Consider the following 69,569-nt stretch of genomic DNA (forward strand, 5'->3'; position numbering starts at 1 on the left):
ATTCTTTCAACTGAAATGCTACATGTTACAAAATATTATATTACATATTCATATTACAGTTCACTTTTTAAAACTCTTTTCCAAGCACAAACATACATAAGCTGACTCCCTGGGGGCTCCACCTGTGGCAGGTATGGGTTTAGTCTAGTCTAGATATGCAGCGGTACCATTACTTGCTGACCACGTACATGCACTCAACACTAAGTGAGAGGCTACAGTAAATCACTCAGTCAACAGTAACAGATTTCCAGTACACTGTTTTTCAGATTCTTTTCTAGATGTCCAAGTTTTTCCAAAACCTTTACTCTGGAAAAGCTGAAGTGGAGGTGTAACACAAATAAATATAAAGTGCAAAAGCAGTTTTACTGCCAGGTCAAGTACAAACATTTCATACTTCATATTGAATTTTATGACTGTACTACTGTGGAGCAGCACTGGAGCAACTTTTACAGACAAGACCTTGAAAGAGTATTACTGACATTATTGTGCAGCAGAAGGAGTGGGGGGCGTGGCATGCTGGGGTGGGGTGGAGGTTGAAGAGAAGTTTTTTGCATTGCCTATCCTGCTCCAGTGAGATCTGATGTCACAATCACTGGCAGAACTGATACTGAAGGAGATTATTTTGTCTTGCTTGTTGAACCTTATACACTGGAATATTTCTATATATACAGCAAAAAAAAAAAACCTTTAAAACAATGATTAACAATTCAGCACAGTGATAGATAGTGTAGAGAATAGTGTGAGAAGAACATAGCATAACACGGGTTCCATATAAAATGTAAGGTGATGCCAGTAATACAGCAGTAGTAATGATAGTAGTGATAATTAAAGTATTAACTGCTAACATAACAATACAACTAATAGCAGTATAAGTAATTTCTAATTCTAGCAGCAGGTGTTGAGTGGAGTTGTAGGAGCAGCAGGAGACTTGTCATCACAGATCAGACTCTACAGCTTCAGAGGCAGAAATACCTGCAGAAAGAGACAGAAGAGGAGACAGAGACGGAAGAGCACAATACTACAGGAAAGGGAAGATATTGAGTTAGTAACATGTTTATGGGATATGAATCCATACTGTGGAGAGAGAGAGAGACAGAGAGAGAGAGAGAGAGAGAGAAGCTCAGTGCATCATGGGAGATTTCCCAGCAGTCCAGGCCTATAGCAGCATAACTAAGGGATGGTTCAAGCCTGAGCCAACCCTAACTATAAGCTTTATCAAAGAGGAAAGTCTTAAGCCTACTCTTAAAGGTACAGAGGGTGTCTGCCTCCCGGACCCAAACTGGGAGAAGGTTCCATGGTAGAGGAGCCTGATAACTAAAGGCTTTGAAACTGATGAAACACCTTATTGATTCATGATTGTTCCACAGTCCTGTTTATTAATGTAACCATGAATACAAAGGTACTTTAACTTTAATGAAGTACTGATTTTAACCCAAACCATGATTTTTCCCTAAACCTAACCAAGTACTGTCTGTGCCTAAAATTATTGTGCTCCAATGAGTCATAGCCGAGGGTATAGAAAAAGGCAACCATTTTACTGTGAAGAGAGGGACTGCAGCAGGTGTGAGAGTGAGGATCAGTGGTATGCTGGGAAAGGTGAGAAGTGAGAAGAAGAGTTCATCTGATGAACTTGTTAAGTGAGGCTGAGCGTTGAAGTGAGAGATGTGTGAAGTCAAACCTTTGTGTTAAGTGTGTGTATGTGGGTGTTTGATGTTACAGTCTTGTAAAGCAGCAGCTGGAGAGGGCTGTCCCCTGAGAACCACCGCAGCCAGCTAGTAAACCACACACACACACACACACACACACACACACACACACACACAGATGCAGTCTTTAATAAAGCTATTGCTTGGGAAACAGACCAGACCCAACCAATCTGAGGCTCTTTTAAGGGGAGAATGACACGTTCATGCTCACATTCATATCAATTCACATCTCAAACACCCTACCCCTACCCCCCCAAAAAAGTGACAGGTTGCTATGGAAACCAACTTTTAAACTGACCAGACAATTAAAGTCAAAATCAAGGTTTATTGTGAAACTGCTTTATTGCTTTAGCAACATATGTAATTATACATATTTTGTCTGCATATGGTTCTACTGTAATACTGTAAATGTACTGTAAAACTGCCCCGTCCAGATGTGGAGTTAGTAATACAAGCCACAGCAGGGGAGGCACCTAGTGAGTGCTATGAAGTCAGTAGCTCAGTGAAACTCATTAGAAAAGTGGAACACCTGGAAGACCCTGTGAAATACCAGACTGAGGTACAGTTTCTCATGCATGTACAGTGTTTTGTTCTTTTGTTTTGCCGTCTCTCTCTATGCATCAAATTTGATAAAGCAACAGGAGCAGAAAAATACACTGACAATTAATATGTTTGGTAAATTAAAAACAAAGCCTTTTCTCTTTTTTTAGCTGTTATTCCACTTGAGAAAATAAGAGACAGGTGCAAGGGCTCAGGCAACAAGTTTTTCTGTTTATGGCAAGTCTCTGTTTAGACAAACATTAGCTGCAGACAGAACTCTGAATTAGTCTACACCACAAGAATCTCCATATTTAAAGAAACCACTGTTCTTTGCACATTCACATGTCATCAAATATCTTTTTTTTTTCCTTGATTGTAGGAATTATATTGGATGACATCATGCTGCAGCTGACTGGGAGCAAACACTCCTATTTTAGAGCTGTGGACTGTTTCCAGGGAGATGATATAACACAGTCCAGATGAGTCCCTCCAAGGATTGTCTCATTATCACACACGCCGCAGCTGCACATGACCACTGCATATATGACCAGGTTTGTGTGTTTATGTGTGTGCGCATGCATGCAGGATGCATGTGTGCCTGTGTGTGTATGTGTCTGTGACCATTTAAACTCTACTTGCAGTCAATTACCAGAAAATGACTTGTGTGGACCATTTTCCCTCCAAAAAACTAATTACAGGCTTTGGGTTAAGGTTAGGATTGGGGCTGGGATTGCAGGAAAGTCCTGGACTGAGCTTGTTCCATGTGGACGATGTGAAACCAGGGGCGTAGCCAGAGGGCTGGATACGCTCCAAATCTGATCGCTCCCCCTCTGTGCCACCCCAAAGTTTCTGGTCTCTCTCTTTCTATCTGTCTTGGGCTTTTGAATCAAAAGTTTGCATTTTTTGAGTCACAGTGGTAACCTCTGTGACAGAAAGAGGAGCAAAGTAAGATTAATTTTTTTCCAGATATTTTACAATCCAGTCAATAGTGGATTTTTCAGCCCAACAATTGTAGCCTTAAAAGGCACTATAGGGCTGAATCTACTCTTCTTTCACACAATCTCCCAAAAAAGTAAGCACATTAAGCTTCACAAAGGTGACACACAATACACTGCTGTGATCAAAAATGCCTCACGCCATTCAAATAGTGCTTGTGTTACATATTCAACTTTCCCCAAAGATACAGAAGAACAACAATTGTCAGATGGAGACAGCTTAATCATTGTTTATCTTGACAGTTCATCTTTTGCTGGTGATAATGTGTTTTAAAGACTGACACAGACAGTATTCCTCAGAAAATAAGCCTGGCATTGAATAAAACCCAGATGAATACTCACTGAAATGTTTACTGGGTGTTTACAGCCATTTTGGTTCAAATGAAGAATGTAAATTGCTGATGAAAATGTTTTAGTCACAATTTGTTTTAGCAACATGGCAGGAAGACTGGCTCTGTTTCTTTCCTTTTTTTCTTTTAACCAACAACAGTTAGTTCATTCAAGAGGTTTGTTTTGGTTTCCTTTGAGAAACTGAACTGCAAATAATTTGACTTTTTATTTATCTGTCTGTAACTTCAAAAAGCTGATAATACTTTAACACAAAATAATAGCATTTATGATGAATATTGCATTAATCTGACTGTTTATTGTAAAACTGCCAAGTCTATGGAAACAATTGTATGAATTTGTTGGATCTAGAGGAATTTTTTTTAGTTATAGGGTTCTAAAAGAAAACAGCAATATTATAAATGTTGGTGGTAAGACAAAACTGCAATTTTTTAACATTTGTTTTTCCCCTTTTGCCAAATCATTTACTGTAAATTATATATAACTTAGTAACTTAAAAACAATATATGTATATAATCTGCACATCCTGTACAATCGTCAGATGTAAAAAGTGCAATGAGGAGGAAGAGCAGGAAGAGGAGAAGGAGGTAACAGAAGGAGGGTTTCCGACAGTAGCCCAGACCTGACAGGTTGCTTCATATCCAACTTCATTCAGTCCCATACGGGGACTCTGCACATGGTAAAGCCATCACAGGCACGCACAAGACACACAGCCACACACACACACAGACTCCCACGCACTGTCTCTCTCTCACTCATACACGTACAGAAGACACACATGTTCTCTCTCAGTCCCAACCAGGAAATGGCTTTTACTCATATTTGAACACACAAGAAATACAGAGACGGAGAGACAGACGGAGAGACAGACGGAGAGACAGACGGAGAGACAGACGGAGAGTCATCTGGCTCTCAACAGAAAGTTTGTGCCACTACAGGCTGAGACCAAGATTCCCAGCTGGGAAAATCTGGACAGTGGAAGTGAACAAGGTGTGCTCTTCTATCCCTCACGTCTCCTGTCTGTCTGTGAGCCACCGGAGCTGCTCAGTGACAAACAGATTAATGTATGTGTGGATTACATAATTACAACATTTTTGAATGTTTACAGCCAACATGTCAGGCTGTTTTACACAAATAAAACAAATAGGAAAGTATGTTTCTTCCATAGTTAAATATTAAAGGAAAAGTTTGAATTTGTGGAGGAAAAATAATTGTTTTGTTTTTTTGTTTTTTGTTTTTTTGCTGAGAGTTAGATGAGAGGACTGACACCAGTCTGAAATCTGTACAGTAGCCAAAATATCAAGCTACAGACAGTTAGCTTAGCTGGACACTGGAATCACAGGTAAACAGTTCAGAGATCAATACACATCTCTTTGTTTATTTCAAACTAAAAGCAGAGTGTACAAATGACGCATTGTGGTTTCATAGGGATCAGGGGCCAAACTATTTCTTGGCCGGGCACTGGTTTCCTGGCAACCTCAGGGTGATGACAAGACTCCAGAGATATTACCAGCTATAACATGTTAATTAGTGAGCTTGAGAGGGACTGGTAGGTGGATTTCAATACCTTCAGACAGAGCCAGGACAACTGGTTTCCCATTTTTTCAGTCTTCCAGACATGGTAGTGGCATCAATCTTCTCATCTAACTGTTGGCAAGAACATGAATAAGCATTTCCCAAAAGTCAAACTATTCCTTAAAAAGAAAGGAAACACTCTTCACTGGTAGGAAACACAGCATGAACCCGGGCACCCATCCACCAGCCTGTCCTTAAAACAGTTACTTTTTGCTTTAGTATATGATGCTAAATGAGTGCATGAGTTTTTGGTGAACTAGTCACGTTACACAGGGAGGTGTTTTTTTTTCCTTAATTTAAATGCATATCTAGCCTGTAGCCTGGCCAGATAAGAACATAATACTTTCAGCAACACAGTCAATCTGCTAAACACCTCAATTATTAACTGGATTAAAGATTTAAGGTTTAAATAGCCGCTTTAACTTAAAATTCTCTTGATTTTCACTGTCAATGTGCATATGCACCTTTAAATTCAGGTGTATTCTTCATCGTCTTCATGATCTGTCATTTTTAAGTGAGAAACTGGCAGCGATCAGCCTAACATGAAGTTAAAACAGCAATGTATTCTTACGCCACTAACCAAAAATGTGTACTTAATTCATCTAGCCTGGTTAAATGAAAACCTGATCTTAGTCAGCTTGGTTGGACGAGCCTCAAAAAAAGATGTAATTTTGTCTGCTGCCACTAGACGGGGTGAGAGACGGGGGGGGTAGCCAAATGCCTGCCCATAATAACCACCAGACATGACTCATTCAGCGTGGAATACCACAGCAGCCACAGACAGGTCTCTGGCAGACAAGGAGCAGAAATCCGACCCCGCAGCAGAGTTTGTGAATGGGACAGGAATGAGCGAAACCAGGGTAAATTTAATAGTGCTGCAATAGGTTTCAAAGATTTAGGAGTTTTAAAAATTCATCAAGTGTTTGGTTTGGCCCCTTTATGAAAGTCAAGTGTCTAAGTGGCTAAATACTGTGTGTTTTATTGATAAGAAGCGTCAGTATATTTAAGAAGAAACTCTTTTCTGTCTTTGCCTCCCTTTATTTCTTTTGTTTAATCCCCCATTGGTTTCAGTGATTCTTTGGCAAAAAAAATCCTGCTCATCAAATCATCATGTAGAGCTCCTTAAAGACAACACAGGAACAACATATCACCTTGTCAGATATGATTGTAGCTCTGATCATCGTCACTCTTGCCCAGACTTCCCCCTGCGGAGAGCACCACTCAATTTGAAGACTAACACATGTTGGACAGTCGAATCATTATTTGCTTATGTGGAGTCCGTCCAAGGCTGGAGGGGCCTCGAGAGCCAAGAGTCTAATCTGTGGGCATAAGGAATAACATAGAAATAACATATTGTACAACTTAAAGTATGGCAGGGGAGCAAACTGTGAGCGGTCACATTACATGAAAACAGCAGGCAGGAAGTGTTTTGCAACAGCGGAAAATCTTCAGGTCCAGTCTGACCACCAGACGGTCACACTTCATCTGGCCTGGAGGCTGCGGTCAGTGGATGGATACCTTCCCTACCGTAAGGTTGGATACTCTGTCATACATTTGTCTATTGCTCCTTCTCACACTTTTTTTTTTCAATTTCTTTGACAAATCTAACACTTATCTACTTTTAAACCTTTTCCTTCTCTTATTTCTCCTCCTTTTCCTGTCCCACCTTTCTTTCTTTCCTCCTTAGGAACCTTACCTCATCATGTTTTTGTCCCCCCCGATGCCCCCCTCCCTCCTACCTTCCCCTTCAAACTTTCTCAATTCTCCCTCTCTCACCCTCTTTCTCTCTCTGTTTGTGGTCAGTCACACTTAATCTAGCTCCATCCATCTGTTTCTCTTCATTCGTTTAGTCCAGTCTGTTTTTGATTAAGATTACATCAGGCTTTGACCTATTAGTGTGCCGTGATCCTTTTGAAGTCATTCTGTGGTTACAGGTTAAGCTCAAAGCCCACCACTCTTCTTACTCTACATAATGCAGACAGTATTTGGAAGAGAAAAAACAGTATAAGTTCTTAAAACTTTTCTGCCTGGGACCAAAATGACTTTTTCCCCCCCCCCGGGATCCAGGATCATTAAATCATACAAGACTTCTTGTCATGTGGAGACCCACTACAGGAGGGCCTGCGACCCATTTTGGGTCCCAACCCATAATCCAACCTAGCAATCTGTGAACTGGAATATATTGTTCATTTAACCTCATATCCTGAGGATTTTGATTATATTTTGAAGGTAACTTTCCCAACCAGAGAATTTCTGTTCCTTATTAGGGTTGTAGTTCAAAGTCAAGCTCATTTTCCCCACTAGACATAATGCAGACCTCTTGTACGAAATAGTATTTTTATTTTTTCAGGACCCAAATGAAAAGAAATGCAGCTATTATCATTATACTCATTAAAACCACTAATAATTCTGTTGTTTTATGTGAAGACCAACCAAAGAGGCCTGCAAATCCTAACATCTCGCAGGATATAAATTGGATATACCTCCGTGTGTCCTAACTTCAGTCCTGATCCCTTATATTGCCCCCTCCGTCATCTTAGATCAGTTGGCTAATAAGTAAAATGTCAGCGTTCATTTCCAGATGTAGATCAAGATATCATCTCTGAAACTTCCAAGTTAACTCCCCCTTCTTTCTTCTACTTGGATGCCTGTGAACAGAGATTGACTGAAATGTTAAACTGTACATCATCATTATTCCTGGGTCAAAGCTCGGGTAAGTAGCCAATTGGCCGAGTCGTGACGCTAAACTGACATCTATTGGCCAAGTTGTGGCAGGGTAGGATGTTAAAGTCATTTAGACTCATCAGGCTAAGTGGACACAGTTGACTGAGAGGTCTCGAACCTCCCCACGTCTGGTTGTGGGCAGTTTTCAGTGCCAACAATTCTCAATTAGAGCAGTGGATGAGAGGACATCTGGGCTGCTGAGTCTGTCTGCTTGACTTATGTCTATTAATGTACGCCAACAGGCCTTAATTCATTTCTCAAATGAACCATACATGTCTGTCTTTTTAACAGATAAACATGACTGATTTAACACATCAGTCAAATCTTGACAGTCTAAATTTGCACCAGCGTTGTGTCAGAGTAAAGTGAAGACTGACTCACTTTTGAAATGCCATAAATTTGATCGTTGAAGATCCTGATCATTTAGTTAAAGCTGCAGCAATCAGTATTTTTATATGAACAACGGGATGTTAAAAGTGTCACTATGACTGGATCATTACCTTAAGCAACAGCAATATCCTTACAAGCTAACAGGAGAGAGAGTACTGGACTTGTGTTTGGCCAGAAACATGACTGCATGAATGCTAGTGTTACTCATTGTGTGTTGTGTGTAAATAAGCAACTGCTGATAAATGTCAGTGTGGTGTTAACAACTCAACAAATATTCCAACCTGAAGAACCATTTAGGTTGTTTGTTCTTACCCTCTGATATGGCCCTCTCCTCCCCAATAGCAGCAGGCGTACCAGTCATCATGCTCACAAAAATAAACATACAGTTAGGCTTAAAAGAAGCACCATATACTGTTGGTTTCACAAGGGAACCAAACAATGGTCAACAGTGTGAAAGTTTTGTTGATCCATCCATTCCAACCTCCTCCTAACACTGACTTTATCACTCACTATGCTACTTCATCTGACTTCCTGCTTTGCTCCTGTCATTGTTACTGTGGCTACAAGAGGTTGCCTAAGAGTAAAATGTAACTAATGGTCATAATTAGCTAGTACGCAGATAAGGACTTGACATGTGTTGGTTTATATCATTGATTATTTTCCTGATAGATAGACGAATAAACAAACCACCAGCAGACATTTCACTCTGTTGTGTGTGTTCAGTACATATTTAAACTCCTCTCTGTTCTCCTCATGCTCATATTTTACTGCACTTCTCTCTATTTTCTGTGTCAGGAGACTACAGGTTATTCAAGTCCAATTAAAAGAGTCAGTTGTGAAAGCAACATGATCACAAGGATGTCACATTTTCACAGCAACATGAAGAAGGAAATCAGAGTCATCAAGGCAATGACCTTAAAACAGTCACAGGCTCACAAAAGGAGAAGTAAGAAAAAGTGAAAATAGAAACAGCTCCAAAGATGGAGGATGAGGTGGTAGCTGAAGTTACTTTAAAAACCTGTGTATACTTCCTCTCCTTCATCCTCCTCCTTCTGCCCTTTCCACTCCTCCGCTCACCTCATACCACTCGATTCTGATCACCATGCGACTGTCATCGCTATAAAAATCACTTCCATCGCTGTCTGGGTCGCACACATCCCACAAGTCTCACTCTGTTTGACTGGCTGAGGTGAATGAAGATATTTTAAGAGGTGAGTGCTTCATGTTTAATCAGCTGGATGATGTTTATCCTGATAAATGTTAATATTATTCACCCCTCGGTCTCCCTGTGCTTTTCTCCTTCTCCGGTGACATTACAGAGCTCGTGTCAGCGGAGATGTTGGCAGGTGCATTAGTTATGAGCACCATCCTCACAGCTTTACCAGGTAAGAAAAACACCAAAATATCTCAGAAATCTGTACTTTTTTCATCATGAGGTGTAAAACCTGACTGAACAAGTTTTTATGTGTATTTTTATTACTTTAAAGGATGATAGATGACCTGGCAGGCTCTTTAATTGTTGCTATTTGTATTTTATTCCAGATTTTTATATCAAAAATGTGTCACACATACTGAAAAACAAATTTCAGTTTAAAAACGTGAATGACTGACTTATTGGAGCCATTATGCACATAAGGTTCTGTAGCCAGGTGCCCTTGCCTTTACGCTCAGGTTATTTATAAGTATTGATTGCCTTTTGTGCAAGGTAGTCAGCCAGGAAGGCAGTTAGCAGCACAGGATGACACCAGGACTTCACATCAAGGCTCATTCACACTGCTTCAATTTTATGTGTCACTCTCTGAGCTGAGCAGAGCTGTGGTTTGACAAGTTTTCCTCTGAGGAGCCACATGGAAGGAAAAATCTGACTTGTGGGCCGTTGAAATTTACACTTCTTTTAGTTTCCAAATATGTATTCCCTAAACCTACATTGTGCTTTATTTTATATGGAAAGCAATTTGTGGATATAAAAGCCAGTAGATGCTAATTCAGTGGGGAATCTGAGCTCAATAAAAACATTAGTGCAGATGATGAAAAAGTGTGAAAAGACAAGCTGAGTGTGTATTGCTATTCAGCTTGGTGAACCTTGCATGAGCTTCTTGTTTTTGGTGCTGATTTATATGGCCTTTTTTTTTTTTAAGTTCTCTTTGTGTTTGTATTTCTTGCATATCCAGTTTATGATTTTATATGTTTTCACCTTTAAATCATTACACCTGTTTGTGTGTGTGTGTGTGTGGGCAGGTATCCAGAGCAGGTGGAGTGTGTCATTTTCAAGGAGGGAGATCTGTGTATGGGCAGGAACAACTGTCACTCTGCCCTGCCGTTATGACTACCCATCAGGTATAAAAGCAACCTATAAAACTTCCTCCCTCTTAGTTATTGGGTATTAAATATTCTATTTTTAATTTAAATGATCTATGATAATAATAAAGCTTTAAAATGCTCAAAATACAGCAAATCAGATATATCGTATCAAAGCTCCAAGAGCCAAATCCTCTTGCACAGTTTTGTTCTGGTGTTCTTGAACTCAAAAGGCCACACTGTGAAGCGAGTCATGTGGTTCCGTGTGTCTGCGGAAGGTCGCAGGGAGTTCACCCACCACACCGACACAAACCAGATCAGCCTGTCATACCGCGGACGCACACGGTGGGAGAAACACAGATATGACGAATGTTTTGAAATCAAGCAATGGTTTTGAAAATGAACATGAATTAGAAATAAGGTATGATCATTTAATCCTGAATTTCAGCTACATCGGGGGCAGCTACTCCAGTTGTTCAGTCCAGATTCGGGGTGTGAAGCTCAGTGATGCGGGTCAGTATCACTTCAGGTTTGAGACAGACCAGCCACTGGGCAGATGGACCTCCCCTGACACCATCACTCTCGATGTGACAGGTAGGTTCATACAAACCGAAAGCAACAGGCACTGGTCTCACTCGGCCTGTGGTTTTGTGTGTGTGCAAATCTCTGTGTGTATTTCAGACCTGCAGGTCCAGGTGCATCCAGCCAGGCCCGCCAACATGTTTGGCTTCGGAGAGACAGTGTTTGTCGGCTGCCAGGCCAGAGGATGTGCTGCTCCAGGAAGGAGCCTTGCACTCTACAGGTGTGTAAGTGTATATGTCATTCAAGTCAAATGAAAAACATTGGTTTTTATATACAACATTGCAGTTATGATGTGATACACTGCACACAGGACTGGACTAAACCTTGGCTCTTATGAGAAATGGATGATCATCAACAGATTTGACCTGCAACATGCTGGAGCATACACCTGTCGACCAATACCACCACAGAATGTACAGTCTCCATCCCTCACCCTGGCCCTGGGACGTGAGTAATCAATGAACCAACCAACCTAACCAAAACAGGAGGTTTTCAGGATACATGTTCATGTTATAACATGTTATCATGCCTGCAGGAAAAACAATGTATTTACATTTTGCATTATTTCAGCTCCACTCTCCTTTCTTCTGGGCTCTTTATTTCTATTTCTTCCCTTTCTCTCTCTCTCTCTCTTGTTTTCTCTCTGTCTCTCATTCTCTCTCTCTCTCCTCCTCCAGATGGTCCTCACTCCACCTCTATAGCAGTCTTTCCTGCAGGGGAGGTGTCTGAGGGGGGGTCGGTCACTCTCACCTGCAGTAGTGATGCAGCTCCGCCTGTGGAGAGCTTTGCATGGTTTAAAGGTACAGGACAGTGTAGTGTGTTTTCTGAGACACACCACATGATAACTACACTAACTGTTTTCAAGAATCAAAGTAGCTTTTGAGGAAAAAAAAATCAAGTGCAGTGTGTAGATATTTCATGCATACACAGAAGGTGTTTGGATTATGCTGTAACATAAAGTCATGTGTATGCTCATCTGCATGTGTGTCTTTGTCTGCTCTGAAGACATGGAGAGTGGCAGCATCCCAGACAGTTTCAGGCCTCAGCTCCGTCTGTCCCAGCTCAAATATACAGACAGAGGAGAGTACTTCTGTGTAGCTCGTAACTCACTGGGAACAGACCGCTCCAAACCACTGCTGCTCAATGTCACTTGTAAGTCTGTTGCACATTTTCATTAGTATCACAGACAGTCTTTGTCTCCATGTCAAACACTCGCACACTTTAGAATCAAAACTACCTGCTTACATCAAAGTAAAATTTTGAATGTAAAAAACATCTGTTCAACTTTACAAACTTTACAAACCTATATTAGGTCTGGATGTACGACTAAATCTGTCTTAGCTGAGTCTACAGTCTTGAGATATCAGCCACCCTGCACGGTATATGGACACCAGTGCCTCCATTACGCTTTTGTTCACTTCAAAGGACTGTTGGTGGTCAGTGTGATAGTAAAATGTCCATAATGTCATCATGATGCCCCTGTTTTTTTCTCTGTCTGCCTGTTTAGTCTCTCCAAAGAACACACATGTGCTGGTGAGTCCTCGAGGTGACATCAGAGAAGGTTCATATGTAAACCTGAGCTGTGTGAGCCACGCCAACCCTCCTGCTAGCAGGTATGAGGAATCAACTGAGAGTCAATCTGTTAAAAAAAAAAAATTCTTATCCTGGTCCTTGTAAGTGTTTTTGCTCTTTTGTCACCATACTGGGATTATTTCAATTCAAACTTTCACTGTCCTTTAAGTTTTTTGCAAATGAGGACAATTTGAATAAAAGATATAGATTCATATTTCTTCACTGAAACAAAATCCAGCATTATCAGTCTAATTATTAAAAAATTATACTGCATTCCAAGTCCTATAAATCATTTTTATCATCATCATCTTCATCACCCTCTCTCCCACAGGTACGCTTGGTATCGTATCCTTGGTGATCAGGTGTTAGCTAAAGGAACATTTCAGAACCTGACATTCGCATCAGTGCGTGCTCACCACGCTGGTCAGTACTACTGCACAACATCGAACCCTTTAGGATACCAAACCTCCCCTGTTGCGACTCTCACTGTACTCTGTAAGTATTGGTTGAGTTGTATGTGTGTATGACATGTTCTAGATCATAACTTTTTATATCAGAGCTGCATTTGCCTGAAACATCTGACCCCAATATTTGTTATCAGTACTAATACTGACATATTTATACAGCCATATGACTCTGTGACAATGTTGGGAACATTGTCAGATCAGTACTGGCCAACCTCTCCTTCTTCTGTACATCAATACATCTAAAGTTTCATTCCTTCTTTTCCTGCCTGTTTTCATAGCTTCCTCTTCTTCCCCTGTATGTCCTGATTCTGTCCTGGAGAGATCATTCTTTCACCAATTATCTAACTTGCTTATATCTATGTCTGTGTTAAACAATAAATTAACACACTGAAATCAGACTAGGAAACACATTTGACCATGGGAGATTCAACAAACTCACTTCACTCCAACCCCTGTTTCTTTTCTCTAACTTTCTTTCTCTTCCAGATCCTCCTAAGAACACTTCAGTTCTGGCTCGTCCCTCCAGTGTGGTGGACGCTGGCCGACCGCTGACTTTGACCTGCAGCAGTCAGGCCAACCCAGCAGTGGACAACTTCACATGGCATCGCTTAGCTCTGGACGGGGGCTCTGTACAATGTTAGCATCCTAAAAATGTGATTCCACTCAAGGTTAACATTACAAAGTCATCAATATTCAACTCTCTCTGCGGTAAAATATTTGTAGTCAGTAAAACCTCATGCACTTTGTGCACCTGTTCTGTTTATCTACGCATCTGTCTGATCTGTATCTGACACAATAAATGGATCTTCTCAATTTCTGTGCTCCATCATGCAGCATGGGGAACCAAGTCAGGTCCCGTTTTCACCTTCTCAGAGGTCGGCCCCGGAGAGAGCGGTCAGTACTACTGTGAGGCCAGGAATCGAATCGGAGCCCACAGCTCTCCTGTCCTCACTGTCCGAGTCAGAGGTACACAAAGATTGATGCATGGTTATTTCTTCATCTTTCAGACTTCTTGTCAGTCTGTTTTTGTGTTTGGTTAAAATAAAGAGAGAGAAAGTATTTTTTTGTTTTATTTATTTTTAATTCTAGCCACACTAGCAGCAGTTTGTTTGTCGGTTGGTCAGTCCAACCCTCTGGCCTAGACTGAAATACTGTACCTCTATTGGATGGTTATGGGATCCTGTACAAACATTCATGGTCCCTACAGGGTGAAACTTGATTTTAGAAACCGCTCTCCCACTTTTCTTGTTGCACCACCATGACATTTGCATTTGTGGATCTGAGTGTAAACTCAAACACCAAACTGTTTTCTTAAATTAATTTAGCAACTAAACTTTATGGACCATTCTCTGACACCCTTTAAATAGATTTTAAATAGGTTCACACTTAACATCCTTTTAATTCTGAATTCAGCCATGATGCTCAGTGGCTGCACATGATAACTAAGTTGTTCTGATGATTCTGACCAGCCTTCTACTGTTGAAGTAATGTAATTAATATGCCCTGTGCACATCAGAAGATTTTCATAAAAAATAATTTCTCAATACTGTCTACATCTACATCTACAATCTGTAGATAACAAAGCAGTCACATTCTGAATCACTACTATTATTGTTATATAAACTGGCAGCAAAAAACTGCAGGTTTTTCAAATCTAGTAAGAAGACCACTGTTTCAAAGCAGTGTAACCTTTGAGACAAAAAAAATTGCAATGGAATATTTTATGTGATGACCTTCATTAGTTCGGCCTGAACAACATACGAAGGTGTTGTCTAGAGTTACATTCACTCTCAGTCTGTAGTGGTTCATCTCTGCTGACAGCTGTTCCCTAACACTCAGCTGCATTTACTGTCGTCTCTTCTTCTAAGTCATAATGTATGCCACCGTCACTTTTAGGAGTGCATTGGAGGAGATGAGGTGTCACCAATGACCTTGGTGAAACACCCCAGCCCCCATTTTTACATCAATGAGAAAAACAGAGTTTCAAGTGTTTCTATGAGATTATGGCACAAGGGGTGTTTAGATAAGTTTCTGAGTTTAAGCTGATGAGTGATGAAACCTCCCTGTCACTATCACAGCGTGAGGTCCGGGCTCTGGTCTTCATTGTGTATGGTCTCACGATTCCTGGCTGTTTTTCTGTGAGTCACGGTGAGTCATGTAAAGCCCTCTCAATATGAGGAGAGAGGAGGAGGTGATGAGGTGTTGTGGAAAACTACTATTTGAGTCTAGACAGCTGAAGAAGTGGAGTTAGGTTTGGAAATCAGAACTGGAAACACAAGTCTCAAGTCTAGACAGCTGCAAGATGATGCACACTTCTTTTTCCCGTTCCTTACTTTCTCTGTTTCCACTTTTACATTTACTGCTTTCTTTTAGCTTGTTGCACTTCTATTTTTGTTCGTGTCACGTTGTCTCTCATCCATCCATCATTTCCTCTTTTTACTTCATGTTAGTGGTCATGCTGATAACCTTTGTTATCCTTCCACTGGCAGGTCGTCTTAAAGTCATTGCCTTGGCATCAGCTGTGGGTGTGTCTGCTGGACTCATCACTCTCACTGTGGCCATTATGATCAGGTGACAGGAAGTACTGTACACTTCTGTTTACTCACTGCTCAGTAGGCTATTTCTGTAGTCTTACACATCATTTTTTTGTCCTGTGTTCAGGAGGAAAATAAAAAAGCTTTAAACTTTATAGCTTATTTCTGAATTCAGCATGACTTTGTTGTTTCTTTTGCAGATTTTTGCAGGAGGCTGAGCCTGCTTTGTGGTTTAATTGCATTAATTTTGTGGTAGGAGTTATCACTTGTTTATTGTTTGATAATCGTCCCTGTGTCTTCACAGTAAGAACATGCACAGAGTGGACATGGAGTCAGTGGAAGTAGCAAACAAGGTACAGTAATGATTGCGTAATTATTTTTCATTAGTCTTGAAATTACTCAACATCTTCAGCATTGATCCTGTAGCTGACGGTCCAAAACTGCTTTTAATTCTTTAATTAATAATAATCCAACATAAAGTCAGGATATTTGCTGTTGTCTATGATGTGCAATTATGATACTTTATTTTACTCTTTCCCTCGTTCCTTGTTTCCCTTTTTTTTGCGCATGTGTGTGTTTGTGTGTGTGTGACCCCAGCGTCCATCAGTGACAGCTGACACCATCTTCTATGAGTCAGCCCAACAGACTCTCCCAGTGAGAAAGGGCAAGATGTCCGACATACCGGTGAGCAACTCAGTTCTTAATATGACAGTCTCATCTGACTGTGGAAAAAATTTACAACATATTACACATTTTTTATATATATGTGTGTGTGTGTGTGTGTAGGAAGAGCCAGAGGACTTAAGTGACAGCTCCCACCCCTCCATTGTTCCTCTAAAGGATGCTCCACCAGTCACAGAAGTTGAAACCTGCAAGCCCGCCCCTAATTACATCACCGTCCACTACTCCAAGTTGTCCAGGTACAGTACACACCATTTTCTGTCACTTTCCCTTCTCTTCTCTCTCTGTCACATCCCCCTGTCTGGCTGTTTCATTTTCCATCTCTGTCATTTTCTGTCTCCCGTCTACACCATCTGTTCCCCGCGGATCTGTTGACCACAGCAGCAATCTACTGTTTCATGTCTTGCAAATTTTATTTTACTACCACACTGGCTTCTTCATCCCTTCTTCATCTTGCTTTCTTCTTTATTCTCCTGTCATCACCCTCTCTTTGGTCTGTTTCATTCCTCCTCTCCTTACTCTCACCCCTGCGATCTTCGGCACCTTCTTCTGTTTGTGAGACAGCAATAAATCTCTCATCCCGGTTTTTGACTCACAAAAAAATATCTCTGTTTATGATATAATCTGAGTCAGATGTCCAGATGAGCTAATGTGGTTTCTGTTCATTGTTGATGTTGGTTCAGTTCTGACCAGGTGCAGGTCCACAGCCTGCCACTAGGTGGTGATAAAAAACCAAAGGACTCCTCCAAAGTTGTTTACACCTTACTGCCCCAGCCTCGCCACTGAACACAAGGAGGCAGGTACAATTTTGTCCAATTTTTAATCCAGTAATTTGTATTCAGTTGTGTTCTGTTTAAAGGCTGCTCATGTTTCTGTTCTTACTTCTAATCTCTTCTACTGTTCACCACAGCCCTTTCCTATTTTCCTCCTCAGCTGAACAACACATCAGCCCTCCTGTGAACCAGTCACTTTGCTTCCGCTCGCCAAGAGAGGACTGTGGAAACCAGAAACTACTCCTTGTGAGCTCTAAAGATGCCTTACACTGTTCTGGGTGAGACATGTTCTCCATAGTTCTTCCGACCACGAAGGCTTCATGTGGTCCTGCTGCTGACTGGGAGTTCTGCATCTGCACCGTGCTGCTTGTCTTTCCTGTTTTTTATATGCATCTCCCCACAGTATGACATCTGATGAAGTGAAAGTGGCTAAGTAAATAGAAAAAAGGAACAGTAACATTTGCATTCTTATCCATAGTACAGGCTGTAAGTACTGTTGCTTTTCAGTTGATGCTTGACACTGAAATTTGCTACCAAGAATATGTAGATGGCACAATATGACTGGTTGTTGCATTAACCTTTGCATCCTCAGACTATTGAAAAGTAATAATTGTTTGTATTCAATCATAACTGTCTCCAATAAATTGACAGTGTGGTATTAAACGTGATAGTGGAAAAAAACGTACATCTCTGAAGAGTATGCAATATTTGGAACATTAATTTCCTCACTGTATTCAACAGGCTTGTTCTGATTGCTGATACTGCAACATTTATTCAGTTTATACAGCTTGCTTCCATTAAATAAGTCTTTGCATTTATATGTAGTATCAGCTAAGCCAGCAATAATGCAGATTACATCCTGTAATTTGTTACACTAAAGAAAAATGAAACCAAAAAATGTTATAACTTGTATGTGTGTCACATTTTTTTGTAGGAGATTAAAAATTAGGATGTCTCACATTACCTTCCCATTTTAAACAGTCTGCCCCACAGATCCTCATTGCACTACAGCAGCCATTACTCAAACATACAATACAATACAAACTTGATCATCACTTACCGAACCAAATTGTACAATAAGCTGTGACTATTTCATCATTACAGCTGTAGGACTGTGGGTTGAAATTTCCAAAATGACACTGACCATCTCAGTAAACTGAGCAATATGTTGGTTTGTTGTTGTTTTATTGTCCATATTTCAGTCCTGGTTTCTTAGATGATCTCGCCAACTTTGTGAAATAAATTTTGGCAATTTCAAAATGACACTGACTGACATTAGGGTTATAGGTCTGCTGGTTAAATGTGCAAAGAAAAACAACCACACAATAACCAAAATACCTATTTGTATTTGTCATGACATATCTTGAGACCTCAACCCTTTTCTTGCATTACCTCCATCCATTACCTATACCTCTTATCTGTAAGGGTCACGGGGGGCTGGAGTCTATCCCAGCTGACATTGGGTGAGAGGCAGGGTAAACCCTGGAAAGATTGCCAGTCCACCACAAGGCTCTTGCATTACATATCACTCAATATTATGATATTATATCAGTTACTAAAGCATAGATTTAATTTCATGTAATGTTGCCCTGTCTGATGCCCTTGATGCAGAGGAAATGTTTGGTGCAATGAATGTGTCATTATGTACCGTTGCATGTACTATTCTACTAGTTGCAACACTTCCTCTCTTGATTTGGAGCTGCACTGGAAATATTCAGTGCAGTCATCTATTAGGACCCACAGTTTTTATTTCTCTGTTCTTCTTTCTCTCATTACCACCACCATTACATATGAAAACTCGAAATTTGCTCTTTAAATACTACCATTAATTTAAAAAAGATTTTGGTCAGTAAGTAAAATCAAAGGGTGCAGCCATTTATCAATTGCACTGAGTACTGAGGTCACTGCATTCAGTGTTTTCCTGTGTTTTCAGATTGTTTGACTGGCTTTGGCACATGCCACTTTAACACATGGCCACAAATCTATAAAATAATAATAATAATAAACACCTGCCACGGAGACTCTTTCGATTAGATTAGATTAGATTAGAAACATATTATTAGAGGCTTTCTAATTTTATGTAATCAGCAGTCTGAGTGTGTGTTGGTATGATGAGAGGAAGCAGGGAGGGAACAACCTCCTACTTCTGCTTTTCACTCAACAAAAATCATATCCTGGTTAAGCAATAAGTCAATTTGCTTCAGCTGGTGAGTCCTTTTAACTTTCATACAGATTTATTTAACATTTTGCTGTCCACAGACTGTATAGTAATGAAGTGTGTCTTGAATCATCATGTTCCAGGTTGATTTTAATGATGGAAAGTTGGATTCTGATCATCCTGGTTATTATCCCAGGTAAGGAAACAGTTTGTTCATTACTTAATGTACAGGAAATTTCTGTGATCTTATTCAACCTCTGCTTAGAACTTTGACAAATAATTAAATACATTATCACAGTCTACCTATTCCTGTGGGATCTAGAGCTTCAGTCAAATTTAACTGATTGTATCTTTTATTATTCTTGCCCAAAGGTGTCTGGAGTGGAAACTGGGGCGTGACCTTTGAAGATCAGTGTGCTCTGAAAGGGACATCGATAGTTATGAAGTGCAGCTATGACTACCCTTATGGTCATTTTGTCAATAATGTGGGCTGGTCTAAAGCCCAGTATGTGTCTGGCCGATTGAGGCTGTTTCTCCTCTCTAAACTCGCCTCACCCCGAGGCCACTTTAGATACGTGGGCAACCACCGCAGAAACTGTGATTTGGAGATCAACAACGTACAACACAGTGATGAAGGAAACTACTATTTTAGTTTTGTGACAACATTCAACAAATGGACGAGTAAAACCTCTGCTTATTTGTCCGTAAAAGGTAATGATAAAATAATGGAAAAAGAAAAAATTCCCATGAGCTGAAAAGGTTTAGTAAAATGAATGTGTCTCTGTTCCTGGACCAGAGTTAACCACCCTCGTACAGCCGAGCACTGTGACAGAGGGAGATGACGTCAGCCTGACCTGTGTGTCAGGATGTCCCTTACATACAACCACTGTCTGGTTTAGAGATGGAAGACCTGTGCAGAAACCAGTCTTCCAGGCCAGTAGAGAAGATGCTGGGAAGTACTACTGTGCAGTCCTGGGACAAGAGATGCTCAGATCTGCCTCTGTTCCTCTGAATGTTCAATGTGAGTACACAGTTAACACTTTTTTCACATTAGACATGACTCCATTCTATTTAACTGTCTCAAAAAGCCATGGCAGTGTGACAGTGAGGCAATACCAGGACCCTGAACCTGAAATGGAATTCAACCATCAGTTATTTTACTATTGTGACATGTTGAAATTTTTCTGTGAAAAAGGCATATTAGATCTGTTATGAGGATGCAGTTTTCCAGAGTCTGTTACCTCAGAGCCAAAATGTCACCCTTTAAACTGTCTCCTCCCCTCCTGTCACTGTACATCTACTTGTTGTAGATATACTTGATTTATTTGATGAAATCAGTCACTGACCACAGTTAACACCTGACCAGTTTATTTCATAGATTGTAGGAATGATTACAATTACATTAAACAGCTTGTTTTATTCAGACATAGAAAGGACTTTTGGTGTCAGGTATATGAACATAATGAGAGGATAGTCAGTCTACAGGTACAGTTCTGCCCAGGGTTATGTACAAGGGGGCTTCAAAAAGTTTGTAGAAAAAGTACATAGCTAAAAAGCATATGCAAGGATTTTGATCTCAATGCACCTGTACATTCTCGTACTAACTTAAGTTATTATTAAGTAACTTAAACTGCTTTTTCCAACGGTCCTTTTTCCACAAACTTTTTGAAGCCTCCTCATATACTGGGAGACTTAGAATCTGTTTTCCCAATGTTTAGAGTGGATGATGAGTAGGAGGCTCTTTATCCAACAATGGAAGTCATCCCATGCTGCCCCTATAGGGGACCAGCACCTCTTGTGAAGCAAAATCACAGCCTTTGAAGGGTGTTGTATGCACTAATATACAGATGTAAGAAATATGTCATGAACTGGGAAAAGTATTTACGTTGTTTATAACAGGAGGCTTCAACTCTGTTTTCCTATGACACACCCTGAATAGTGTAGTCCTCCTTAATTCTTTCTCTCATGTTTTTGTTTTCATGTCTACCTCTCATCTCTGTAAACTGATTTCTTCATCTCTGTGGCTAAACTTCCTGATCTTCTCTCGATCAGATGCTCCAGAGAAAGTAACACTGTCGGTGAGTCCATCAGGAAACGTCATCAAAGGAAGTTCAGTGACTTTCACCTGCAGCAGTGACGCCAACCCACCTGTGGCAGGAAGTGGATACAGCCTGTACAAGGACAGACAGTTTGTCAGTTCAGGACAGAACCACATCATCTTTGACATCCAGTCCAGCCACAGTGGACTGTACCACTGTCAGGCCTGGAATAATATCAGCCGGAGGGGCGTTGACTTGATAAACTCTACTGAGATCCACCTCGATGTCCACTGTAAGTATGATGAGGTGTTAAACTGAGACGTCTGGTTTCAAATGTTTGTGTTTTGATTTGTTACAGAGACTGTGTTGCTGTGGATACAAGCACACAATAGAAGTTAGTTGGTTCTCATTTCAGGAGTTCACCCTTAACAAGTCACAGTACGAAGTAGGAAAGTCTGAATTACCTGATATCATAAGCACGTCAGGAAAAAATGTAGACTTTTGAAGAAAATATTCTGATGAAAAAATGCATATTTATAGTTGTCCAGTCAAATGAGTGTCCTCTAGTTGAGTAGTCCCCAACCTTTTTTGATTTGTGACCCCTTCAAATAAAGCAGTTGTTACGCCTAATCACAGCATGTGATCTAAGATGCTCTCAGACTGTATGTGAAGGATTTCTAGAGGCCTGAAGAGGTGAATGTGTCCAGTATATCACAATAAAAAGGACAAATCTGAGAAAAATCTTTTTAAAAATATTGGATTTTTTTCCCCTTGTTGTTCTGTTTCCAATAATTAGGGCCTCAAATTTATCAGTTTGATGTCCCTTGGTGGGAGCCCAGACTGAGAACAGCTTCATCCTTGTACAATAGCAGAGCAAAGTCATCTCTCTTGTCTCATGTAGGAATAAAATTATTCAACTTTTCTACTTTTTTTCAGACCATCCAATGAACATTTCAGTTTCAGTGGATCCTCCACATGTCACTGAGGGCAGCAGTGTGAATCTGACCTGCAACAGCGCGGCTAACCCTGTGGCAGAAAACTACACCTGGTACAAGAGGACAGATTCTCCCAGCTCCGGCTCCATGCTGCAGGTGGGCTCAGGCCAGGTGCTGTCTCTTCCCTCTGTGGAGGCATCCCACACTGGACTCTACCTCTGCCAGGCCAGGAACAGTGTGGGGGAAAACAACTCAACTGAGGTGCTGCTGACCATGACAGGAAAGGAGCATGGTTTGTGTTCTGCTTTAGAAAAGTTACTTTTTACATTGATTGAAAAAAAAAAATCTTAGCTAAATTATATTCAACAGATAAAGGTCTGAAGTGGTGAAAGGCAGAGGAATTTAATCATCCACCAACAGTAATCTAACCTCATGGTGTGTTTCTCATCAGGCAGCCATTATATCCCAATCTTGTCCGCTGTCGGAGTTGTTCTTTTTGTGCTTGTTCTTCTTTTGCTCTGGTGAGTAAGTGAATGGTGACGAGAGTGAATGTGACATTTTTACATCTTTGTGTTGTCTCTGCATGGCTTTTTCCACATGATGTGTATCTTTTTTGATGTGTTTTATCTAATGTTGTCACGGCAGCATGTGTGTGTCTCATCTTAATTTCCACTTTTAGCCACTCAGTTTTTATACGTGATACATTAGCCGACCTCTAACACGGTCAGAAATTATCATTAAAAATATGAGCAAAAATATGAACAATTATAGAAGTATCAAGCTGTATTTCCCATGATGACAACTTCCCCAAAATGTGACACCACAGGATTGAGCAACTACGAAGAATGTTCTGTTCTGAATGTAGTGAATTTTCTGGTTTTTGATATTTACTGATTGCTTTTGGCTTTTGTTGTCTTTTTTGGTAGGAAGAAACTGAGAACCCGTGCAGAGAAAAAAGTGAGTACGTCCAATAAAAGTTATCAAATATCTGATTTGAATCTGAGTTAAACTCTTTGAATTAACTGTCAGAGATGCAAGAATCTAAGCAGTAACAGATGAAAAAGCAAAATAATTTTAATATCATTTTCAGTCAAGATTTAAAGAAGTGAAATATCTTGTATTGGTTTTCCTGTGGTGTTTTCTTATTTATGAATTTTCCTTTCTAACCTGATCTTCACATGAAGTCTCACAGTAACACAGTTTTAGTGGAGCTAAAACAGAAGTTCTAAGTACCCCAAGTGAACCTGTGAAAAAAAAAAAAAAAAAAACCTGATCTAACTTGGGTTTTTGTTCCCTTCCAGCAGACTGTGTATGACCCCGCTCTGAATGGGGAAGGTTCCAGCTTTTCAGCCAGTGAAGATCAGATTGACCCAGTTTATGCCAACGTCCACACATTTCCACCCTCTGTTGCTGCTCAGGATGTTGCTTCTCATTCACAGAGGAACTCACACTGTGAATATGATGTAAATATGGTGCACAGACATGAATCTTCAAATGCAAAAAACAAAACACCAGATTTTGTATAAATTGATTCCTCTGGTCTCCTCTCTCTTCAGGATCCCACTTCTTCTGAAGTTGAGGTCACCTATACAGCAGTGACCATCAAACCCAGAGACCCCGGTCCCCCTCATCACATTAACAACAACAGAGCTCCTCAGGAGTCCTGGTAGGTTTACTGTCCAAACACTGCACATTACAACACTATAGTGTCACTGCACTTTATTATTCACTGTCGGTCAAGTCTAGCTCATATCAGTATTCTTTAGTCATTGTTACCGCAATTACCAAGTTATAAAATAACACATTATTATGATGGAAAAAAAAACAAGTTTGACTTTCACTGGGAAAAATGAAAAGTTGCTTTTGTTGATGACCCGAGCTTTAACCAGGATCTTACAGTAACTGAGGTCAGGAGTGAAAATTCCTTCCCAAGTTTGACCTAAACCACACAAGAAAGTCTTACTTAGTGGCCACTGAAAAACCCTTCCACATTTCACTTCCTCATTACCCGCAACCTTGCATGGACTTTATATACAATCCCACTGCCTCTGAATCACCTCTGAATCTGCCTTCACTCTGAAAACACCATAAAACCTTCCAGTGATGTTATCTGTAAATTTGTATCTCCCAAATATTAAGCCTAGTGTATTCGCATGTAGATGTTATAGATAGATGTTAACATAAACCATAATTTTCTCCTCAGGTCCAAAGCAGGAGAGAGGGACGACTCAGTAATTTATGCTACTGTGGCTAAGTCCAGCTGATCCAGGTCTGAATACAAGTGCCTCAGATTTAAAACAGCCCAACTTCATGTGTTTGTTAAAGGGTTGAAAATGTCCTTTTCCTTAAACTTTTTATTTATGATGTATTTATTATATTACTGTGTTTTTGCAGGGATTTGTGTTTTTCTTATACTTTGCACAGTAATACTGTGAGCCAGTGTAGGTAGTTCATCTTACCTTGAATATGTTTGATTTAATAGAGAGACTTTATTGTTTTTATGGTGCCTAGGATACTGTACAGGAAATGTATAAAGAGTAAATGTGATGTTATCACACAATGACTTTGGGCAAGTGGTTTTTAATTAAGGCTTTACTTCAATACAATACTCATACAATTTACATACATACTTATTTCTCTAGTACACTTCATAATTGCTATAAATGTAGATACTGTACATTCAGTTTATTTCAAAGACAGAAAGGTGGTGTGTAGTCGGGGCCTTTAGGGTTATGTTGTTTAAATTACATTACTTTCTGTTTAGTCAAGAGTTAAAGATCAGTTCCAGTGAGGGTTTACATTTATTTTGAGGAATGTTATTAGTGCTCACATCCCATTCTTTATTTAGGCCAAGTGCAGGACACAGATTCAGTGATAGCTACAGGTCCTCACAGGTACAGTAAAGTCTTTATAATATGTTGTAAAAGTTATATTTCATGAGAGCGTCATTTATGTTGTTATTGCACTCTTGGCTCTCTCAGATCTGTGGATCATTTAGACATCTGTAACATAACATAAACATCTACATAAACAAGGTACTGACTAATATTTACAAAACAAAGCAAAATACTGATTTGAATGTGAGCATTATCTTCACCAGTCCATCTTAAACATGAGAATTTGATTTAAAAAAAACAGATTTTGAATGAATAATTATCGATGATAAAGTCAGGCTACTGCATATAAAAACACATGGCATGTATGACACAAGTGAGTTAAATCACAAAATGATGTGTGTAATCTTTCAAAATAAAGCTGATTACTTATGTGTTACATACATGTTACATCTGTGTCTGCCTGTGTCTGTGTTACACAATGTAAAAGTACTAAAAATGCTGAGGTTGCACAAGATCCTTATGACAAATTACTGTGCTTGACGTACACACTGGCAACGGAAAGTCCACATCTGAAGAAAGTGACTCATATGGAGCAAGAAGATAAAATCTCTAGATAAAGAACTTAAGTTTCTTAAAATATGAATCTTTCTAATTACATGTGGAATGCTGAAGATAAACCTGAGCCTTTACCAGTCTTGATTCAATTTACTGCTGTTTAGCTCATACATCATACTGGTCATTTCTACCTTGACTTCTGGTGAGATTGCAGTAGTATGGAGCTAAAAAAATACAAGAGGAGAGGAAAAAGTCATCTCAGAAAAATAATCTCAAGTTAGTCAACCTCAGTAACTCTTTGCTTATGAGTTTAAAACTTGTCTCTTAAAGAACTCAGTCTCTGTATATCTGCAAAGACACAGGATACAGTCCAGACAGTATAAGTTTTTGGACAGTTACATATTTTTGCTCTAAGCACATTCAATTTGAAATAAAAATAATGAATACTACATTTTAGTGTCAAGTGTCAGCTTACATTTGAGGCTATATCTCACTCAGTTCTTTCAATATTGATGTAAACCTACTCAAATTAAAGCTGAGACTTGGCACTTTAATATAATGTGAACCTGAAAAACAAAAAAATGTTTAACTGCCCAATTGCTTATGATCTGGTATGTGTTTATTAAGGAGTATGATACTGGCAAACATATAACAATGGGGAATGGTACAAGAAATGGGTAAATTCTCAGTAAAATGTTTTGGGTAAGAAAGGAGATCTAGAGCCGTGATACAAAGGGAACATCACAGACCAGCCCCCCAGTTGTAAAGCTCCCCATTGACATCCACAGGATCTGTCCGTATTGTCATCCAAGTGCAGAAAAAGTATAAACATGGGAGCGGCAATCTCATGTCCGGGCCATTTTGTGAACCCCAGGTGAGTTGTGATAGTTCTAGAGGAGAGAGAACAGAAATTGTGTAATATATTTGTAATGTGCATAACACATATCTCCAGTAAATGTAACTGTGATTTCATGACTCTGAACTATTTCTGCATTTGGTGGCTAAACCCTTTATTAAGACATTTTGTTCCCTTAATTTGGCAGTTATGTGTTTTGAGTGTGTGGGTGTTGGTGTTAGGAAATACCAGCTTTTCCTCAACTGATCATTCTGTTTTCCATGCTATGTATAAATATTTTGCCATGCTAGATGCGATGGCAGAGGCACTATTGTCTATATTTCTCTAGTTGACATTATAGCATAATGGCAACACAATAAACAAAAGGTGCCCAGTCTCTCACCCTCATGGCCGTAGATATCCAGGGCAGAAACCGGGACACTCTGGTGTAGACTCCAGGTTTCTTTGGCATGGCACAGCCTGTTCCCCAGCTCACCACCCCCAGCAGACGATACCGACTGGTCTTAGACAGGCAGTCCTCTGCTACGAAAGGGCCACCGCTGTCTCCCTGAAACCACACGTGATGGTAGCAGTTTACAGACACATTGTAAGCGCCCATTTTAGGAAAGCACAAACAGAAATTCAAGTAAGTAGAAATGTAATAATGTATCAAACAAGCAGGTGCATGCACTGGGCACACATAGGTGTCACATTATAAACACACAAAAACAGCAGACAGACACACATCAGATTACACAAAGATACACACATGGGGACATATCGGAGAATTCAGTTCCATGATTAGAAACCCAAACACATAAACATGCCAGTATTTAAGCAGCAGAATGCATCAACACAGGCACACTCTAACCTGGCAGGCATCAATGCCTCCTTTCTCATAACCAGCACAGAACATACTGGTGGTGATCTGATTGTCATAGTAATCAGGAGCATTACAGACAGCGTCACTTATGATGGGGACATTCGCTTCCTGGAGAATATCTGCTAGATGACCTGTGAGTGAAAAATATCAAAAAATATGTAAAAACAACAATACTGCAGAGGGGTTTCATCTGAAAAGAGGCATTTATTTATCAATATGTAATAGAAGATTAATAGATTTAAATACAAAACTACTACAAAGATAAAAGGGCTGTCACCACTTTCAATCCAAAAAGTCAAGAAATGCCATGTCATCTGACAACAATTAATAATTTACATCAGTGTATTACTGTACAGCTGTGAATGTAAACTCACCATAGTATCCAACATTTCCCCAGCCTGTCACTGTTCCCATCTGTCTGTCTATCAGTCTTTGACCATATGCTGGCAAGCAAATAGGCTGGATGTATTCTACGCACGAACATACAGACATGTTTATTATGTTATTACATACTGCACCATCAAACACACATACAGTCACAAAAACATCACTTGGAAACTGGAGACAAAGAAATAAAATGTCCTTGATCAGTGAAACAAAGACATATTTATTGAAGATAAATGGGTTCCAGCCTTATGTCCTTTCACTGAGTCATGGTAAAATGAGGCCTTAAGTCATCAGCGGCCTTCAGTGAGAGGGACTGAGATGGCCTGGAACAGCTGTTCTTAACATATCCAGTATCAGAGAACTGAAGCTAACTTTCATTTGGGTTTAGACAAATATTTATCTTAACTCATCTTGTTCTCACTTCCAACTTTTATGGCTAAATTAGTCATGAAATATGTGAGCAAAAAGCTCATATCATCCACAACACACACAAAAAATACTTTTCTCTGACAACAATGAAACAGCACACTGTACAGACAGAGCCATTTAACCTTCTTTACTTCATTTATTTTCAACCCAGTGAACTTCATGCTGTGGTTGTAATTACTAATGCCAAACACTAGATGTCAGACATGACCTACTGAATCACTGTTTGTTGCATTCCTATTTCAAGTTACTTCTACAGCATATAAAGATACAACCATGACATGATGGTGTAAATCACAATTGTGTCATCATCTTTTCCTTTGCCTCAACAGTAACATTGCTATGGATGACAAGATTTACTGTAGTTCACTTATCATTAAAGGGTGCATCTTTTATTGAAGGAGTCATGGGATTCCAGGACAGAGAAAGACAGCAGAAATAAGAGCAACTGGTTGTTACATCCTGTTCAGTAATGATATTATTATGTCAAATAAAAGACCTTTTGTCCCACTGACAGGAACAGGAAACAGGAAACCCAAAAAGGCCAATTAACATAATGACTGCCTCCCTGTGTCTCTCTGGCTCTTTCTATTACTTTGCCATTATTCCTCATGTCTACTCATTGTCAGCATGTAATTAAATGGTCAGGTGTGTGTATGGATGAGTCTGTTTCTTATTTCATGAATGTGTGTGTGTGCTTTTGTGAGTCCTACCGTTGAAAGTGAGTGGTTGGGTGAGGGCCAAAACAGCAATGTCCCTGCTGTTGTCATCAATGTTAGCATCAACAAAGGGCAGGTAGCTGCTGTGATAAACGATCGTCTTCACTTCTGCCACGTTGGCGTTGACTGGTTTATTATAGACGGAGCCCAGCAGCACACGCCAGCGATTAACAAAGCGGTAACGTCTAGCATGGAAAGAGTGACAGAGGAAGAAGAAGCAACAATGCAAGCTTTTTCAGCTGTCCACACACAGACAAATTCACACACATACACATGATGTTGACATGATTCTCCCTGGATCCTACTGGCACACTACATACTGATGCTATATTAAAATGTGTTGAAAATAAGTGCAGTTTCACATGGAAAAAGATAAAGATAGTTGTATTCTTTCCTGTTAATAAAACCCATAAAATAATCCAATTAGACAAACATGTACTAACTTTGATTTCTGTATTAAATTAGCCTCTGTCACATACTCTGGGAAGCAGTGAGCTGCAGAGACGATCCAGCGGTTTGAGATGATGGATCCTCCACACTGATGAACTCCATCATACTGCAAGCTGACCTGCCAAGGCCAGCTGCCATGCCTGGCATCAACACCACCTACTATACGGTCTACTGCAAAACTGCGCCTGCCACAGTCTGCCGAGGAGAGAGAGATTGAGAGGAAAATAAGTTTACTGCCAGGGTAGGTGAAAGAAATAAACATACATTCTATGAACAGAAGAAAGAGCACAGACAGAGGATTTTAAATGGGTGAGTGAAAGAGTAGAAAAAAGCAATGAAAAGCTACAAAAATAGAGCAGACAAAAGACCTCAGGCTGTGAGATAAAAAGCATCAGACACAAAGAATAAGAAGCAAAAATAACAAAATGTTAAGCAAGATTAGAAATCCAGCATGCAGAAAAGATAAGAGGTGGGTATAAGGTATCAGTGTGAAGTGTGCCAGTGTGTCAGACAGAAGTGCAGATCTCAGCTCACATCTTACCTTGGCACAACAGTGTGAGAACCTCCCTGCTCTCACAGTCACTGAAACAAAGACAGAGTTAGTAACAGAGGAAAAGAAAACATTCAAGCGATATTTCTGTTGAGCTTTTCTCTATGTTAAGTGAGTAGACAACTGAAAGAAACAGCAGGAGGAGCAACAGAGGGGACAGTGTGGTACAAGGTCAGACTGCTGTAAGACAGGTGCAGGATTACCAAGGGAACAATGAGTCTTTAATTTTCTTGCCGTAGCTGAGCTCTTCCTGTCTGACACAGAAGAACTCTCCACCATCTCCACTGGCCTCTGGCACTGATGTGACTGAGTAATTCACCACACTGAAACACACACACATACACACACATTAGTCCTGTGTAACACTACACTCACACTGAGTGACACTGAGATATAATTGCAAAAATATCTCACCTGACAAAGCCCACTTCCTCACAGCTGATGCTAGCAAGCAGTTCATTGGCTGAGGAGGAACACACCTGACGCCACCTCCTCTGAGTCGAGTCAAAGACTCTGAGATGTTGGTCAGCAGAATTTACTTGAACTGCAGGGGATGAAATGCAGCTACCTCAGTTTTTTAGCTTGTGCAAAACTTTGGTTATAAAAGGTTTAGTTGTTTTAAATTTGCTATTAGAACATATGATTAAAAACACAAATCTGCATTTGGACACGAATCCTACAGAAATAGAAAATCAGTATATGAATATTACCCTAACAAAGTTCTAAAAATCCTGTAAAGAATATCCTGGCCCATAGCCTGACTTGATGATGAAATTTTTGTCTTGTTTCTGCTAACAAACAAAGAGGACCAAAAGCAAACAACGTCCTCCTTAAAGCTACAGTATGCACTCTATACCTGAAACTGATTAGCTGAAATATCCTCTAAAATGTATCTTAATGTGGAGAAATGTTGTCAAAGGTTTCTGTGACCCAGATTCATTGAACAGCCTGACAGCAGTGCAGAGACATGCCCTTCAAAATTTCTTGAGTAAGCCTCGCCCCTCTAACCAATCAGAAAAGGCCAAAGTCAGGGGTGGGTGCTTACAGCTGTCAGTTAATAAGTGAATCTACTTCTGGTCTACTACTCCTCGCACACTGAGGCTTCAAGCTAGTATTAGCTGCTGAAGATGTTGCTATGGCTACAAGGATGTAGGTGAAGGGCATGGGCTGAGCAGGGAGAAGAACCTTCTTGTTTTCTTGCAGAACCAACTGTTCAGCAAACAACAAAACTACACTGAGGTCCCAGTGATACTGGATGTTTATCACGCATATGCTAGACTACATATTAGAAATCAATGAATTTAAATCAAATGCATGTTGCCTCATACTCACCATCATACAGTCCTGTGTCTTCCTCCATTGTGCAATACGTAACTACATAATTTAAAAAAAACAAAAAAATGTGTGACAGCAAATAAGAAAAGACTTTTGATCATCAGATTTTATAGCACACAAACACCTTCAAATATCAAAACAAGAGATTATGGTCATCATTTTTTTGAGAAAAATGTGTGTCTCTATGTGTGCGAGCATGTGGTCTAACCTACGGCCCAAACGGCTGCTCCGATGGCTCCCAAGATCAGCAACATAATACACACCCCAATCACCCGACAGGGGGTCAACACACAGGTCAGAGATATTCCCTTGCTCCCTGCACACACGCACACACACACACACACACACACACACACACACATACAAATACACATGAGTGTACATGGAGTAATTTGACAGAGACCAACATGGACCCATACATGCCAGTGTGCACATACAGCAGCACTCAAGCCTTCAACATTACATTACATACCAACAAACACATGGAGCAAAATCAAAAGAGTAAATATTACAGTGACCTAAAGTTAACTGTGTTGTTGCTCACATTTATGTATGCATGCAGACATTTGACAAAATAATGCAAGGCAAAAGTTCAGACAGCTGGGGGGTGAATTGGGGTTTTTTTTTGGACTCAGCCACCTTATAACAAACATCAGTCAAATGACTGGTTTCAGCTCAGTGTCCCAATGTGAAGGGGCACACAGCACATTTCCTGGCACAGACTGAAAAGTACAAATGACACGGATTAGATCAATAGTCTAAAGTCTAGCATTTCTCCACAAAGCAAGAACAAACTCTTAAACTAGGATATAGTGCCATGTCTGTCCCGCGTGCACGTGCAGTATGTGTGTGCGCCTGCATGCGTTGTTCTCAGTGTGTCTCTTTCTGCCCTGTTATCCTCTGCTCTGATCAGTCTGTCAACTTGACCCACAGCTTTGAGTTAATACACATTTTTCATTGCAAACATGTAATGGACTGAAAAACACAGGTGTAATCATTAACATTAATAAATCCATTCAAAACTGTGCCAGTCTCAGAATCCTGGTATTATGCACACAGGCTCACTGTCATGGCTTACTCACACACTTATAATGAAACAAAGCTATAATTAGTCTTATTGTTTCACCTCTTCTTTCCTCTCCACTGACATTTCATTCTCCCATCTCTCTTTTTCATCCTCTGTTTTGTAAAATATCTGAGACTTGTCAGGGATTTTTTTACCGACTTAAACTAAATGTGGAGGAGAGCATTGATTTAGGGTAACTGAACAGACAAAAAGCTTCTTTTTATGTGAGCTGACAACCTGCCAGCAGCATCTCATATCACGTAACACAGCTCAGCTCATTTCACTTCCCACCAAGCATTTTAAACAAATACATGATGATGATGATCATCATCATCAAAGTTAGAGCAACAGTGCAGACAAAAGAAGGAGGCTAGGGTTACATGTCTTGACAAAAGATGTAAATCCTGACTACAGGAAATGTTATGTTATCTTACCTGTTGCTTTAACGAGAGAGGTTCTGACCTGCTACCTATTTTTATGACTCTGGTCGCCAACCACAACAATACATGAATGAAGAAAGCTGACCAATTGATTCTGTTGATGAAGCTTTCCCTTTAAAGGCCCTGCTGCTTGGGTAGACATCACCAAACACTAATTAGAACCATAAAGGTATGAAAGAATACTAACATTAAAATATTAATGATAATTCCCAGTCCCAGTAAGCCGTGTGACAATGTGACAGTGAACAAAGGATGATGAAACTGAAGCAGCTAAATGGAATTACTCCCTCATTTATTTTATTATTTTCACAAAATGTCTTCAGTGAGAAAGACCTATGTGAGAGATTTAAATTAGCCTGTGCACACCAACACAGTCCTAATACACATATACACATTAGTGACCAGGGATTTGCAGCCTATGTTGATGTTATTTGTTCTAAGCAAAAAGTGTGCAGACTTTTAGGGGATATTCTGTTTACTACAGGCATGAGACATTCAGGACTATAATCCATCTGTACACCAGGAAACAGCTGGAGATAGTGTAAGTATATGAGTGTTCCCTATCAAATTAAAGAAAACATTGTACATGCCTACTTTCCTTCCTGCCTCTGTCTCTCTCCATTGTTTTCGCTCCTCTCTCACACCTCTAGTTTTCTAATGTTATATGGAAAAATAATCAAAATTCTAAAATTTCCATTAAAATGTTTTGATGGAGTTGTTTATCATTAAGCTTTTAGGGTGGTTTTTAAGGTGTTTAGTCTTTTGAAATGGGGAGTGTAAAATAAGAACAATCCTGCACAGTTACCTACTCTCACTTCTTTAGCTTATATGTAGACTTCTGAGTCCCGTATCTTGATCTGTGGAAGTACACTCAAAGACTGACATAGATCCAGTATTGTACAGACCCACACACAGCTTAGTCCCACAGTTGCCGAATTTCTATTTTGTTATCAAGAAATGTGATAGCTGTGTAGCCCTACTAATCCACTGACCTAAGCCTTCTTCTCTGCTATCTCCTCACATCTTCCTCCTCCCTCTACGTCACAACCTTTCATCAGCCAACTCCACCTGCTCCTTGACCTTTCTTTTCCTCTCTCTCTACCCATCTCCCTCCTGCCTCTACTCCCCTCTTTGTGCCTCATGTCTGCTCCTTCTCCTCTTCCCTTCCTTTCTCAGGCTTAGCCTCCAAACTTTCCGTCAGCATGATAATGGTGTTATTGTTCCCTGGATTGTAAAATTGCGATTGGGGACCCAGAGAGACACGAAGAAAAAGATAAAAGTGAAAAACAAGAAGATCTGAACATAGTAAAAGTCTGATCAATGTCAGAAATCCACTGGACATATTATCAGAAGACATTCCAGGCTCGTGTCACTTGTGACATGATATTAGTTTCCAGGAAATACCCCAAAGTTCCCTCAGTTCCCTCCACAAACCTGAGCTCAAGCACCTACCCTGGTACTGCCCACCTCCTTGTTCTCATACTCCTTTCTTCCTCCCTCTGTCCTTCTCTCTTCCTACCACACAGTGCTCTTCCTAATCACACTGCAGAACAAGCACTCTATTGTGTCCACATCTACCTGAGACCACCCTCTCCTGTGTGCATCTGTATGTGTGTGTTATGAAGCAGGATTCTTCTAAAACCACTGTGGTATAGTGGACCGTAAAGATTAGCAGACATTTGTGAATGCAGTTCATATGTTGTTTATCTTATTGTATAGAATTCAAATAAAGTAGAGATATCCATAGCAAGACAGAGATAGAAGTTTAAAGTAAAATGTTGTATTCTGGTATTAAAAGTTAGTAACTTTATCTGAGTTGGATAACACAATTCTACTAATTACGTTTGACATTATCAGAAAACTGGACATCAGAGAGCTTCCAACTCATTTCTCTGTCAAGTCACACAGGAGTTTAATTTATGCCAAACAAAAACATGTATTTTTCAACAGAAGAAGAAAAGTGTTACAATGCATCACTGTTGTACAGAATTTCACAATTCAGTCAACATTTAGGGCTGCCCCACAGTGTGACTGGATAAATTCTTTGGTTTGTTGCCACTGCAGTAAATAAAGCTGGCATGAGTGGTAAGAATGAATCATCACTTCACTGTGAGTGACCCAACCACATGAACATACTATACATATATATTTAGGTTAGGTTTCTATCCACATCAGTCATAAGACCAGCCAGATGCAGCAAAGTGGAAAAGGTTCAGTGAGTCATTTCTCTTTCTGTGGGATTTTGGGAGGGATACCCTTAGCTTTGCATGCATAACACCGTCCCATTGTAGCACCTCACTGTGAGTGAGAGGAGACAGCTGTCTACCACATGAGATATGCAGCGGTCCTTTCCCCTCCCATGACCAAAATTAAGAGAAGAACATGAAAAACAGAAAACAGATTCTGCACTCAAAATGGCAAAGACTTCTCAGAATTCCCTTTTTCTATGGAAAACCCTCTGGAGCCCTTTTTATGAGTGTTAGTCATATAGTGTGGGTGGATTTGACTAAACAATTTCAACTCAAGGTCTGCTACCTATTTTTTTCCACAGCTAACAACTGTATCACACAGTATTCATCAGTGGATAGTTTGTTAAGTTATCATGGGGATAGATCTTTTGACATGCAGACCCACTAATGTGTGTGATGGCTTAAAGTTAAGCAAGTTCATTCTTGATCTTGTAATTATTAATTTCACTGAAAAAATCTCAAAGGTTATGTGCTAGGTTTATTAGTTCTCTTGATCCACTACAGTGGATGCTGACACTGCATAGTCTGTGTTATACTTTGTCCTTTTAAAGACTGACATTTGGACTGTATCTGGGCATGGTAAGAGTGGGATGAAGCAGAAGCAGACCTCACATACACAAAGCTAAAGACAGCAGAAGCTATGACTCATTCTGTAGTGGTTGTCATGGCGGAAAAGTAAAAATAAACACAATCATGTGCAGTAACTATTGGCCTGATTACACGAAAATTGTATTTGTGTGATTGTTTGAGTGTGGGTGTGGATGTCTGTGTTTCCGTACTTGTTCACACATGCATGGTGTACAAACATGTCACTATAAGGTAAATAGAGTTCCCTTCTGAAAATTGTGTTCCGCCTACCTAATCTCAGCACAGACATACACAAAATACACCACACCAAATGTGCCACTCCTTGACTAGACTGTGTTTCTCTTGTAATTACACACACCAAAGTCGCTGCCTGATTCATTGGCTCTGGGTGGACTCCCTTCAGTCAGGCAACAGAAGCTGTAAAAACCAAACATCTAGCTAGCCACATTCAGACACAGAGAGTAAGTTACAGAACAACAAGGACACAATGACCAAGAAGACCTCTTGATGAGAATGACAGAAAATTAGGAGATTATATCAGTTTTTCACTAAAGATTTCGCTTGATGGGAGACCACTGGCCTCACTGTGCGGCACTCACTTTGGCCCAGCAATTTAAGGTGAGTACTTGTCTGTTGTCTAGTAGGGTTATGAGGTAAAAACATAAAAAGGGTGACTTTACTGTACTGTCTGTACTAGAGTAGTTATGTTTGACATCAGTCCAAAATATTGACACTCCAGGAAAATGTAAGTGGTAAAATGTAAATGTAAGTGTCTGTAAGTCTGTAAGTGTCACCCACATAGTTTCACCGCTATCTAGCAACAGCAAGATACAGCAAGTAATCTTATCTTTCCTTCTGTAAATTATATAATTTGCAGTAAACTCATTAGGAGCCATAAAGTTGCATAGCATTTGGCCAGCACTTCAACATCACAACATTACAGCTAATGCCAACCAAAAGGAGGACAGATGTGTTTCCTTTTGAATGTTGCTGATGCTGATGCTGTGTTGGAATAAGGAAGGAGAGCTTCATACTGGTAGTAACAAGGGGAACAGTGAGCTGTTTGTTGCCAGAAGAGTGTGTTGTCATTTCTCTAAATATGATGTGTTGCAATAAAGTGTAGCTGGTGTAACAGACTGAGGTTATTCCTGCTTCCTGTTCTGTTTGAATTAGGACTTGATCTTATTGGATGAAAAATATATTACAACCAATCTAAGTAAATGTTTTCCAAGCTGAAAGACAAACCTCAAAAATAAATTGAGAGAACATCCGAGACACAGCCAGCCAGCTTTGAACAAATCTGTTAATGATTAACTGTCAAGTGGACTGATGCCTGGTCCCAAATACAGAGAACAGGCAGCAGGAGCTGCAGCATGACCAGTAGAGCATTTTAATCCATGCATTTGAGTGTGTGTGTGTGTGTGTGTGTGTGAAAGTGTGTGCAGGAGTAGAGAGCAAGAACAACATTGTATGTAAAATGCACACTCACCCATCTTCCCCTCTGTTACAACTTTCTCAGCATACATCTGTATGGACTGGGAGACAGAGGGCAACAGTAGATGATGACTTATCTCCTTCCTTCTTTCTCTCCTTGACTCCTCAGGGCAGGTGGTCTAAGCCCTAACCAGTCCCTTAAGCCTGCAATGATGAAGAGATACACAGAGAGAAAAATTCAGTCAAATTTGAATATCATATTTAATACAAAGTGAGAGGAAGACTATTTTCACCATCTACTAATATCATCCTATTTTATAATAACCCTTACATACTAATACTCACGCATACTATTAATAATATACCTTATTTATTCTGATTGATGAACACCTAAAGTGCAAATAGGTTACATCAACATCCATGTTTTTACATAACACTCATGTTTAGTTGATTCACACACACACACACACACACACACACACACACACACACACAAAGACCCACCCAGTCAAGGACCCACCCCTCCCAAAAGCCAGGTCTACTAACAGATTCTCATTGTGTAACAATGTGTGAACAGAAGAAATTATTTTGTATATTGACTAAGCGGCTTTCTCTGATTTCTGTGACACGTGAGAAAGTTCCTCAAGCCATCAAAGATAACGGGGTGTTTCGGTTAATAAACCATCAGCAAAGGTTAAACCAGTTACAGGACTCACTGGCCTGTAAACAGCAGGACATGAAGTCATATGAGACCTGTAAAACATTCTTAAAGGGAGTTAAGATGTACCTTTAGCTTACGGTTGATCTCTTTAGTGAACAAGTTTAGCCTCATATTCTAATGTATTACAATATCAATTAGAAGCTGTAACACTTAAAAATCCATTAATATAAAGCAATATATGCCCATTAAGACCAGACTCCAGAGATCTTGGGACAGAGACTGTTAATAGATTAAAAATATCAATAAACAAGTTAATAGAGTTAAGATGAACAGTTGGCCTATTTTATTACAAAAGCATAACCTGAAGCCTGGTAATACTGATGAAAGCAAAATTAGGCTAGCTTCCCTACAATACACTCTTACACTCGCCTTCCAGAAAGTGACTCACCTGTCTTTTCTTGCAGCAGGTGGAGCCCTGGCCTTCTCCTTTAATGAAAAAAAAAACTGTTCTTTTTTTTCTTCTAATCCGCTTTATTTTTCTCTGGAAAAAGCAAAAAACCTTCTGTTTCGTAGACAGGCGATAGTACTGTCAACACGCCACCACAGGTAAATCCCAGTTTTCAGTAAATCCTTTTCTGTTCTCTTCACAGGTTACTGACCCCAAAGAAAGGAGGAAAAAAAGGATAGCAAATTTTTCAGCGACAGTTTGAACTGTTTCTGTCAACCAAAACCCCCTGCGCCCGCTTTTAATAGAAAAGAGTGAAACATTTGGAAGGCTGGACGAGGTGAAACAAAGTTAGTTAAAGTTTATCCGCAGTTCCGTCCGTGAGTGTGGTCGTCCTGAGAGCGGTCAGCTGCACAGACTAGAGGGGGCACGAGTGACGTCGAGTGACGTATCGGAGTGGACAAAGGGGGGCACGAGAGCTCTCGGTGTCGTCTGACCCTGCAGATCTGCACAGGTGAAGACACTGACACTGATTACTCGTAATAATATACAGCCTAATAGGCGTTAACGGAAACTGCTGTATGGATGATAGCTGACTTGATATAAAAATTACTCGCAGCAAGTGCCATCCCATCAAATGTCTGTAGTTACAACTGAGTCAGCAAACAGACTGTGTCTCCCAAGGCCAAGATACACACACACACACACACACACACACACACACATTTATGTGTTGTAAGTTCCCCTTACTGACATGAAAACCCAGTCATCGCCCTGGTTCCTTGTTGTCATAGAAAATAAAAGAGAAGTTGATCAGTCTGACCTGTAGATGTTTGTTTCGAGGAAGGAAAAAATAGGCACATCATATCTAAAGAGCACATGAGGGCAGGCTGGTAGACAAGGTAGCGTAAGGACTACGCATTCACAGAGAAGAAGGTGGGAAGAAGAGAGAAGGTGAAGCAAAGGAGGTAACCCGAAGATGGTTGGACAAGTGGCACAGAGCTGCTGGCTGCTCCTCACACTCTCTCTGAAAGGTAAGATTATATTCAAAAGTACCTGCAGCATTCATGATGGCATCCACCTTTACTGTGAAGATCAGGTGACACACCATCTGTCTATAGTTTCAACACTGATGGACAAGAATAAAGTATTGAGTTTGACAGTTTATTCTTAGAGTGACAAGCGCTGTGTACAAAAATCATGAAGCTGATGTGTGGCTTCAACTGTTTGATTACTTCATCTTCACTAAGTGTCATGTTATATGGCAGCTGCCATTACATTTTTGGCAGTTTCAAGCCTGCATCCAGAGCTATATGCATATTGTATCAATCTTATTAATGACTCTAATTTACTGTATATTTTTTATATTGCTCCAAAAGCAGTCCAGTCAGTACCTGTTCCAAGAATCTGTTGAGACCAAGCAGAGCTCTTCTAACTCCTTCTTTCAAGTATATCAAGTGGAAAAAAATGTCCAGAATAAGCAGTAACATCTAGAAAATACAAGTACAATATAGTACATTGTAAAAATAACTGTATTATATGCACACTCAGTTAGTTGTTCACCCAGTCGATACTTAAAATATTGCAGGGAACAAATACATGAACATGTTTTTGATGTGAATGTTTCCCCCATGAATTGAAATAGTTATAATGCAGTAACTTTTTAATTTTAACACAAATCCTCTGCCCTTCAGGTATTCTTGCTGGTGATTGGTCAGTTCGTCTCCCCTCCGGTCCTGTCTGCGCTCAGATTGGATCCTCTGTGGTTCTCCCTTGTTCCTATGACTACCCCCAAAGTCCTAATGAAACCAGGGGAGAGGGGCAGCTCTCTGCCCAGGTAATTCAATAAAGAAGGCATTGTTAGCTGAATCCTGCAGTGTGTTGATTTTGCAAGGGTGAAAATCTGTGATCAGAATGACTGGATATCAGCAGTTATAGGTGGTAGATGAAGAAATACACTATTATTCTAAGCTTACAATCAAGGTTTTTGAAAGAAGGTTGAACATTTAGAGTTAAATTTAACAGAGTCTTTATCGTTCTTTATTAGGGTGGAGGAGGTGCAGGACAGCAGTACAAAGCTTTGACGGAGATGTGGTGTCTTGAAGACAGTCGCTGTATCACCCCAAGGTACTGCAACTGGTGTTCGCAAAGAACTCATCACAGAGATTAGACAAATATACTAAGTATCTACATCTGCCTGTGGCAGGTATGTGTTCCACAGTGCTGGTGTTTTCCCGGATCCATCCTACCAGAACAGGGTGCAGTACCTGGGAAAACCAGGAACAAAGAACTGCTCTCTGAATATTTCTGATCTGAGACAGTCAGACAGTGGAAACTACGTGTTTTACCTCATCACCAACCATCCAACACAGAAGATGCCAGAGCAGAGAGGCATACAGCTACTGGTGGCAGGTGGGAATATTTCATTTACTATTACAGCTCATTATAATGACCATCACCATCACCATCATCACCACGATCAGAAACAGAAGTATGACCATCACAGTCATCAGTGAATGAATCATCATTAGTATAGTTACAAAGTGCTTAAAAAATTGAAATGTAAAGCAACATTTAATAAAATGGCAACAGTTACATTAGAGAACTAAGTGCAAATATAAAATATGTCTTAAATACTTAAAATGTAACATTATTCATTCCCCAGAGGTAATGTGCAACATCACTGGACCAATATGACATTATTGTTAAGCTTCAACAGGTGTCACAGACCACAACCAGAAGTGATGTTTCGTATAGTCCTAAAATGTAAACACCTTAACATCAACAATATAATGGTGGCCTGAAGTGATTCAGGGTGATACTGAAAAAAGATAGATAGTCTTTAAAAGGCTTATAGGACAGCAGTTAGCATTAATTAGTTAGCATTAGTTTAGTCTTTAGTCTTTAGGAGTATTAGGGTCTCTCTTTGTGGTATAAATACCAATAATCTTATTGATTTTACATCTGTATGTTTAACAATGCTCTACAGTAAAATTATAATTACCATAGATGATGAGATGAACTTTTTGAAACAAAGTGCCAGTGTGCTGTTTTCAACTGTTTGTTATCTTAAAACAAAGAAGGGAACTTTTATCAGTTGTAAATTAGTTTTCTCCCATTGTTCAAAATCATGTCAAAGTCCTAATTAACTGAGGTTGTTTATACTTTTCTCAACTGGATAATAAGTGTTAATGTTCTGCACTATTAGCACTTTTAACCACTTCCTCTATGTAACCCTTTGTTTGACACTCTATTATTTTTGAGAAATAGAACTGAAACTGACCACAGACTGAAAATAAATATAACATTATGCTCAGCTTGACACTGAAATCTGTCATAATGTCAAAGGCCAGGTTCTCTCTTGAAAGTCTACATTAGTGTTAGTAGCTTTCACAGCCAGACATGGAGACAAACTGCAACTTGTCTTTGTTGAAAAAAGGGGATGTGGAGCAATTCAAGGGATTATAGCCTGTCGAAAAACAGTCTTATTTTGTGTGTGTTGTTCCACCACAAACACAATCTTAAGCAATTATTGAGAAACTTCTTCGTGACTCTTGCTATTGTCTTGTTTTTCTGTTTCCATGCTGTGTCATTTGTTTATGATTTACAAAACCCCATTAAGTTTTGGTTAAAACCAAAAAGATGAAAAAACTAGCCATAATTGTACACAATACAATAGTAATTAGTTGATAGAAAACCTGGATCTTTGTATTCAACATAAAGATTTTCAACTCACATTGTATGCAGATAATCATGGCATGTTGCGTTGTTCATGAAAAAATTATTAAAAACCAACACCTTTTAGTGTGAGTGTCAAATGAATAGAGCCTTCCAGAGGGTCAGAATTTACTGTTTTACTTGTTATCATCACTGCTGGTGAGACTATGCAACATTTTCAAAAACATGAGATAGGGCTGCTATTGAGGACACAGATGTCATGTCCTCATTGTATGTTTTTTCTGAGAACATGAAGAGCCAAAGTGCATTTTCCTTTACATTTTTATGACTGACAGTAAGTTATTAAATGGTGGAGATCAATATTTTTATACAATATATTTATATTTTTATACAAATCAACAGAAAACTTCAGCATTTCTATAGTTCCTGAGTTTCTGGTTTCTTCCAGAAAGATAATTTCAAGAGAGAAAAAGACTTGCTGCAAAACACAGTCATAATCTAACTTTGTACCTTTTCTCCAGACTCCTCCAGCGCAGTCACCATGTCTGCAAGTCCCCCCAGTGGCATCACTGAGGGTGCGGCCTTACGTCTGGCCTGCTGCAGCCCCTCAGCCAGTCCACAGGCCAGCTTCAGATGGTTCAAGGGCACAAGCGCTGCCCCAAGATCTAATGGACAGGTGTGGAACATTAGTGAAGTTACCTCTGATGACTCTGGCAACTACTACTGCCAGATGCAGACTGGAGATAAAGTGCAGAACTCAAAAATCCTGGCCATTGATGTAGAGTGTAAGTACAGTTTTAACTGTCATGAAATATGTATTGTTTCCATTCCTTGGAACAAATCCACAGTTGTATTCACAAATACCTCCCATTCTGCTTATAGCCACCTATACCCATGTCATTCACTTATTTATTCACTCATTCACCATCAATTAATTATTTTTTATTTCTTTGGTCATACATGTAACTCTAAAACATCAAAAGGAAAGATGGAAGTAAAATGCTGCAGATAAATTCTCAAGAAATTCTTCAGGTTTTTTTTTCTTGTTCTTCTTTTTTTGACTGCTGAAGAAACTTCTCCATACAGTTTGATAATTGAGTTAAAACTTTGTTTCACTGTTCATTTAAAACAATTTAAGGTAATAACAGAATCTAATATGACTTGAAGCCAGGTCTAACTGACCTTTGACCTCCCTACTGTGTAGACCCTCCTCGAAATACAACTGTCTCCATCTCTCCTGCTGGAGAGCTGCAAGAGGTTCTTCCTGTGACTCTGACCTGCAGCAGTGTAGCTAACCCACCTGTCCATATGTACAGCTGGTACAAGGGTGCAGCATGTCTCCCTACAACAGACAAAAGCTTTCATCAAGCAAGACAAACCCTGGCTACACTTATAGGAAGAGGCTCAACACTCAGCAGTGCCAACATCAGCGCTGAGGAGTATGGGGAGTACTGCTGTGTGGCACGCAACAGACATGGATCACAGGCTCACTCTGTAACACTCACAGATTCTAGAGGTGCGTAAATGAAGAACCTGTGTGTGTGATACAGTTTTAAGCTACAACCATGTTTCCTCCACAGCCCTGCAGTAAATATCACCATTATCAATAACATCTGGACAAGTCATTCAGGATTCTTAGTGTGTACAGGGTGATTCTTAAATCATTATGGGAACTGATATAATTGATATCAAAATATTGGAAAACTGCCGTAGTGGCTTGACAAACCCACCTTCATCTCTGACTTCTCTTCTGGCCCAATGATTATGGTGCATCTGATTTCTGATGGCATCCTTGCTGCATTTCATACTAGCCCAATATTCTTTGCTTTACTTGTACATAGTCAGCACCTAGATGTTCTTTGTCCAAGTTCTACCATTAACATACATACTGTGTATAAAACACTGCCTGAGACAGTTAGTCCTTATTTTTCTGTCCCCCACAGCAGCGAACACATCTAACTCTTCAGGAAGCAGAGCAGTGCTTATCGGAGTGACCATTGCAGTCTTAGTGGTTATTATAGCCATAGTTGCTTTTCTTATGACAAGGTGAGTTCTTTGCTTCTGTTACAGTCAGTATTATCATTTTTCTACATTTGCTGTTATATGTCTTTGATCTCTCAGCATTTAATCTCTAGGAATCTTCAGAGGTACTGTAGTTTGTCTTGTGGAAAAATAAGAGAAACTATAATAACAATGATAAGCAATAATTAGAAAACAATAAGCCTGTACAGTTGTCAGTGCTTCTATAATTTTAATAAGCATTCTAAATAACAGAGGATGTCATATTTATAGACAGTCTGTTGTTAAAAAGATCCAGCATGTGACACTCAACCAAGCAATATTACCAAAAATCTTCAGTGTCTAGGTTTGGGATCAAACATGAATATATTATTTTTTTATATATATTTTTAAAAGTAAGTCAATATTCTTATGAAATTAACTTAATAATGTAAATGTCCAAGTTTTTTGTTGAATAATTTCTCTGTCTTCTCAGGAAACAGAAGTCATCCCAACGCCAGTCGTATGCTCTCACTGCGACAGCTGCTACAGATCTTTAAGGTCTCAGCAAAACCAGAATCTAACCAGAATCTGTACCCTACAACCACCAAAAGCACGAGCCAACTTTTTTGTTTTTTATTATATTAACTAACTAATAACTCAAGATAGGTAGAACTTTTCCTCACTGAAATCATGTACACAGAAGAAAAACTTTCAACACTGACTGTCGACAGTGAGGCCAGTTCACAAAGCGAGAGAGTGTGAGAACCTGGAGATCATATGATACTGTCTGTCCATGCGAGCAATACACAGAGATGTCTGGAAACTTTAACTCCTGGATTTCAATGGACTGAACTAAACAAGGAGGAACTTGAACTTTTAAAATCACCAGGAATGAACCAAAGGAAAAAAGTTGTCTTATTATTTGTTATGTGTGCGTGTATGTTGAAATGTGTTGCAGGATAATTTAAATGCTTTTGTCAGGGATTAGCCAAGCAATATACAATAAAAATATTTATAATGAGTGAGAAAGTAGACTAAAAATGACTCTACTCTGTGTTGTTGATTCTAATGTTAAAGTAACAGGTGTAAATTTGAATGCAGCCTTCATGGTTCATTACATCTGATGCAGACATCCGGACTTATTAGCACTGATACTTTTACTGGATTTCAACGACATGGCCCAAAGTGCAACACGTACTGTACAGACAGTGTCAGGAAACAGAAAACACTGAAGCAGCTATTATTGACACTATGTTATTGATTATAATGAGCACCCAAGAAAACGATGGGAAATGCAGTCATAATGATCCAATTAAAAGCGCTTAGCTGTTCAGACTGGGTCATATTTGTGTGGTTTTGAGTAAACTCTTTAGTGTGATAAGGCAGCAACAGATACTGACCAGAGACTGTGGAGAAGCAAAGGAGGATGAAAACCAGGAGGACAGTGACTCTGACACATTCACAAAATGCACTTAGATATCAGTTCTTCATCTCATTAGTCTATTTTAATCACATGTTAAAGTGAAAATAGCTGAGTAGAATGGTACATGCATCTTCTACTTTAGAGGCTAATGAAGTAAACAAGGAAGTGCAGTGCTTCAAAATTTTAAAGGGACAGTTCCACATATGAGCACAACAGTTCAAGAGATTTTGTTTAGGTTGCATTTACTGTACATTTTTGACATTTATCTGACGTTTTTAATTAGAGCAGGTAATTAGTGCTGCATTTACTGCAATGCCACTAATTCTATATATTCTATTCTTGTAAGCTACGGGCTCATCACCTGAGATTTGTTCTATGTATTTAGCGTGAGAAAAACAAATTGTGTGAAATCTTAGATAATTTTTTTAAAATAATTTATTTTAATTTTCACTTAACTGTTTAAAGGGAAACTTGCTTTAAAAACAAGACAGAGTTCCTGTCATAGCAAAACATGTTTAAAAAAATATATAACATAAACAACATAATGTACATGTGTATCTTAAACTGAAGGGGGCAGCATATCCAAGTTTGAATCTGGATACAGTCTGTTGCTACAGTGGTGAACCACTGATGCTATTGAAAACTCTATTTTCAGATCAGAAGCACTGTTCAAAATGGAACTAATATATTTAAATATATAACAATTATGAATGTAACATATCACATAATGTTTCTAGTGCAAACAGATCTCATCATGCTTCTGTTCTGCTTTCTTAACACAGACATTTCCCATGATGTAACCCTGTTTTATTTTTGTTTTTATTTACCCATTTAAGCAGTGCTGATGTTTTCATAGTCATGGCTGTGCTCCTAAAACATAATAGGACAACATTAAACATTTTATGCCAAACTGTAATGAAATCATTTTAAACTGATTTGGGTCCTTCTTACCTTTTTGTCCACAGCAGAATTACATCTCTTCTTCCTTTAACAACGAAATAAGAAAAATCTGTACATTGAACTCAGCATTTAATCATAGTCATAATGAAATTAACCATCTTGTCCTAAATTAAGAGTGTTGTGTATAACTTAACTTACCAAACCCAGATGATAACCAGTGGAATCAAGAGCATAATAACAACTTTGACTCCAATACCAACAAGGAGGATGACACGGTTAACTGTGGAGGCAGAGAAAGCTATGTGAGAAATCAAATTAACAGGATCTCAGATTTTGCTCTATTAACCAAAAATGTTCAGCAAACAAGATTGTTGTATTTTCTAAAATTAGAATTATGATTAACATAACAGTGACCTACAAGCTCTGCCCTTCCTGCATACTCACTGTCTGTTTGATTCACTGTCACCAGCACCTCAGTTGAGTTGTTTTCCCCCACACTGTTCCTGGCCTGGCAGAGGTAGAGTCCAGTGTGGGACGCTTCCACAGAGACGAGAGACAGCACCTGTCCTGAGCCCACCTGGAGCATAGAGCTGGAGCTGGAAACAGTACCCCTGTACCAGGTATAGTTGTCTGCCGCAGGGTTAGCTGCACTGTTGCAGACCAGATTGACACTGCTGCCCTTTGCTAGGTGGCCAGTATAATTCACCTCAATGGACACATTTAATGGAGGATCTGTATAAAAAAAAAAACACACACAACCACTGTGCTGTTGCATACATTCATTTAGAGGCTATTTTTTGTTCAAGTTTAAAAGAAAAAAGTCATGGATGATCTTGACCAGTTATGGTCAAAGTAAGTAAAGTTATGAAATAATTTTCATACAAAAATTTAAAGGAGCTATTTATAAGTTTTGCTATCACTACATTGCCAATGATAGTGCTCACAGCTGTTTACTTACCAGTCTAGAAGAAAAGTTATGAGTTTGGTATCAAACATCAATCCTTTACTTGCCAAGAGCTGCCTTCAGCAATGGAATGGTTTTGCTTTTACTTCTATCACTTATTTTCTCCTACAGATGTTAGCAAGCTAACCAGCTAGCTCCAGCCTGGCTGTCCCATCTCATCACTTTCCGATTTCTGTAGCATCCAGACTGCCCTGAAGATGTAGCGCTGCTCAGAGGGCATATTCTAATCTCTGGTATTGTAAATGCAACAAAAGCTGAAGATCTTGGTAAGCAACAATCACCACCACCCACTCGTGTCAAGAAACTGCATTCAGAAAAACCTACAAGTAGCCACTTTAAAGACTTCATTTGACATTTTGAGAAATAGGCCACTTTCATGCTGAGCATTCGATACCATTCTCATGTCTCATGTATTGTAAATACAACAAAACAACTAGTCTGGCTCTGTCCAAACATGACAAAACACACAAATAGGATAAAACCTGTTCATAAGTGAGCTTTAGAGGTGCTGGTGGGCAGACTAGCTGTCTTCCCCTGTTTCCAGTGTGCTAAGCTCAGCTAATTAGCTGCTAGCAGGAGCTTCATGTTTTATGGACAGACATGATAGTGATATCAATATTTTCATCAAAATCTGTCATTAATAAGAGTATTTCCCAAAATGATTAACTATTCCCTTAGGTACATTTATGTCACACACTGAAATACCAGTTTGATATACCAAATATATACATGTTAAACCACATATGGTCATTCACCATAGGCTGAGTGGAAAAAATTACTTTAGAAAGTGAATCTACTTCATTTGTTTGTATAGGTACATGTACTGCTTTGAACTGAGTATCAGCTATGCAAAAATAATAACTTTTCAACTTATAATTTTAAATCAACAGGACAGTCAATTCAATGTTTTAAGTAACGCTGCAGCCTGTGAAATTCAGAGCATGTCATCAGTGTCATCATACAGTACTTACACTGAACATCCAGAACCACAGGGTCAGATGGCTCTGACTCATGTCCTTCGACAGCACATAAATAATTTCCAGAATCCTCTGTCTGAGCCTGGAACTGTGGTTTGGCTACTGGGTTCCCATCTTTGAACCAGACTGTGCCGGGAAGTTGGCAGGACGTTCTACATTCAAGAGTCACGCTGTCTCCGGCTCTCACTCTCTCTGGGTACACTCTGGCACTCAGCCCTGTACATCAATCAGTTGAGGAAACAGAGAACATGATATTAAGAAAAGCTGAGAATATTATACACAAAGAGTAAGACTCAATTTAGAACAACTTTACCTGTGACAGACAGATACACAGACGCTTTACTACTCCGTCCATACTTGTTTGTATCAAACCAGAAGTAATAATATCCAGTGTCATTTTCCTGCAGGTCATGAATTGCAAGGCTACAGTTATGCTGCAGGTCACCGATATATTTAAAGCGATTTTCATATGAAGGAAAGTCTGAGAGTTTAACACGTGTCCAGATGCCATTTTTGAAGGTCCCTCTCTGCCATGCAGTCTCTCTAACAGTTTCACCGTCTGTATAGGTGTATGAGCACCTGAACTCCACTGACGATCCCTTTAGAGCACAAGGAACTTTGTTTTCAAAAGTCACTGACCAGCCAGAACTCAGAGTTCCTGCAGAGAGAACAAAAACATTTTTTAAGAGTTAAATTTAAAATAATAATAATATTAATGATTTACATGGAAAGTTAAAAAGAGACTCATCAAAGAAAATAGACAGCAACAACTGTGATTTACAAAGGAATTGTGGTTGTGGTGCAGGAGAGGTGCTATCTTGTAGTTTGTCTTGAAACGGAAATCAAAAAATAATCTCTCCTTACCTTCTGCCATAATCAGAAGCACCAGCACTGTGATCATCTTCTCCATATCAACACAGTGCACAAGGTTTTGGGATTTGCTAGCAGCATGGATCAGGAAATGTTGGACAACTTAGAGTTCTGGGGGAAAAAAAAGGTTTGACTAGTCAGAAAACAAAAGAGCCCTTCTAAATGGGGATGGTGTTTTCTATGCCGTGTCACACATGAGTGGAGTCAGATACTCCACCCACAGCATTTGATCGGATTATTTCTGTACAAGTAAGCTTGACAGCAGGATGAGTCATTGAAAATAAAATCAAGCCTCACAGACAGAGAAAAGAGACACAAACTGTCACTGAGTGCATGCCAAAAGACACTACACTAAGAACACAAAAAAAGGAAGGTAGTTATGGCCTACATGCAAATGTATGTCCTTCTGTCTTATGCCTGTTCATGTTGTTTTGTAACTTCCCTTTTCAAATTGCGCTAAAAACACTATTTTTAGCAACATCAGGCAGTCTCAAAGGCTTTAGTCTCCCATTAGCTTCAGCACTCTCATGTTTTACAGTATGTGACTAGTTTTTCTAGTTTCAACCACCTCATCAACTTTCTTATAATGGTCATTTTTGGCAGTGTCAGTTGGTTTTTGCCCCACGCTGAAGTAAGCTTTCTCAAAAACTAATATGTTGATTGTCATGAATTTTTCTGTCATGATTTCCGGAGGATGATCCCCTGACTTTTCTTCTGGCACCACCACCTCCAGGTCCAGGTTTTCATATAATCAGTGAAACAGACATCTACTAGACTGAGTGGCACACCAGCATTGTTAGCATTGTTATTATGGGCATGTTAGCATTATGTTGTCTGCATTTAGGTCAAAGCACCCCTGTGTCTATGTGCAGCCTCACAGAGCTGTTAGAATAGCTGTACTCTTAGTCATGTTATCAAGCAAAAAAGCTAAAATCTAATCTTCATCTATCAACTCAATACAGTTCACTGGCTCAATATCTAACACTGTAACGACTCTGGGCCTCGAGCAAGTACAAGTGTGTAGTGAGAGAGCAGTTTCTGCTGTGTTGGCAGGAGATCAACCCTGTCTTTCAGAAACAATGCACTTCATTTGAAAGTAAAACTGTGGCACCCAGGTATGTAAATCTCATTCTAAGACTGAAACGTGAAGGAGACTGGAGGGGTACTAAGGGAGAGAGGGATAACGTGTGTGTTTGCGTGCGTGAAGTAAAATAGGCATGACAGAAAACCCCTCCATGATTAGCTGACGTTGCTGTCAGCAGCTATTATTGGCTCAGGCCCGGCCTGCTCGACCTGTTTCTCATTCGCAGAAATCTGGCTTGTAAATGAGGAAGATGTCCACATTCCTCCAGGTGCCTTGTTGTTCTCAACTTCCTACCTGGTCAGTCTGGGAGGATGGACTGAGGCAGAAAGAGGTGAACAGAGAGTTAGCGTTGTGTGGAGACATTGACAGTCTCCTCACACTGTCAGTAGATACATGTGATAGAGAACAGTTCAGAGAGAGCTCTTCAGAACACAGTGTCAGCAGAAGTAGGACTTATTTTTAAATACTGTCTAAATCTTCGATTAAGGAAGCTGCTTGCAGACCTCTTGGGAAACTTCCAGTTCATTTTGCGGTTAGTGACAAAAACTGGTGGACATTCTTTACATTTCAATACTGTCTTTTTTCCATTTTACTTTAATTCATATATTTACCAAAACCCTTTCAGATTTGGGGACAAAAGACCGAGGGTTATGGGCGACTGATTTGCAGTGCTAATTTAAAAATACACAACTTAAACCCAGTAATTATGGATAACAGCAGAGTAAACAAAATGTAAGTGTATATAAAGTGGTGAGTAAGTGCTTGTATGTTTCTCAGAAGCATGTTGACTGTTTAAATAGCAGTGTGACATTACTGAGTTTAATGATTCCTGATCCCAGGAAATGTACAATGTATTACAAAAAGTAATTTTATACAAATGTTAGAGGGGAGAAAATATAATATAGTTTGCCTCAATGCCTTCTGCCATTGTTGATGGCATACATACATATATACATACATATATATATGTATGTATGTAGTCTGTATATTGCATTCCTTCACTGTTGTATGAAAAGTAAAGTTATTGAGTTTGAACTTTTGCACATTAGCTGATGGAATAAGAGAGACGTGTACAAGAAATGGCGACAAGGGAAGTTTCTCATATCTTCTTGCTGCTTCTGGCTCTGCTCCAAATCACCACACCCACCCCAGGTAACTAATTCCATCCATGATTTCAAAATGTAAGATCTTGTTTCATGTTTAAAGTTTACAGAACTTAATCACAGTAAACTAAATAAAGCCTAAACTGAAAACTTACATATATTGCTATTAATAAAGAAGTCATAACAATGAACAAAGTACACAGAGTGACTGAAGTGCAAAATCCCACGGCAGCAAACAAGAAGCCATCAGTCCAACCTTGGTCAACGTTTTTCAATCTGTAAGATTTATAGTGGAATTATAGTCACTTGAGAAGTTTTTCAATCACACTTCCTCATTCTTCTGTTCCTCCTACCCTTCCTGGAAAATCCCCCAGGAGAGCACAGGTTTCCACTCCATTAGAATATTCAAATGTTTATGAGGTCAGCGGAGGGATTTTGCTTAAGATCACATACTGTATTAGATGCTAAAGTCTCAGATAGCGTTTCGTTTCCACCACACCTATAACCAGAACTCAACTCAACAATAATCAGAGTGATGGTGTTCACAGTGTGTTGAGCAAGATCAGACTCTATCGTGTTTGATCTGTGTCCAGCGACAGTTACACCTGTTTCTGTGTTTGGTTCCTTAACAGGTTCACAAACTTCTGATCACACCAAACTGCCTGCATGTTTAGTTGTAAAAGAACACTGATAGGAATGTTTTTAAAAAAATGTCTCTTAATGTTTTCTGATGTGATCAGGTACAACAGGTAAAAATTCATATTTTTTGCCTTTAATGATGATAATTATTAGTAAAAATAATGAATTCGACAAACAGGCCATGATTTAGCAGTAGATTTTCCTACAATTGTCTATAAACATTTTTGTAACTATTACTGATTTTATTAAATTATTTCTTCTTTTTCCTCCTCCATATCACTTACACCCAATCACTGTTCCAGCTGAAAACACCACAACCACTTCAGCACCGGACCATGTAGCTCTCCATTACCACACACAGCCAGTTGACGTCATAGTGGCGGTGGAAGAACCTGCTGTGTTTCGCTGTGGAGTACCCAAAGCTTCTCCCAATCTCACGTTCACTTTCTACGGCAGTCACGGCAACTACAGCCTCACCTGCCCAAACGGCCATGTGGAAGACATCCCCCAGGTGAGGTGGTCACTGTCTGCCCCAGTATTTAACTCTACATGTCTCACTTTATCTTCTCCTTACCCTCTTCTTCCCCTTAGTAACATCATCTCCCTGTTACACACAGGCTTTACTCAGTTGAAAGTTGTTGTTAACGCACTGAAAAATGTGTAACATTTTACAACAGTTTCTACCAAGATGAGCCTGAACTTAAGCATCCAGTTTCTCTTGTGAAATGTTTTTACATTAAGAAGGTGCACTGAATCTCATTTTACAATAGTTAAACCACCACCTATGTGAAACAAGTTTTTGGAATCTGGCTTAGTTTTGTGGTTTGGCACACAAAGAAGAAGGAATAGAGTGTGCACAAGGAGGAACAAATGTTACTGAACCTTTAAAGAAAAACAATGTAGCACAAAAAAAATTATAGTTATATTTTTTCACTCGTGTCAATGCAGACCCACACACAAGGGAGTCACAAAAATGACTTATGTATGTCCAGGATACAATGAGGAAGACAATAGACAGCGTAGACATGCATTTAAAGCAGAAGACAAGATTGGATCATGAGTTCAGTGTGTTTGGTACATGTGTCATTCTGTGACTTGTAGTATTGAAACTACCACCACAACAGTGGCCAAATCGACCAGGACTAAGATTTCTAATAGTTCAGTAGTGGTTGAAGCCATGTCATGTTCAATCCAACAGTCCACCCTCACCATCCATCCCTCCATCATCTATACCTGTTTAGCTTGTACAGACTCAAGGGGGGCTGGAGTCCATCCCAGCTCACATCATGTTTACTTTTCAGTGTCTTCTCTTCTTAACTCTTCTCCATCTGGTTTTCTCTCTACCACTCCTCAGGCTCTTTACGGAAGTTGTGAAATGAAGAACGAAGAGTCACTGGGTGTGTGGACCCTCAGGGGAACCTCTTACTCTGACAACGGCACCCGAGTCGTGTGTCAGCAGGCGAAGAATCCCTTTAAAGTCACTGCTATTCTGCGTGTTTATGGTGAAGATTATTCTATCTCATTCATATTTTATAACATTTTATTTTTAAATGTGTTTTCTGTGATAAAGACTAGATGCACAAAAGGCAGTGTCTTTTCTACTTTGTCCTTCCCCCACCAAGTCCTGTTTTCTTTTCCCCTAGATAATGGCATTAGCCATGCCACTCTCATCGGCTGTACCATTGGGGGCTTCTTTGGTATGCTGTTGGTGGCTGGTTTATCTTTCACTATGCTGAGAAGATCTGAGACCCTCCAGAAATGCTTTAGTAAGTAGTGGTCCTATTCACTGGTGTAAAAAAATGTAACAAAGCAATGAACACATTAACTACAGATTGAAATGAATGAGAAATGTGTGATGTCTTTGTGCTCTCAGGGGGAAAACAAACCGAAGATGATATGGACACAATAGTGACGAAGGAGTAAAAGGAGACAGAAAGATGGGGAAGACTGTTTCTGAGTGAGAGATAATGAGTTTACTGTGTTGTAAATATACCCACTGGGCTCTTTGTCTATGTCTTTGTCTAATTTAAGTGAAGTGAAAGCTGGATTGAATCCATGTCTGGAAATGATGTTGCCTGAAAAGTTTGAGGCCACATCCAGTCTGACCCCTGGTATCTTCACTTCCGTGTTCTGCCCTCAATAACTGGGCCTTGCACACCCTATCCACAGCCTAACAGTGTATAACATAGCACTGAGCACTTCAAACAGTACACTAAAATGTTTAACTCAGATTGCATTCCCCACTTGTGATTAGGCCATGGTTGAATGTGCACTGTCTTCACGGGATATAAATCATATGTAAAATGTGTTGTTGTGTTCTCTCTAATGTGGTTAAAGCAGGCAGACTGTATGTAGTTTTTAAAAGCAAGGATTTGAAGAACAGCCTGCTTAAATTATTGACCTAAATGTTGCAGCAGTAAGTGGAAGCAGAGATGTTATGAAAGTTGCTTGGTAACCGATCATGAAAAGATGCCTGCACTGGTCAAATGAGGAATAAGAGAGCAGCTGGTCTTTGTGTTAGCACATATGACTAACAGGTCTGTGTCAGCAAACTGAGGGAGGTAAAGAACTCAATGATGGGGGTCCCAGTTGTTCTAATACCAGGTTAGTCTGTTACACTTTCACAGTTTGTCCACATGAGGGAGGCACTCACTGTAGAGATAACAAGCAGGTTACTTGTTGAGAAAAATATTCACTTTTTAAAAAGATCATAAATAACAAACACTAAAAGAATATTTTCATCTGAATGTGTGGCACTTTCTTTCAAATTAATCAATTAAAACTACATACACATTTCTATATTTAATTTATACTCCTTTATTTGTGATTATTATATACTGTTTTGTTCTGGTGTTTCCTGTTTCATGCTCCAGCTTGATCAGCTGATTGACAAGCACCTGTGCTGGCTTCTGAGCTGATCCCATGTGAGGTGGTCCTTTGATCAGCTCTCTCTCGCTCTCTCTCTCCACCCGGTAGCTACACCTTTGTGGTGTGTGGTGTATGCTTTTCATTCATTTATTCATCTATTTCAATAGACGTTCATTCACTAAACTTCTTCACTGGTGTTGTGTCCATTATTGTCTTTGGTGTTTGAGGCAGCTGTAACAGCGATTGAGTCGATGAAGTAAGTAGATGTGATAATGTTTTCATGTTAAGTGTTTTTATGTATTTGCATTCTGAAGTAAATAGCCCTAATGTTTGAGGTTACACAGTCATTGTCTTTGCATAAAGGCAAAATACAGTAGATCTTTGTTACAGTTACTAAATCAGGGATATGTTGCTAGTGTTGTTTGTGCACACTGTTCTGCCTTTTTTCTTTTGCTATCTTTATGAACACATTATTGTACCATGCTCTTGTTTATAGTCTGTTCTTGTTCTCTTGTTGCCTGCTGACCCTGTACAAGAGATATAACAAGTCAAATTAAAGTTATAGGATATCAAAACAAAAAGTGAGTGCACTTGAAATTTATGACAAGACTGTATGACCCATACTGATTCAAAGCAGAATCAGTCTGACTCTCCCTTTTGGCCTGAATCACTGTAGAATCCTAAGTGACTGGATGTTACGGGAGAGGAAAAGATGCAGTAGACACAATCAACAATATATCATAAGATAGATACTGCACTTAATTCCAGCAGATTTTTTGATCAATTAAAGTCGTTGAAAACTCAACATTGTACAACATAAAATTATGTAATCTCTATATGAGCCTTCATTATAACAGCATTAACATGACAAACATTATATTATATTTTCCATATATATTTATAAGTACACACAATTTTGAGTTGCAGCATTTTTGACAACTATGTGCTGGTTAAAAGGAATTCTTTAGATGTACAGGAATATGTGTGCAAATGTTAAAGTTGATTATGTTAGAAACACACTGCAGCAACTGCTCTTCCTATTTAGCAGGATACAACAAATTCTGACAGTTTGTTACCTGGCTGTGAGTATTTTAAATATGGGCTGATAAATTAATGAAGTTCACCTAATGGGTAGAGTGGGTGCAACTGTGGTAATGTTAAAGAGCTTGTGAAAGGCAGAGAATAGCTGCCACAGTAAGGAAGGACACACTGAGCAGTGATGCACTTGTGACCACATGATGACAACTTTGGTGTCTTTTGCTGCCACCTTGTGGTGAAGTCATCACACGCGCGCTTGTGTCTGGTTTAAGTCTCAGATTTTTGACTTTGCCTCCCTTTGCCTCTCTTTATGTTGTCTTGCCTGTGGTAAACAGCACAAAGTAACAAAAACAGAACAAATTTTTATCACCTGTAGGCACTTCACCATACATCAAATATATAAATGGGATTCAATTATGTTTTCCATTCAGTCATTTCTTCAAAATGATCAAACACATAGGCCCTGCTTACCGGTCCATGATACACTGTACCATCAACTTATACCTGCTGTTTTGTTGTTCTTGCACATCTCCACTATTTTGATACCAAATTAACTGAAATGATGTTATTTTACCACTCAAACACAAATACTCACACACACATGTAAACACACACACAACTTTACATTAGAATTCAGTTAACTGAGCACTAAACAATGAAAGTGACAACTGGTATTTGACTGTCTTCAAATGTGGTCCTTATTCCCCTGGCCATGTTGTGACACCTGATAGAGCAGCATGGACAGCCAGCAAGGCACACACACACACGTGCGCGCACACACACACACACACACACAAACACAGGGCAATCAGCAGGACATAATTCTTCCTCGTCTTTTAGCTGATACAACAGAACTAGTATGGAGCAATGTGTTGACTCAGCTGCTCGGCTACACCTCAGTTCACTCCACGATAGATTTCTGTCATATTCTGATGTCTGGATTCTTCATTCTCTCAACAGCTGAATATAAAGTCTTACAGTGGTTGGTATGCAGTGTGGTTACATTTGGTGCAGCTGCATGACAAAAGATTAAATGAAAAAAAATATCTATTTATCTTGTAACACTATCTAAATATGCAACACTCACATGACAACCTACCACTAACTGGCGAGGCTTCACATTGCTGTGTTTCGAAATATGACATTACAAGCAATCGACATGTGCAAGATTTTTCCAGGTCATGTTGAAAATGCTGGATCTGTCTCAGCTATGTAAGCCAACCTGTTCCTAGACCTTTAGTTCTGCTGTTTAGGGACAAACACCACTGAATACCACCATAACAGCGACACATGCACGAGTGAATGTGTGTGTGTGTGTGTGTGTGTGTGTGTGTGTGTGTGTGTGTGTGTGTGTGTGTGTGTGTGTGTGTGTGTGTCAGTGTGTGTGTCTCTCCACAGATAACCTACATTGTTCAGTGTGTGTTCTCAAGATGACCTTTAACTGTCATGAATCAGTTTAAATTGTTACATCTATCAATACCAGAGGAAACGCAGTTAAACTATTACAATTAAAGTTAAAGAATAACAAGTTGATCACACTGAGTCGGGTTAGTGATAGAGCAGGTGAATAGTTTTACAACTTTTAGAATCATTTTAACTGCCCTACAGCTAACCTTTATCTTCCCACATCCATGATGGACCAATTGGATCTGATGCCTTACAGACCTGAATAAATCCTCGGAAAAACGGGAGACAGAGATGGAGTTTCTTGTGACAACTGATCTGTCTCCCGTGTTGTTGGTCTGGAAGTAGGTTTTTTGTTTGTTTGGTTTTTTTTTTTGAAAGAATGCATGATTTGATAGACTGCAGTGAACGACCAAAGTGCATTTTTTCCATTTAGCAGCGATATTTCAGCTTGAGGAAAATGAGGTGTTATCAGTTTGTCATCTATAAAACTGTGATCTTTGTTTTTCTTGAAGCTAAATGTAAACTCATTTACATAATATACATTCATACACGACATGACAAGAAATGCAAGATATTATATTAACCCAGGTTTATTCCATGTACTGTATATTTAAATAATAATGTTATGCTGTGCCTAAATATCTTTACATGATGCTGTATCGCCTCGTTTGGAGGGAGTTATTTCCTGCTCCTTCACATGAGGCAGCTGGCATTAAACCATTCCCTTCAGTCGCCCTTCCAGCCTCTGGCTACAGAGCCTTATGGTTTCAGACTTCATAAGGTATTCACCACCATTGCGTGTCCTCTCCTTATATTCTGTAGCTCCTCTAATTCTATCAGTGACATGCCACTGTCATGGAGCAAAGTGACCTTTATTTAACCTTACAAACAATGCTACAGGCATCTGGTGCTTTACGCAGACAGACACAAGCAAACGCACCATTACAGTCTGGTTAAAAAGTCTGTCACTCTATGTTGTGTGCTACAGATTTAGTGTTTTAATAAGCATTTTAATAAATCTTTGAACATTGTCATAATTGGGTAATATGTGTAGGCTAATGACACAAGATCTCTTTATGAAAACATTAAATTAAGTTATTCATGTGAAAGAATAAGAAAATCGTAAGAGTGAAGAGGCCAGTGTAAAGCTTCTGGTATCTTCATCCTATATCTCTGGTTTGTCGTCACTAGTTACCACTCTGTCTGCTGTCAAATTATTGTATTATCACTTAGACACACACATACAACCACACACACCTCGAACTATGTCTCTTTGTGTCTGTTTCATGCTCTATCTCCTCTCGTCCTCACACTATTATCGTTCACTGAGAGGCTGCTGCATGCCTCGGCTTTGTCAGTGTGCGACAAGAAACGTTATAAATAGTCACAGATTACCACAGTGACAAATGCACTCACATATTTTTGCGCACATGTACTGCATGTACGCATGTGCTCAGATAGTGGTAACACCAACAAATCTGCACAGATACACACCTACATACATTATGGGATAAATGGCAAACACTGGAACAACTGGAACAGTCTCTTTCAAGCAAGGTCAGGAGTTAAATGAACCCTGATAAGTAAAGATGGATAAAATCCCTCCCTACTGCCCAGGTGTAGTAAGAAGAAAAAGCCTGTCAACCATCAGATCAACACAGTTCAAACTATTCCATGGAGAGAGGAGCACTGGGGGGGGATACCTGGGATACCTGACAGAAGAAAAAGAGCAGGAAAATAATGTCAGTGGAGGCCATGGAGAGGAGGAACGTGTAACTCAAACACACCCTCTCCTCATCTCATCTAATGCCAAAGAATACATCTGAAAAGAAGAGAAAAAAATTCATCTCATCGTTTTTCACCTTCTCATAATTTCTTTGACTGATAGCTCCCTCTGACCTTGCAGGCAGAGCCACAGAGACAACACACAGCTCAGATTTTGCTGCTTTGATATATTTATTTGTTTAAACACAGTGCAAAAACTTCACTGACTCTACATGTCAATTCAGTCTTGCTGGTGAATCACAAACAGATTTAACATTAAAATATTAATTTAAACATCGTCTTCAAGTAAGGTTAAGCATGTGCATTAATTACGCACATGCACACATGCTGATGTTTATGGAATAACATTGCCACCAGTTTCTTGTACATACATTAAGGCATCTCCCCCCTGACCATCTCAAATTCACATTGGACACGTGCTTGCTCGAAAGTTTATATCCCAAACAAAGAGGAGGAGCAGGTGCTACTTATTCAGGTGAAATAGAAATAGACATACTTTTAACCAGTCTGTGCCGTGGAACATTCACACACACTCCTCTGCTCCTGAATCCATCAGCTCCGGTAAGCACAGGTATGGTGGAGCAAGGCCTCTGGTTCTTATTTAATAATCATGACTGCGTTAGTGAGTGTTTTGAAATGTCAAAGAAATACATGTGACAGGTTGACGTGATGTGAGGAATTCATTTAAAAATATGTTTTTATATCGCTTTAGATTTTGAATAAATATTAAAGCAGCTCAATATTAAAGCAGCTCAGATAACAAATATGCTTGTGATGATGAATTAAGGTTGAGGTTTCACAGATATATGTTTATTTATTTCTCCTTGCGAACAGAGCCTCTGTTTATAACTCATGTTATTCTGTGCAACAGGACCCATAAAGATGCATGATCTGATTTATGTTAAGTTGTGCATTTTGCTGTCCTTGCGTTTGTGATGCTGTGATTTAGTTGACAGAGTTAAGAATTCAGGAAATGTTTTCCTTAACTGACCAGGCCAGTAACATCCACTGAAATGGCCCAAATTAAATTCTCTTGTAAATCACTTTTAATCAAAGTAGAAAATTTCCTCTGTTCTGTTTTGCTCTCTTCATTGCTGTTTTGTCATCTGATAAGTGGGAGGCATTTTAAGATGTGGGGTTTGAAAGACATAGGCCTGACCTTCACTAATGTCATGGGAACTGATACTCCTGTGCAAGAACCTTCTGACAAAGGTCATGATGGCAATAACAAAAACGGCATGATAATAGTTCTCTGCATTATCGTTGTTTTCATTTGATGTCCATTTCTTAAAAGCTGGTACAGACTGTATGTCTCTACAAGACATTACATGCAGAACATAGATACATAGATTTAACAAAAAAAAAGTCTGTTGCTAAGTTCACTGTTTTCAGTCATTTATTATTTTTTTGTTATGAGTGGTTTAAATATCAGGTGAGGATGTTAAAAAAAAATGGAAATAAATGGAAAAAATACGTCAAGCCAAAGGAAGCAGAGCAAATGAAAGAGAATATCAAATTTCCAGAATGCAACTAACCTCCACTGAGGTTCAAGGCCATCCAAGGTCAGTTAGAGGTGACAGTGCCTTACTGAGGTATTAAAAAAGAAACTGCTGGTCCAGGTTTTCATACATATTCTTAAGAAGTTGCATACTGTATTTTTAGTTATGAATTTAGTTTAGTTGAGCAAATGAACAGACGGATGGCTTTTAGTTAACTGTCTGTTCTGAACTCCAAACAAACCAGATAAAGCCAGTTAAAAAACTATATAATGACCACTCAGCTTCCTAATTTATCAGCAAAAAAATATTAGAAAATATATAACCATATTTCTGGTCCATAACTAAACTGAACATTCAATAAAGTTGGAAGTGGAAAGAAGAGAATACATATTAAGAAAAAAATCTTTAGTTTCTGTCAAACAAGTGTTGCCCGATGCACTGAGGTCTTTCTGCGGTTTGAGTGGAGGCTGAAGGAAAGTTGTCTGGAGACCTGCTGGGTTTCACACGAGACAAAAAATGATCTGGTGTTTACTCTCCAAACACCCAGAACGCATCCCTGCTGACGAGACACTGACCCCTCACACCACAAGGACATCCTTCCAGGGGAGAGGGAGAAGTGTGTACTTTGTTGCTTGCATGCATGTGTGTGAGAAATGAGGAAAAGTGATGGGAAAAAGGACACACTTTGTTTTCTGTGGTCTCTTTTATTCTTTCTCACAATCATATTCTCTCTTTCTCCCCCTTTATTTGTTCCTCTCTCTATCTGACTCTCAGTTGTGTTGAAGATGGGGCACCTCACTCTCGTGGCTGTAATGGCAGGTAAATAAAATATAGAACAGATGTCATTAGTTTTTCTGCACAAACTGCGTCCACTTGAACTGGCCTTAAACTATTTTAAACAAGGAAAACATTTTATATGGTCTCAAGGTCACTGATCATTTTCTAAAATTGTGTTTCTATGACCAAACAAAAATCAACTTGTTTTTTCCCCCTTCTTCTTCTTCTTCTTTTTTTCTTGAGTGACCTGTCTCACTGACCATATGAAAGGCAACTCCCAATCAACAAAATTAACATTTTATTTGTCTGACTTTCTTGCAGCGCTTTTCACCCTTTTCGTGGAAACTGAAGCAAGTAAGGCCAAAACTCTACTTTCCCCTTGTGCTGCTCTGTTTGTTGTGGAACTGGTTTGTGGGGAAATCAGGGCAATTAAAACTTCTTTTGTATTTTTTTTTTATTTTTTTATGTGAAATGATTTGCACAAGGCAGCAACCATTAACATTACTATATCACAAGAGCAGATTTGCTGTTCCCAAAAACAGATGCTTTAAAATGGATGAAATGTACCCAATAACAGAGGCCAATGGGCTGTTAGGGTCAAATAATAGGGTAAATAATAAATCATGTTTATAATTTTTCCTCTCTCTTTTCTTATTTCTTCTCCTCCATGTTTGGTCTGCAGATCCATTTGTTTACAGTAAGTACAGACACCCTTATCTCCTAATTCTTCTAATCTATGAAATACCATTCATTGTCTCACTCATTTTTATGGATTAGAAAAAGATAAGTACAGAGTATCATGTAATGACTTAGACTGTTACAAATTGCATCTACCTGATTTTAAGATATGTTTTCTTTGGAATGTATTATCTTTTCTCTTCATGTGCTCCAGGAGCCTCCTAATTAACCTCTTACATTAATTGTCTAACAGACTATGAAAGGCTACGAATTGGAGGCTTGGTCTTTGCCTGCTTGTTGATCGTTGGAGGAATCAGCATTTTACTTTGTAAGTGCAGAAAATAACACAGGCTAAGAAGCCACTGTAGTAAACCTGTGGATAAATAGCTCACTGTAGCTCAGTTGAGACTGAAACATAAGACATTATCACAGGGCCATGCCTACAGAAGTATAATCAGGGACGTAATAATAAAGATGTAACTGTGCATTAAAGAGTGTTTAACCTCAGTAACACATCCTGCTTTGTCTTCACAGATAATAGGTGCAGCAGGAGGAACAAGTAAGCTTTTTTCTTTCTCAAAACTGTCTGTGTGTGCGTGTGTGTGTGTGTGTGTGTGTGTGTGCGTTTGTGTGTCTGAATTCTAACATGTGGCTCATCCCCCCCTTTTGTCGTCTCTGTCTTTCTTTCTAAACTGCCATGCAAATTGCTGCCCCACCCCTCTGTCTTACCTTGTAGAAAAGCAGAAGACGACAACAGTGAAATCTGATATCACACCTGACAAACCGGTTCCATCCTGGGAGAAGAGCTGACAGGCAGGGGGGTGGAGAGATTGTGTGTGTGTGAGTGTGTGTGTTGAGGGGGTTTGGAGAAAACAAACCAATTCAGATGATTATACTTGTAAAGAAACCTGTGGAAAGAAACACCAGTTGTTTAAAAGAAAACCTGAGGTGCTGCTGAAATTAAGAAAGCAGCCTCACAGATTGACATAAGTGCAAAGAAAATGAACGACTTCCCCTTAATGTTTTCAAAAATGTTTCCATTTTGGATACATTTCAGTCTGTACTGATATGTAAATCAGGGTCATTTATATCCCCAGACATATTTATTCCTATAAACACACACAGACAAACATATTTAGTCTGTATCACGCATGCTGCTTGCTTTAGTCACTGCCATAATGTTGCATATGGTTTCTGAGATGGTGCATTCTTAGGAACATAATGTGATGTTTCGTCATTGTTGCCTGCTGTTCATTGCATGTTTTGCTGTATGATAAACTGTAGTTATATTATCCCTGTGGTCAACCATTTCAACATTGAAAGAATTAGGAGAAAAGAACAACTGTTGGAACAATCTGTTAGAGACCTTCAGCGTGCACATCAAAAATTAAAATAAATGTTGCTGTATGCTAAACTAAAACTGTAGTATTTCAGTGTTGTTTTTACACAGCTAAATCAGATTAGACGGTTTAAATCTATGATCATTAATGACCTTTGTTTCCATGGCTAAAAAGGGCAGTTACTGATCTCCTAGAGTTCCCATCACTATACTGGTTATACGGTATGTACTGTATAGGCTATTACAGAGTTATACAATGACATGATTACTGTCCATCTTCATCACAGCCATGGAGGAGTTTTCTTATGCCTCTAACAGTTAACTGCGCGTAATTTACTTCCCAGAGTTAAGGTAAATCGCCCAACTTGACAAACTTCGACATCTTCGTTCTCGACAAGCAAACATTAATACTCCTCCTCCCCCACTACCACCTCCCGGCTCTCAGTCCTGACTCTGGATCAGCTTCCACGCCCCGCTTCTCTCTAGCCGTCTACTCTTCAGCTGCCAGCTGAACAGCACAAACCGACCCCGGATCAGGATTCTCCAGCAAAACAGTATTTTAAACTCAGCCCCCTTTCCTTAAAAAAAAGGAAAAAACCAAAGCCAACCTGTTGAGTGTCACAGTAGTCAAGGCAGGGTGTTGGCGCACAGTGTGGAGAAAAGTCGCTGCTCTGAATCACGTATCCGTCTGCGTGGGAGAAATTTCCTCATTTTTGTCGCCGCTTAATAGAACTTGTCTAAGGTAAGTGTTAAACAACGAAATGAGCTCATATTACACACAAGACTGACTCCTCAAGTGTTTTCTTCAGTTGAGGACATTTGCTAATGAAGTTTAAGTTTTCCAAAAATGCTGGTGCGCATCTTTTTTAGGCAACTGAAGCAGAGTTTAGCAACGTGAGGCTAATTTTAGGGATACATTAAACGTTAGTAAGCACTCTCCAAACATGTTTGCTTACTTAGGAAAAGTGTTGACTGTAGATAAATCAATGTATTTCTTAATAACTGGCTTATTCAGTTACTTTAAAACTCAATGAATGCTCGAATAAAATGTATAAACTCTATATTTTTTCAAAGTAAATTATTTCTGTAGTTAAAATGCTAAAGTGTAATACAACATAAGTCATAAGCCTATAATGTTATAATCACATTATTAGGCTGACATTTCCTCTCGAGCCCACCAGTTCCAGCACAATGGGACGGCACGCGCCCACGGACCAATGTGCATAACGACCCGGGAGAGTGATCCTGCACGCGCTTTGATCACACTGTTTTTACTGGATTAAAAAAGTAAACAGTAGACTGAAAGTACACTGGCTGACAGTAGAAGGTAGTAGATGACAAGACGTTCCCAGTGTATGTTTCATGCTCAATAATAAGATTTGGCTTTTTTTTTTTTTTTAACATACATTAAATAAATAGTATTAGCAGTCATATTATTCATATTATTAAAAAGTGCCAATTACCAATGGCCACAGAGTACACATGAAGACTGCCTGCAGTGGAATTTTTCAATATTGTCATACTGATACATGCATTATTGAGCACAGTCTGTGTGTGTGTGTGTGTGTGTGTGTGTGTGTGTGTGTGTGTGTGTTGTGAAAAGGCCAGCTGATAAGGTCAGTGGTGATAACAGTTTGCTACTATGTGGCGCAAGGACAGATTAGGACAAGGACAGGAGCTGTTAAATTTTGCTGTATGATGTAGAGCTGTAAGTCATTTGTTGGATTACCTGAGTGCATTTTTGTTTAATAGTTTGTTTTCAGTTTGCTCATGTCAGCAATCAAAAACAGAAAAGATACTGAATTTGCAATGATAGAAAACAGTCATATTGAAGGTGTTCAGCCTGTGAGAATTTGGTATTTTACGTGTTAAATAGTTCAAACAATGAACTGGTTATCAAATAGTCTGCCATCAGTTTTCTCTCAGAGCAACATCAGGCCCTGTAATGTTACAGAGAGAAAAGATGAGAGAGTTTACAAAGTTATAGAAGGTGGCGACAGACAGAGCCATCTTTCCTTTCTCAGGTGAGACAGACTTAGCTCTCTGTCCTCACTTCGCCTCACATGACCACAGATCTTAAAAAAGAAAAAGAGAGTGAGCGAGGGAGGGAGGGAAACAGTTGAGAAGGATGGAGGGGGATAGACAGAGAGAGAGAGAGAGAGAGAGAGTGCTTGTAGGTGAGACACACTTTCTCCTCACCTTTCCTCACACATCACTCTGGTGCCTCACAAACACAAAATTAGAAACTTCAACTAGAAGACATTGATTTTGTACCGGGGATGCGACTGTGACCTTCGGTTCATTCCCTATGTAACAAGAAAGCTTTTATTTACAGCTCAGCAGAGACACAGCTAATTTGTTAACCAGTCCATAAGATTCACATCTCAGAGAAAGCTTATCGGTCGATACTTGTCAGTTAGTGCAGGATTAATAGTTTTATTGACGTCAGGTGAGATAAAAATTGTGGAAATGTACTCCATTCATTTATCGGCTGATTATGACTGCAGAGTGAGGAGCGTGAAGTCTGTTCCTTGTTGCTCTCTGCTAGCCTTGCGGTTACCATGCGTGACTCATGGCTTGAGTATGCTCCACTCCCTCTTACCCTCTGTCTGTCTCTTTCTGTCCCTCCTCATTCCCTCTCTTTCCCAACGGCACTCTCCCTTGTCTTCCTGCCCTCCCCTCTCATTCTCTCAGGCTTGAATTCTTCCTCCTCCTTCACTCCCTCTCTTCCTCGCTTGTATTTCCTAATTTGATATCTTGTTTGCACTTCCTTTTCTCTTTCTCTTCTCGGCTCTGTCGCTTCTTTCCTATCTCTCTGGCTTTTTCCCTTTTACACATTAATGGAGTCAATGCTGCAGTTGCATCTGTTGAAACTCATCATTGGTCAGTAGCTGTTAGCTGTTATCACTCAGTCCCATTCAGCAGCCAGGCAGACAAAGACATCTCTTAAATATTTCAGGAATACATTTGAGGTCATGCGCTTCATCAGTCACATTTCTAGGCTTTCAGCTCTTGAGAAACATTATATACTGTAATCATGAAATGACAAATTCCCGACAGGACTGGTGAAGCGAAGGGAGGAACAAGTTACGATAACTTCAACTGTGTTTCATCTAAAGGGAATTATTCATCGCAGGAGATTCACACCGTGTCGAGTGTGTTTAGTCCATGACGTCAGCCACTTTCCTGTGTGTGTGTTGAAAAGGAAGTGTTGCACACTGGAATCCTGTGCTGCTAATTTAGGAATAAAAAATAGCACTGAGAATAGGCAGCTGTCTTTGTAGTGCAGTACAGGAGCACACACAGACACACAAACCAGTGTCAAGCACTCAAAGGGGTGGGTGTGGGGAACATTGGAAAAATAGAAACAGGGACTAAGTCATAAATACACACTGTGTACACCACATCCCATAACATACAGTCATGAGCAGACAAAATACAGGAAGCAGAAATTTAAACTCTTGCTTTTGGGATCAGTTCACATAAAGACATACAATATGTACAGATACACACACTGTGGATATATTTTTATGCCAAGCCACGGGCACTATGTTTTGAGGATGTCCATCTGTCCCTCTTGTTCTCATGAACACGATATCTCAGGAAAGCCTCGAGAGAATGTCTTCAGATTTGGCACCAATGTTCACTTAAATTCTAGGATGAACTGCTTTGATTTTGGTGGTCATGGGTTAAGGTCATTGTGACCTTTCAAAACACATTTGACTGTAACACAAGAATTCATACACTAATTATGACAAAAGTTCACACAAATGTCTAATATGATAAATTGATGAAGGTATGGAATTTTTATCAGTCAAACATCAGGTTCACTGTGATATAATAACATTCTGCAAACACACTTTCCTAGCCATTATTCAATGCCATAACTCAGGAACAGATGGGGGAGATTGTGACAATATTTCCTGACAACTGCAGGGCAGTAATTCTAGTATAATTTTCTCATGCACACATACAGTACATGTTGTATCACAGATTCATGTGACACCACCTTGACTCTGAACTCTGATAGCTATGTCAAGTGGTGTGTCTGTGTGTTGTCACCTAACTTTAGTCACAAGAGGGGAGTAGTAAACACTTGTCTCACATTCAAAGACAGCTGGTGGGCTTTCTCTGTATGTCTGTCCCTCTGTGTAAGTGTTTTGTCTGTTGATTGAAGTGACTGAGAGAAGTGGTTTCACTTAGGTTTACAGATTAATGGAGACATTTTGTCCATTTATTTCTCTATAGTCACCATCCACTATGGTTTTTTTCTGCAGGACTTAGGATGGGTGGTTGATCAGTCAATTTAACTTTTGTCTATATTATCACAAAATTGACTAAAAATTCAACAGAGACAGACCAGTCCTATGCCAGTCCTATTATCTGGTGAGCTCATGACCTTTCCTCCAGTGGCACTAACAAGAAAAAAAAGTCAGTTGTACGTTAGTAATATAAGAATTTTATTGTGCTGCCCAGAGAAGGAATTCTTTCTTATTTGGATAGCCTTGCCGATAGTTATTCTCCTCTTTGACGAGATTTGAAATATGTGTCCCTGAGATTCTTGCCTCCACCTCAGTACAATGAAGGTAAATGGATTTTCATTCATGGTGTTCACAGAATTAAAAAAACATCTCAATATAATCTCAAAATGGATTTCTGAGTAAGACAGATTATATGGGAACTACTTACTAAAGAAGAAACACACTGCCAGTTTATTAGGTACAGTTAACTGTTGATTCAGTGTTCATGTTGGAGGTTATAGTTTGTGATGTTGATGAATTGTATTGCATTAAACAGTGAGGTTTTTTTCTAGAATTTTCTCCATGTTTGTATCAGTGATGTTGCATTATAAACACCCTCATTATATCTCAGTACAATTCAACATCAGCAACATCAGCATTACAAACTGCAGTCCCCACAACAACCATACAGTTGAATGAACACCTCCCTACAACAGTTTAAATAACATTATAAACTTCATGAAGGAGGATTGCTTGCAGGACTCTATTAGACTGTATTAGACTGCATTAGTTTCAGCTAGGGTTTCAGAGTCACAACAAAATTTAAGTGTTGTTGTTTAACTGTTGGTGAGTAAGTAGTAGGTGGGTCGCTGACTGAGTGAATGACTGAGTTATAACTGTTGTAATAGCCCTGTAGCTTATTGTGTAACCTCATGGTGGATTAGAGGAGAAAAGAAAAGTGGGATGGAAAAGAGAAGATGATAGTGCTTGAGCGTGAGACAGGCATAGGGCCTAGAAAGCCTATGCTCCAGGGAGTTTGTAAGGGAAGGGATAAATGAGTGGGAAAGACTCAACAAAAGGAAAGGAAAGGGGACGGGTTAAGGAGCAAGGACGTGCAGAAGTGTGTCAGAAAAGGGAAGTAGTAGAGGAGAGGTTTAAAGAGGCTGGAGAGAATTGGAGAGGAGACAGTAGCTTGACAAAAGCAGAGGAGTGGTGTGAAATAGTGGTTTCAAACAAACGGGCGATTCACATGAGTGGGAGTATCAGGCAGAGAGAGAAAATGAAATGAGAGAAGCAGAGGGTGTGTAGAGAGCAAGAGACAAAAAAGTGGAAAAAACAGTACAGGAAGAAAAAAGGAGATGGAGCGAGAGCTGAAGACAAAAAACGAGGGACAGTCGGAGACAGGCAGAGTAGCGTGACACTGCCAGAACAGAAAAGTCTTTATCCCAGGATCAGGCGGAGATGGTGAAGTGGCTCCACAGGGAAGTTGTGCCTAGGGGAAGAGAAACTATTCTCTACATGTGGCTCTTCAGAGGTTCTTTGGCCACATTTGTAATCATGCTTTCTTTGAACAGCAAATAACACACTTCTTATTTGTTCTGCAGATGTTGTATGTGGCATGAACCTGTAGCTACATTAAAGGTGAAACAGTGACTTAATTAATTCATTAATCAACTGGAAGAAAATCACGTCACTTTTCAAGTAAAGCCAAACATTTAATGTTTCCAGCCTCTCCCTTGTTGTTTGTGAAATGTGAGGTGTGGACTGTTAATTGGGCAAATCCAGCAGTGTGAATATGCTCCCTTGGGCTCTGAGAAATTGTGATCTGCATATTGCACCCCTCTCTCACATTTTATAGATAAAAATATTGTTAGTTGCAGGCCTAAACTGCATAGTGGTTTGTTTGATACTGAATATTGTGTTGAAGGTGCTGCAAGTAACAGTTATTTTCATTATTTATGAATGTTTTTATATTTTTTGACTAAAGTTTGTAATCGTTGAATCTATAAAATGTCAGATCCCTCCATATTACCAACATGTTTACAGTTATATTCAAATGGCACAGTCAGTTAAGGGCCGTTGCTTTGTAGAGCTCTTGAGTGAAAGCATACCTTTTTTCTA

General features: G+C 39.5%; 7 protein-coding genes across 15 annotated transcripts in view; 5 read left to right on the top strand and 2 right to left on the bottom strand.

Moving 5' to 3' along the window:
• The first annotated feature begins 8,862 nt into the window (after window positions 1–8,862).
• Window positions 8,863–18,258, top strand: si:dkey-33i11.1 (B-cell receptor CD22). 2 transcript variants are annotated; one of them, XM_018684129.2, is made up of 19 exons: window positions 8,863–9,489; window positions 9,598–9,663; window positions 10,517–10,615; window positions 10,810–10,921; window positions 11,025–11,170; window positions 11,258–11,378; window positions 11,469–11,605; window positions 11,836–11,958; window positions 12,164–12,310; window positions 12,666–12,771; window positions 13,062–13,225; window positions 13,684–13,833; window positions 14,032–14,163; window positions 15,687–15,768; window positions 16,036–16,084; window positions 16,329–16,415; window positions 16,518–16,651; window positions 17,096–17,208; window positions 17,346–18,258. In XM_018684129.2, the coding sequence occupies exons 2-18, from the start codon at window positions 9,615–9,617 to the stop codon at window positions 17,196–17,198; spliced, it is 1,941 nt and encodes a 646-aa protein (XP_018539645.1). In that variant the 5' UTR covers window positions 8,863–9,489; window positions 9,598–9,614; the 3' UTR covers window positions 17,199–17,208; window positions 17,346–18,258. The 2 variants fall into 2 exon arrangements, with proteins under 2 accessions (XP_018539645.1, XP_018539637.1); XM_018684121.2 differs by having other exon boundaries at window positions 8,864–9,489; window positions 17,096–17,212.
• A 1,033-nt stretch (window positions 18,259–19,291) lies between these two features.
• LOC108888182 (B-cell receptor CD22) lies at window positions 19,292–25,601 on the top strand. Of its 2 annotated transcripts, none has more exons than XM_018684045.2 (11): window positions 19,292–19,392; window positions 19,487–19,539; window positions 19,716–20,054; window positions 20,140–20,364; window positions 21,396–21,674; window positions 22,319–22,609; window positions 22,769–22,838; window positions 23,244–23,274; window positions 23,619–23,780; window positions 23,874–23,983; window positions 24,521–25,601. In XM_018684045.2, the coding sequence occupies exons 2-11, from the start codon at window positions 19,497–19,499 to the stop codon at window positions 24,579–24,581; spliced, it is 1,611 nt and encodes a 536-aa protein (XP_018539561.1). In that variant the 5' UTR covers window positions 19,292–19,392; window positions 19,487–19,496; the 3' UTR covers window positions 24,582–25,601. The 2 variants fall into 2 exon arrangements, with proteins under 2 accessions (XP_018539561.1, XP_050931844.1); XM_051075887.1 differs by having other exon boundaries at window positions 23,622–23,780.
• Window positions 24,892–38,573, bottom strand: hpn (hepsin). Of its 2 annotated transcripts, none has more exons than XM_018684058.1 (13): window positions 38,181–38,573; window positions 37,127–37,275; window positions 31,503–31,610; window positions 31,292–31,333; window positions 30,374–30,503; window positions 30,163–30,282; window positions 29,951–29,991; window positions 29,403–29,604; window positions 28,954–29,144; window positions 27,802–27,897; window positions 27,416–27,558; window positions 26,948–27,112; window positions 24,892–26,599 (listed from the first exon to the last, which is right to left on the bottom strand). In XM_018684058.1, exons 2-13 carry the CDS (start codon window positions 37,161–37,163, stop codon window positions 26,555–26,557), a joined length of 1,320 nt encoding a protein of 439 aa, XP_018539574.1. In that variant the 5' UTR covers window positions 37,164–37,275; window positions 38,181–38,573; the 3' UTR covers window positions 24,892–26,554. The 2 variants fall into 2 exon arrangements, with proteins under 2 accessions (XP_018539574.1, XP_018539583.1); XM_018684067.2 differs by having other exon boundaries at window positions 29,439–29,604; window positions 38,181–38,571.
• A 190-nt stretch (window positions 38,574–38,763) lies between these two features.
• On the top strand, window positions 38,764–45,200 carry LOC108888195 (B-cell receptor CD22). 2 transcript variants are annotated; one of them, XM_018684080.2, is made up of 8 exons: window positions 38,764–39,211; window positions 39,872–40,014; window positions 40,225–40,304; window positions 40,384–40,589; window positions 42,377–42,640; window positions 43,060–43,371; window positions 43,799–43,901; window positions 44,350–45,200. In XM_018684080.2, the coding sequence occupies exons 1-8, from the start codon at window positions 39,157–39,159 to the stop codon at window positions 44,411–44,413; spliced, it is 1,227 nt and encodes a 408-aa protein (XP_018539596.1). In that variant the 5' UTR covers window positions 38,764–39,156; the 3' UTR covers window positions 44,414–45,200. The 2 variants fall into 2 exon arrangements, with proteins under 2 accessions (XP_018539596.1, XP_018539604.1); XM_018684088.2 differs by having other exon boundaries at window positions 43,802–43,901.
• On the bottom strand, window positions 42,380–49,332 carry LOC108888208 (B-cell receptor CD22). Of its 4 annotated transcripts, XM_051075889.1 has the most exons (8): window positions 48,985–49,332; window positions 48,434–48,778; window positions 48,115–48,336; window positions 46,624–46,911; window positions 46,378–46,477; window positions 46,231–46,264; window positions 46,107–46,149; window positions 42,380–42,520 (listed from the first exon to the last, which is right to left on the bottom strand). In XM_051075889.1, exons 1-7 carry the CDS (start codon window positions 49,028–49,030, stop codon window positions 46,111–46,113), a joined length of 1,074 nt encoding a protein of 357 aa, XP_050931846.1. In that variant the 5' UTR covers window positions 49,031–49,332; the 3' UTR covers window positions 42,380–42,520; window positions 46,107–46,110. The 4 variants fall into 4 exon arrangements, with proteins under 4 accessions (XP_050931846.1, XP_050931847.1, XP_018539627.1 ...); XM_051075890.1 differs by lacking the exon at window positions 46,107–46,149 and having other exon boundaries at window positions 42,433–42,520; XM_018684111.2 differs by lacking the exon at window positions 42,380–42,520 and having other exon boundaries at window positions 45,340–46,149; window positions 46,378–46,459; window positions 48,985–49,331.
• A 1,024-nt stretch (window positions 49,333–50,356) lies between these two features.
• On the top strand, window positions 50,357–55,265 carry LOC108888171 (uncharacterized). 2 transcript variants are annotated; one of them, XM_051076286.1, is made up of 7 exons: window positions 50,357–50,606; window positions 50,700–50,806; window positions 51,124–51,226; window positions 52,119–52,327; window positions 53,171–53,318; window positions 53,460–53,582; window positions 53,690–55,265. In XM_051076286.1, the coding sequence occupies exons 3-7, from the start codon at window positions 51,154–51,156 to the stop codon at window positions 53,737–53,739; spliced, it is 603 nt and encodes a 200-aa protein (XP_050932243.1). In that variant the 5' UTR covers window positions 50,357–50,606; window positions 50,700–50,806; window positions 51,124–51,153; the 3' UTR covers window positions 53,740–55,265. The 2 variants fall into 2 exon arrangements, with proteins under 2 accessions (XP_050932243.1, XP_018539538.1); XM_018684022.2 differs by lacking the exon at window positions 50,700–50,806 and having other exon boundaries at window positions 50,358–50,606.
• Window positions 55,266–63,740: 8,475 nt separating this feature from the next.
• The window catches only part of LOC108888166 (FXYD domain-containing ion transport regulator 3), an 11,990-nt gene continuing 6,161 nt past the window's right edge, over window positions 63,741–69,569 (top strand). Inside the window, exon 1 of the mRNA XM_018684009.2 lies at window positions 63,741–63,949. The gene's annotated coding sequence lies outside the window, so the exon portion shown is untranslated. The remainder of the gene's footprint in view (window positions 63,950–69,569) is intronic.

The sequence above is a fragment of the Lates calcarifer genome, linkage group LG15 (assembly GCF_001640805.2).
Source record: "Lates calcarifer isolate ASB-BC8 linkage group LG15, TLL_Latcal_v3, whole genome shotgun sequence".
Taxonomy (NCBI): Eukaryota; Metazoa; Chordata; class Actinopteri; family Centropomidae; genus Lates; species Lates calcarifer.

Coding starts and splice junctions, on each gene's coding strand:
- LOC108888195 (XM_018684080.2), top strand. CDS start 39,157: ATGGTTGGACAAGTGGCACAGAGCTGCTGGCTGCTCCTCACACTCTCT. Junction 43,372..43,798: donor AACACTCACAGATTCTAGAG/GTGCGTAAATGA, acceptor TGTCCCCCACAG/CAGCGAACACATCTAACTCT. Junction 43,902..44,349: donor GTTGCTTTTCTTATGACAAG/GTGAGTTCTTTG, acceptor CTGTCTTCTCAG/GAAACAGAAGTCATCCCAAC.
- hpn (XM_018684058.1), bottom strand. CDS start 37,163: ATGTATGCTGAGAAAGTTGTAACAGAGGGGAAGATGG. Junction 30,283..30,373: donor GAGGAAGTGGGCTTTGTCAG/GTGAGATATTTT, acceptor TGTGTGTTTCAG/TGTGGTGAATTACTCAGTCA. Junction 27,113..27,415: donor GAGGCATTGATGCCTGCCAG/GTTAGAGTGTGC, acceptor GTGTGGTTTCAG/GGAGACAGCGGTGGCCCTTT.
- LOC108888171 (XM_051076286.1), top strand. CDS start 51,154: ATGGCGACAAGGGAAGTTTCTCATATCTTCTTGCTGCTTCTGGCTCTG. Junction 51,227..52,118: donor AATCACCACACCCACCCCAG/GTAACTAATTCC, acceptor TCACTGTTCCAG/CTGAAAACACCACAACCACT. Junction 52,328..53,170: donor ATGTGGAAGACATCCCCCAG/GTGAGGTGGTCA, acceptor ACCACTCCTCAG/GCTCTTTACGGAAGTTGTGA.
- LOC108888182 (XM_018684045.2), top strand. CDS start 19,497: ATGATGGAAAGTTGGATTCTGATCATCCTGGTTATTATCCCAG. Junction 19,540..19,715: donor CATCCTGGTTATTATCCCAG/GTAAGGAAACAG, acceptor TCTTGCCCAAAG/GTGTCTGGAGTGGAAACTGG. Junction 21,675..22,318: donor GATCCACCTCGATGTCCACT/GTAAGTATGATG, acceptor ACTTTTTTTCAG/ACCATCCAATGAACATTTCA.
- si:dkey-33i11.1 (XM_018684129.2), top strand. CDS start 9,615: ATGTTGGCAGGTGCATTAGTTATGAGCACCATCCTCACAGCTTTACCA. Junction 15,769..16,035: donor ACTGTGGCCATTATGATCAG/GTGACAGGAAGT, acceptor GTGTCTTCACAG/TAAGAACATGCACAGAGTGG. Junction 16,652..17,095: donor CACTACTCCAAGTTGTCCAG/GTACAGTACACA, acceptor ATGTTGGTTCAG/TTCTGACCAGGTGCAGGTCC.
- LOC108888208 (XM_051075889.1), bottom strand. CDS start 49,030: ATGGAGAAGATGATCACAGTGCTGGTGCTTCTGATTATGGCAGAAG. Junction 48,337..48,433: donor TGTGTATCTGTCTGTCACAG/GTAAAGTTGTTC, acceptor ATTGATGTACAG/GGCTGAGTGCCAGAGTGTAC. Junction 46,265..46,377: donor CTGGTTATCATCTGGGTTTG/GTAAGTTAAGTT, acceptor TCGTTGTTAAAG/GAAGAAGAGATGTAATTCTG.